The sequence below is a fragment of the Salvelinus namaycush genome, chromosome 14 (assembly GCF_016432855.1).
Source record: "Salvelinus namaycush isolate Seneca chromosome 14, SaNama_1.0, whole genome shotgun sequence".
Taxonomy (NCBI): Eukaryota; Metazoa; Chordata; class Actinopteri; order Salmoniformes; family Salmonidae; genus Salvelinus; species Salvelinus namaycush.
The window spans coordinates 6,811,825-6,872,772 of NC_052320.1; the positions used below are offsets into that span (position 1 = coordinate 6,811,825).

At 41.2% G+C, this 60,948-nt stretch overlaps 3 protein-coding genes and 1 long non-coding RNA gene across 11 annotated transcripts; 2 read left to right on the forward strand and 2 right to left on the reverse strand.

Moving 5' to 3' along the window:
- Window positions 1–13,094: 13,094 nt before the first annotated feature.
- Window positions 13,095–21,574, reverse strand: LOC120059075 (tumor necrosis factor receptor superfamily member 14-like). 2 transcript variants are annotated; one of them, XR_005478094.1, is made up of 7 exons: window positions 21,405–21,574; window positions 18,781–18,870; window positions 17,805–17,930; window positions 17,397–17,555; window positions 17,111–17,195; window positions 16,079–16,491; window positions 13,095–14,028 (listed from the first exon to the last, which is right to left on the reverse strand). XR_005478094.1 is itself a non-coding variant. In XM_039007867.1 (6 exons), the coding sequence occupies exons 1-6, from the start codon at window positions 21,439–21,441 to the stop codon at window positions 16,359–16,361; spliced, it is 630 nt and encodes a 209-aa protein (XP_038863795.1). In that variant the 5' UTR covers window positions 21,442–21,574; the 3' UTR covers window positions 15,801–16,358. The 2 variants fall into 2 exon arrangements, 1 of the variants encoding a protein (XP_038863795.1); XM_039007867.1 differs by lacking the exon at window positions 13,095–14,028 and having other exon boundaries at window positions 15,801–16,491.
- Window positions 21,575–31,998: 10,424 nt separating this feature from the next.
- LOC120059069 (tumor necrosis factor receptor superfamily member 14-like) lies at window positions 31,999–37,151 on the forward strand. 4 transcript variants are annotated; one of them, XM_039007852.1, is made up of 9 exons: window positions 32,701–34,318; window positions 34,572–34,671; window positions 34,763–34,888; window positions 35,017–35,172; window positions 35,334–35,421; window positions 35,536–35,735; window positions 35,910–35,929; window positions 36,168–36,216; window positions 36,446–37,151. In XM_039007852.1, exons 1-9 carry the CDS (start codon window positions 34,235–34,237, stop codon window positions 36,484–36,486), a joined length of 864 nt encoding a protein of 287 aa, XP_038863780.1. In that variant the 5' UTR covers window positions 32,701–34,234; the 3' UTR covers window positions 36,487–37,151. The 4 variants fall into 4 exon arrangements, 3 of the variants coding, with proteins under 3 accessions (XP_038863781.1, XP_038863782.1, XP_038863780.1); XM_039007853.1 differs by lacking the exons at window positions 36,168–36,216; window positions 36,446–37,151 and adding an exon at window positions 31,999–32,088 and having other exon boundaries at window positions 34,123–34,241; window positions 35,910–36,081; XR_005478092.1 differs by having other exon boundaries at window positions 32,698–34,318; window positions 35,910–36,216.
- A 606-nt stretch (window positions 37,152–37,757) lies between these two features.
- Window positions 37,758–41,882, reverse strand: LOC120059079. Of its 3 annotated transcripts, XR_005478100.1 has the most exons (4): window positions 41,074–41,603; window positions 40,009–40,124; window positions 38,920–39,884; window positions 37,758–38,195 (listed from the first exon to the last, which is right to left on the reverse strand). It is a non-coding gene; the product is annotated as an uncharacterized LOC120059079 (long non-coding RNA). The 3 variants fall into 3 exon arrangements; XR_005478099.1 differs by lacking the exon at window positions 37,758–38,195 and having other exon boundaries at window positions 38,806–39,884; window positions 41,397–41,882; XR_005478098.1 differs by lacking the exon at window positions 37,758–38,195 and having other exon boundaries at window positions 38,806–39,884; window positions 41,074–41,877.
- LOC120059074 (tumor necrosis factor receptor superfamily member 14-like) lies at window positions 41,576–57,509 on the forward strand. Of its 2 annotated transcripts, XM_039007865.1 has the most exons (10): window positions 41,576–41,887; window positions 45,387–45,527; window positions 45,951–46,074; window positions 54,213–54,309; window positions 54,402–54,686; window positions 54,798–54,885; window positions 55,027–55,205; window positions 55,808–55,842; window positions 55,994–56,042; window positions 56,137–57,509. In XM_039007865.1, exons 3-9 carry the CDS (start codon window positions 46,045–46,047, stop codon window positions 56,015–56,017), a joined length of 738 nt encoding a protein of 245 aa, XP_038863793.1. In that variant the 5' UTR covers window positions 41,576–41,887; window positions 45,387–45,527; window positions 45,951–46,044; the 3' UTR covers window positions 56,018–56,042; window positions 56,137–57,509. The 2 variants fall into 2 exon arrangements, with proteins under 2 accessions (XP_038863793.1, XP_038863794.1); XM_039007866.1 differs by lacking the exon at window positions 55,027–55,205.
- Window positions 57,510–60,948: the final 3,439 nt, after the last annotated feature.

Consider the following 60,948-nt stretch of genomic DNA (forward strand, 5'->3'; position numbering starts at 1 on the left):
GACTCATAAAAACAGATAAATTATATTCTAGCACATGCTGACATGTTGAGATGGACATGGACAAAGTCAACCGATAATATGATTATATTTGTGACAATCCTCTTGTGGTTCTGGAAAATAATATGATCGGAGCTGTAGCAAGCATTCTATGGCATCAGTTAGAATAAAGGATCAGTTGGAAGATTGTTATGACTCTCTTCAGTTGACTCAACCACTTTCAGGATCTCTCATTGAAGACACGTTTATTATGATCCCCTGTAGCTACTGATCCTGGGGAAGCAGGGATTCTGAGCCTCCAAACATCTACAAAGTCTAACAATCAAATCATATTTGATTTTGATGATAATCACATTTGTTGATGATCACTGATTGATTCCCTTCACAATTCAGAGTTAAAGACAGACCTGTGTTGCTGGAGATACATGATCTACACCAGTGGAGGCTGCTGAGGGGAGGACGGCTCATAATGGCTGGAACGGAGCAAATGGAATGGTATCAAACACATGGAGACCATGTGTTTGATGTTTGATACCATTCCACTAATTCCGCTCCAGCCTTTACCATGAACCCATCCTCCCCAATTAAGGTGCCACTAACCTCCTGTGATCTACACCATTCTTTTACAGTACTTGCCAGTCTTTGAGGTTTCTCATTGAAGCATTCCTTGACATAATCAATGTACTTGCCCTAGTCTATTTTCTTAGACATCCATGAGCAAAAGTTACATCACACTATAATGTATTTTGGTGTCATTAAGTGTTTTGCAAGGCTTCTCTCTTAGAACCATAAAAAACCTGACTCAAGCAGAAAGAGGTATAACCATGTTTCAGACTGGAGAGGCAGGGGTTGGAACACTTCTGTGTTTTTTCAAGTTTCACTTTAACTTTCACTTTCAGCTTTGTCTTATTGTAACAGTCACAAACACAACATGTTTCCAACCACACACAGTAGATATGCTGTATTCTATTCTAGTGTACATTACACAGACACACAAGTATTTAGGTTTCCTAACCGTGAGCCAGGATTTCTAACTTTGTCTCTTTAAGAGGAAGTGTAGTGTATAAACAAAGTTATCTGATGAAGTAACAGGAAAGGTGTGTCCCAACCTGCCTCAGGGTGTCATTCTTCTCCTCCAGCATCACCATGAGTTCCTCATTGGTTTTCCCATCACAAAAACAGGTGAACTGAAAGTAAAGGTAGGTCATAGAGAAGCCACATTAAATACTTGAGGTGTCCTTGATTTAGCTTGTGTGGAACCCATAGTGCCACACGTAGCCTAATATGCAAATCTACCCACTCAAAGCATGTTCATACCTTCCTGGACATGGCTTGTAGCTGGACCAAACTGTTCTTCACTACCTTCCTGGACATGGCTTGTAGCTGGACCATCCTGTTCTTCACTACCTTCCTGGACATGGCCTGTAGCTGGACCAACCTGTTCTTCACTACCTTCCTGGACATGACCTGTAGCTGGACCAACCTGTCCTTCATTACCTTCCTGGACATGGCCTGTAGCTGGACCAACCTGTTCTTCACTACCTTCCTGGACAAGACCTGTAGCTGGACCACCCTGTCCTTCATTACCTTCCTGGACATGGCCTGTAGCTGGACCATCCGGTGCTTCACTACCTTCCTGGACATGGCCTGTAGCTGGACCAACCTGTCCTTCACTACCTTCCTGGATATGGCCTGTAGCTGGACCATCCTGTCCTTCACTACCTTCCTGGACAAGACCTGTAGCTGGACCAACCTGTCCTTCATTACCTTCCTGGATATGGCCTGTAGCTGGACCATCCTGTCCTTCACTACCTTCCTGGACATGACCTGTAGCTGGTCCAATCAGCTCTCCTTCCTTTATGGACCGAGTTCTACACAAGGAACTCACTGTACCTTTGGAGTATAAATACAGTATTGATAGGGATAATATCTATCTACCTATCCAAACCTTTCAGATCTCTGCAAGTACATAAGGGACAGGGGGGTTCTAAACCTATGTTTAATAAATGCAAATACAGTATTGATTAGGATATTATAAGTGTCAGCTGTAGTTCACAGGTTTGTTCACACCTATCCAAACCTTTCAGTTCTCAGAGTAAATAAGGGTAAGGGTTAATGACTAGGGATCAATTTGGGATTGAGCGCTCATCCACCCACAGATTAAATTAAGGCTATTTGATACAGTACATGTTTATATACACTACCGTTCAAAAGTTTGGGGTCACTTATAAATGTCCTTGTTTTTGAAAGAGGCCCATTATCAGCAACCATCACTCCTTTGTTCCAATGGCACGTTGTGTTAGCTAATCCAAGTTTATCATTTTAAAAATGCTAATTGATCATTAGAAAACCCTTTTGCAATTATGTTAGCACAGCTGAAAACTGTTGTGCTGATTAAAGTAACAATAAAACTGGCCTTCTTTAGACTAGTTGAGTATCTGAAGCATCAGCCTTTATAGATTTGATTACAGGCTCAAAATGGCCAGAAACAAAGAACTTTCTTCTGTAACTCGTCAGTCTATTCTTGTTCTGAGAAATTATGACTATTCCATGCGAGAAATTGCCAAGAAACTGAAGATCTCGTACAACGCTGTGTACTACTCCCTTCACAGAACAGCGCAAAGTGGCTCTAACCAGAATAGAAAGAGGAGTGGGAGGCCCCGGTGCACAACTGAGCAAGAGGACAAGTACATTAGTGTCTAGTTTGAGAAACAGACGCCTCACAAGTCATTAACAATGTCTACACTGTATTGCCGATCAATTTTATGTTATTTTAAATGGACAAAAAAATATGTGCTTTTCTTTCAAAAACAACAACATTTCTAAGTGACCCCAAACTTTTGAACGGTAGTGTACGTGCAAAGTTCAAACACACCAGAAGAGATCACATGATTCTTCCTGGCCACCTCTATCTCCTGCATCAGTTGTTCATTGGTTCTCTCCACTTCTCTCATCTGTTCAGTAAGTGATACTCTGTTGTCTTCCTCCTCACTGTCCACAGCATTCTCTATCTCTGAAGAGCTGTGATGGTTCCATGTTCCAAGACACAGACAAGGCCCCCATGCACGTGAACGGAAAGGCACTGGAGCAAACGAACCGCCCTTGCTGTCTCTGCCTAGCCTGTTCCCCTCTCTCCACTGGGATTCTCTGCCTCTAACCCTATTACAGGGGCTGAGTCACTGGCTTACTGGTGCTCTTCCGTGCCGTCTCAAGGAGGGGTGCGTCACTTGAGTGGGTTGAGTCACTGACGTGATCTTCCTGTCTGGGTTGGCGCCTCCCCCTTGGGTTGTGCCGTGGCGGAGATCTTTGTTGGCTATACTCTGCCTTGTCTCAGGATGGTAGGTTGGTGGTTGTAGATATCCCTCTAGTGGTGTGAGGGCTGTGCTTTGGCAAAGTGGGTGGGGTTATATCCTGCCTGTTTGGCCCTGTCCGGGGGTATCGTCGGATGGGGGCACAGTGTCTCCTGACCCCTCCTGTCTCAGCCTCTAGTATCTATGCTGCAGTAGTTTATGTATCGGGGGCTCTGGTCAGTCTGTTATATCTGGACTATTTCTCCTGTCTTATCCGGTGTCCTGTGTGAATTTAAGTATGCTCTCTCTAATTCTCTCTCTCTTTCTCGGAGTACCTGAGCCCTAGGACCATGCCTCAGGACTACCTGGTCTGATGACCTTGCTGTCCCCAGTCCACCTGGCCGTGCTGCTGCTCCAGTTTATTATTATTTGATCCTGCTGGTCATCTATGAACATTTGAAAATCTTGGCCATGTTCTGTTATAATCTCCACCCGGCACAGCCAGAAGAGGACTGGCCACCCCTCAGCCTGGTTCCTCTCTAGGTTTCTTCCTAGGTTTTGGCCTTTCTAGGGAGTTTTTCCTAGCCACAATGCTTCTACACCTGCATTGCTTGCTGTTTGGGGTTTTAGGCTGGGTTTCTGTACAGTACTTTGAGATATCAGCTGATGTAAGAAGGGCTTTATAAATAAAATTGATTTGATTTGATGCACAATCAGTTTTATGTCTTATACCAGACTATAACATTTCATGCAGCCTTTATATACAAATTATTAATTCCTAACTCAGACCATGTTAACTAAGGGTTAACCTCATGCTGTATGGTTTGCTGCTCTGTCTCAGAATGAGTTGCTTCTTTTTCCAGCAGGGCTATAAACTCTCCTCGTTCAGGACCCCACCAATGGCTGGCCTCTCTCAGCCTGTGGAGCTTCTCTTCTATCCTGGCTATCTGCTGGCTCTTCTCCTGCACCTCCTTCTCCACCTCCCTCTGATTCCTGACCTTCTCTGACAGACTTACTATCAACTCAACCTTCAATACAAAGAAACACAGGGTGAAACACAGGGAGAAGTTTTTCGTCATGTCTTCTATCATTCGTCCTCTTCCAGACAACTTTTCAAAAAGGAGGAGAGGAGGAGAAGAATGTTAATTGTATATAGAAATAATTTTGTTCACCTCAATTTGTCTAGTTTTGTTAATTTGTTCTTTCTTATTTAATTTGAATTTAATTCATGCCAGTTTTAGTGTACATTTTACAGCAGGCTATCTTTCAATCCATTTTAGACTGAGTGAAAGAGAATTGCATGAGTATATCATTCAAGGCCTTCAAAACAAAGAAACAAACAGAAACGTATGTGAGATGACCAAAGTTAGTACAATTTTGGATTTAATTTATGTTTCATTTTAGTTTTACAGTTTAATTCTAGATGTGTGTTGTGCTCTGTTGGTTCTGGTATTCGTTTTAGTTTGAACAGTCTAATTCTAGATCTCTGTTGGTTCTGGTATCAGTTTTAGTTTGAACAGTCTAATTCTAGATCTCTGTTGGTTCTGGTATCAGTTTTAGTTTGAACAGTCTAATTCTAGATCTCTGTTGGTTTTGGTATCAGTTTTAGTTTGAACAGTCTAATTCTAGATCTCTGTTGGTTCTGGTATCAGTTTTAGTTTGAACAGTCTAATTCTAGATCTCTGTTGGTTCTGGTTTTAGTTTGAACTGTACTGTAGTTAGTGTCAGGGATAGAGGGATAGATGACACTGTTATAGTTAGATCACTTTTATACTGTCGTTAGGATCAGGGATAGAGGGATAGATGACACTGTTGAAGTTATAGCACTTTTATTTATTTGATTTTTAATTTATTTAACTAGGCAAGTCAGTTAAGAACAAATTCTTGTTTACAATGACGGCCTACCCCGGCCAAACCCAAACCCGGACGACGCTGGGCCAATTGTGCGCCGCCCTATGGCACTCCCAATCACAGCCGGTTGTGGTACAGCCTGGAATCAAACCAGGGTCTGTAATGACGCCTCTAGCACTGACATGCAGTGCCTTAGACCACTGCGCAACTCGGGAGCCCAAAATATATACTGTATTTATACTGTGGTTATACAACTTTTATTCTGTAGTTAGTGTCAGGGATAGAGGGACAGATGACACTGTTAAAGTTAGAGCACTGCTGTGGTAATCAGTGTCTACAGCAGGGGTGTCAAACTCATTTCGCATCGTGGGCCACATACGGCCTAGGGAGATGTCAAGTGGGCCGGACCATTAAAATTATACCATACTCTGCTATAAATAACCAAAATATCATGTCTTTCCTTTGTTTTGGTGTAAAGAAGCACAAGAACATTAGGAAAATATTGAAATTTAATGAACTATCCTTTTACAAAACATTTCATGAAACACCTCATATTTCCTTAGACAAATGTGCAATTTACTTTTTTATGTGCAATAAAGCTTGTCGCTTCTCGGGACATACAAGTTCAGCCGCCTTCATCATGCATCGTTTAACAAAGTCACCGTCGGAATACGGCTTCGATGCTAATGCTATTTCGCTAGCAATTAGGTAGCTGGCTTTTACCGCTGCTTCACTGACTTCTCGGCTCTGGATGAAAGTTGACTGCTGTTTCCTCAGACCCGCCAGCAATTCGTTAATCTTATCTCTTCTCAGTTGTCCTTGCAAGCCGTCATATTTTTCGCTGTGATGAGTCTCGTAGTGGCGTCGAATATTATATTCCTTCAATACCGAAACTTGTTGCAAACACACCAAGCACGAAGGTTTTCCGTGCATCTCTGTAAATAAATAGGACGTGGTCCATTTTTCTTTGAAAATTCTACACTCCTTATCTACTTTTCTCCGTTTGGATAACGACATTTTGGCTAATGAGGGTGTAGCGGAGAGGTAGAGACCAAGGTATTAACAACGTCGTAACAAGCAGCAGATGGCGCATTGATACCGTCTGCTGTTTTCAGTCTGTCTCAGTGATGCAGCTTGTCTTCTACTCTGATGGAAAGAGTGCGCCCCTTAGCGGATAATCCATGAATTGCAGCGAATTAAAAATATTAATTCCATGTCTTTTATGCATTTTTTCCACTTTCAAATTATCCTGCGGGCCTGATCGAACCTCCTTGGGGGCCGGTTCCGGCCCGCGGGCCGTATGTTTGACACCCCTGGTCTACAGGGAGGTATTCAGACTGGGCCACACCAATCTGTATAACATGATGTACCTTCTCACGCAGTAGGGTCATGTTCCATGGTACCTTCCCCCCTGTGTCCTCAGCCATGGTGGTACTGGTGAAGTTAGACTTGTTCTGATGTCCCTCTCTAGCTGCTCATGGGTCCAAGCAGGCTAAACCTAACATTTCCTTTTGTGGAGCCGTTCACCTGCAGGCTTCAGTTACATGCAAGAAACATTCAATAACTTTCACTTTATTCATTAAAAGTATAGTTTTATTTTTACACAAGCTGTTTGTTTTACCTATCCAACACTAAACAAATGTTTATTTGGATTCCTAAGTGGATTCCTTTATCTGGATTCCTAAGTGTGATTAACTGTGAAATGAAAAATGTAAATCACCGTTTCTGAACTGGATTCAAAGTGGGGTTCCCACCGGACCAGAAAGGTTGAGTTTGACAGTCAGATGCTGCTACAGCCCGTTACAACATTATAGAAGATGTCTGGTAAGTCTGGGTACCTGGTTTTCCTGGGAGAATGGAGAGGTCCACAAGTCCTTTTCAGGAGCAGATGTATAGTAGAGAGTCTGTTGGTTCATTGAGTATACAGCATATTGCTCTTTCCCTGTAAATCTGTAGCTATAATTAATTATATTGTGTCGTTTCTGTGTTTTCATGTTTGTTTGTACCGTCTTTTTAAGCACATGACCAAATTAATTTCCCCCTAGTGGGAAAATAAAGTTGATCTGAATCTGAATGTTGGGTCTTGGCTGCTCCCATGGCTGTGTTTGGCCTACCTGGTGACTCGCCTGCTGCTCCCATGGCTGTGTTTGGCCTACCTGGTGACTCGCCTGCTGCTCCCATGGCTGTGTTTGGCCTACCTGGTGACTCGCCTGCTGCTCCCATGGCTGTGTTTGGCCTACCTGGTGACTCGCCTCCTGCTCTCATGGCTGTGTTTGGCCTACCTGGTGACTCGCCTGCTGCTCCCATGGCTGTGTTTGGCCTACCTGGTGACTCGCCTGCTGCTCTCATGGCTGTGTTTGGCCTACCTGGTGACTCGCCTGCTGCTCCCATGGCTGTGTTTGGCCTACATGGTGACTCGCCTGCTGCTCTCATGGCTGTGTTTGGCCTACCTGGTGACTCGCCTGCTGCTCTCATGGCTGTGTTTGGCCTACCTGGTGACTCGCCTGCTGCTCCCATGGCTGTGTTTGGCCTACCTGGTGACTCGACTGCTGCTCTCATGGCTGTGTTTGGCCTACCTGGTGACTCGCCTGCTGCTCCCATGGCTGTGTTTGGCCTACATGGTGACTCGCCTGCTGCTCCCATGGCTGTGTTTGGCCTACATGGTGACTCGCCTGCTGCTCCCATGGCTCCGTCACTCACGCCGCCAAACTTACCCTAGTAAAACTGACTATCCTGCCGATCCTCGACTTCGGCGATGTCATCTACAAAATAGCTTCCAACACTCTACTCAGCAAACTGGATGCAGTTTATCACAGTGCCATTCGTTTTGTTACTAAAGCACCTTATACGACCCACCACTGCGACCTGTATGCCCTAGTCGGCTGGCCCTCGCTACATGTTCGTCGTCAGACCCACTGGCTCCAGGTCATCTACAAGGCTATGCTAGGTAAAGTGCCGCCTTATCTCAGTTCACTGGTCACGATGGCTACACCCACCCGCAGCACGCGCTCCAGCAGGTGTATCTCACTGATCATCCCTAAAGCTAAAACCTCATTTGGACGCCTTTCCTTCCAGTTCTCTGCTGCCTGCGACTGGAACGAATTGCAAAAATCTCTGAAGTTGGAGACTTTTATCTCCCTCAACAACTTTAAAAATCTGCTATCCGAGCAGCTAACCGATCGCTGCAGCTGTACATAGTCCATCTGTAAACTACCCACCCAATTTACCTACCTCACCCCCCATACTGCTTTTATTTATTTACTTTTCTGCTCTTTTGCACACCAGTACCAATATCTCTTCTTGCACATGATCATCTGATGATTTATCACTCCAGTGTTAATCTGCTAAATTGTAATTATTCGATTTATTGCCTACCTCATGCCTTTTGCACACATTGTATATAGATTCTCTTTTTTTCTACCATGTTATTGACTTGTTTATTGTTTACTCCATGTGTAACTCTGTGTTGTCTGTTCACACTGCTATGCTTTATCTTGGCCAGGTCGCAGTTGCAAATGAGAACTTGTTCTCAACTAGCCTACCTGGTTAAATAAAGGTGAAATAAAAAAATAAAAATTGACTATGATAGAAAATACTGGATAAAGTGGAGGCTGGTGGGGTCATTCATTGACACAAAGCCCTAAAGAGGCATGTCTCTGGAAAAGTACAAGAATGAACATTGAGACGAAAACTAATTTAGAACTCGATAACATACACTATGACAGGTGGGGATCTCTATGACAGTTCTTGTATTTTCTTCCTCTTGTTTGATCTGGTACTGTACTCCCTGTATATAGCTCCATTCTTGTATTTTATTAATCTTTTCACTTTTTATTATTTTTCAACTCTGCATTGTTGGGAAGGGCTCGTAAGCAAATACAATTATATTTAGTTTAGTGCTGGATGTTTCTCACTTGTTCATATAGCCAATTAAAATCGTAAATGAAACTGCAGAATTCCCCAAAATAATCTCACCAGATGTAGGCTATTTTTAGACATTTTACCAGTTGAAAGAAACTGTTAAGGGTGGAGTCAATTTGACACTTCAGGTTTACATTCAAAGTGACTTACTACGAGAAAAAAAGTTTCACCGCTCAGCTGGATGGAATGTAGCTCATGTTAACAGTTAGGTAGGTAGCTGATAGCATGATGGACATTAGAAAGTGGCTTCGCCAGGGCACAACGGCAGCGTCGGACCAAAGCGGAGCGGAGCGCAGGGGAGAAAAGCCTGCCACAGAGGCCAAGGCCGCTGAGCCGACGCTAATCACGGAGGCCAAGGACGCGCAGCAAATAAGCACCTGCGCATCCGTCTTGCAGCCTGGTGACAGCGGTAACCAACCCGAGGAGGGACCTGCAGCCGCCAAGACGGAACCTATCAGCAGCACCACCAGGATATTACAAGCACCGACGCCCCAGTTAGTGCCTGACGACCTCGGTGATGAGAAGCCAGCACAGGTTTGTCTGGGGAATACCCAACCCGCCTGTAGTACTGTGGAAGGAAACTGGCATTTTGTAGCGCGTGGTTTAAAGGCAGAGCGTGGCTGGAGTATTCCTGCAGCTTGATGAGTTATGGGAAATACAAGCACATGGAAACCCAAATCCAAAGCAAACGGCAACGAGTAGTGAGTAGAAATCTGAAAGAATATGTGGTCGAAACAACAATGGGCCAGTAATAAGAGGTTAATGAGAGGGAGTGCAAAATACAAATATTTTTTTTACCAGTCTGGATTCTGTACTGGGAGAAATGTCAGGAAGATTTAACGAACGAAACAGGGCGTCAACAAATTGGCTGTGTGCCTTGCACCCAGAGAATTAAACCTTTATGGATGTGGAACAAGTGAAACCACGAATGTCGCGCGCCAGTTTCTACAGACTGAAATTGCCGGATCCGGTGAAGAGAAATGGACTACGCAGATCATTTTGGCTAGACTCTCCGGGCCTCACAGCAATGCTGACTGTGATGGCATTGCAACGGGGATTAACACTTGGAGCGTCCAGCGATATCTGCGATAACTCTTCTTTTTTTTTCAACATTGAAAAACATTTTCAGTTAGCACAGACGGAGCATGTTGCACATGAGGAAATCGCAGCTGGTTCAACTAGTATTTGAGAGAGATTTTACAAGCAAATTCCGCGGGGAGTGGAACGAGACTGCTGAGGAGGTTCAACACAGCAAGGCGGCTGCAACTCTTCTGAATCTGGGTAAGAACAGGCAGCCTGGCTGAGCTTGTATTATTTTATTTACCTGCTTTTGGAAATGCGTGGCAAATGTCAGAAATAGACGTAGACGTGATTTTTATTGGCGTTGCTGCCAAATCTACTGCTTGATTTCTGTGATGTGATTTTGGATTGGAAATGTTTGGTTTATAATATAATCGGATTGTTTTTAATGTTGGTTTTATATGGTAGAGGTGCTTTGCATTACATTGAGGGTGGGCAGACCTTGACCAATGGTTGAGTAACGATGTAACTATAGGGTTGACATAAACAACACGTTGCTATGCAATACTAATGTATCTATCATGCGCAGCATAGTACGGCACTCTTGTGAATTTTTCAGTACATATGTGGCATTATTTATTTCAGAAGGAGCCAGCAAAACTAGTGTACTCTGCTCTAGGTCATTGGACACCATTAGACATGCACGTGGTTATTCTTGTAACTGTTATGGCCAACTACGGTTACACCTTTTGGGGGGTTTTCAGAACAGGGGGTGGTTGGTTCCCCTTTCAGTGGAGTCAGCAGGATGTCATGTATTGGTTAATCCTGTAGGGTGCCACGGTCTGTTGCTATGGTCCACATGCAGTAAACTATTTCTGTGACTCTACAGGTCAAATGTCCTAATATGAAGGCAATATGATAATGGTGGCTTAATGCCAGAGGTGATGAGCCATTTAAGGAGTTACTATGAGTGACGTAAGGAGGACAAATGTATAAAACATGTGCCCCAAGGCTGGAAAGAAGTTTTCATGATTCCAGCTCGGCTATTATTATGAAGTAATAAAAAGTATATTTGAACTCGAATGCTCCGGTATTTGTGATATATGATTGTCCAAATATTTCCACGACAGAAGCCAGCTTGGTAGCTGTGTCCAAGCTGCGTTTTACAGAACTCGTGGTAGTGAGTGCATTGTACATTGTTTGCTTTCTGCGATTGGAAATGCATTGTGTTGGCATGGGAAGTGTTATTACGGTAATAGCAACTGTCTTGCATTGCATTGATGGGTATTGTGCATGTAGCTGTGTAGCGTTGTCATAATTTGCATTTTTTCGAGACGGTTATGAATTGTCCACGTTTGTAAAACGGTGCAGTAGCCTGTATTCTTGCGACAAGACGGCCTGCCTGGGTGCAAATACATTGTGTACTATCGATTATTATCCATCCTGTTATCAGCAAGCGAAAATAGTTGTGCCCCCATAGTCATTTCTGATGCTCCCTTGCCGAGTTAATCCTGCTGCCGGGCCTGCACGTCCCCGTGCTTTGACTACTCAGTCCTCGCACACGTTCCGAACCCAGGTCGCTGGCGTTAAAGGCAAACACTCTACGCATCGCGCCAATAGGGTTAAGCCACTTGGTGGGAATTGTAATGTTGCTCATATAGCGAGGATCACTCTAATATGACAATTACTGTAGTCGTTCAATCTTCTCGGTGTATCAGTTGGGGTAATGGTACAATTCCGAGTACAACTAATTTCTCATCCGTGGATTGAGGTAGGTTTTCCGAGCCATATCTCTTACTGGCTCCATGGTGTCTTAATCAACACAGGAATGTCACTAACCTAATGTAGCTGTAAACAAGAGGGTCAGATCTGCTGGCTACCTTTGCTTCAGCCTTTATAAATTGTAGTTCGTTATAATTTTGCCCATCCTCACCTTGCCTCTGAACTACCTAATTTCCTAGGCTATGACTATTTCGCACATTGGATTTATTTAATTCACAATGTTATAACGTCTTTGACAGTGACACTTATGTCACTGTAAAAGGTTTTGAAACGAGTATAGGCTAAACTAGAGAGTGTTGTGCTGGCCATACTGTAGTACTTAAACGGTTGTCAATGGGGAATTTGAACTCTAACCATTCCACAGGTGGGTTACAGTCGTCGATACATCAACACAATACGCAGATTCTCATACTTTTTCATCTAGAAGAACGCCAACCTGCATATTTGTTATGAGCATTATGTTGCAAATGCAATCCGGTTTAAAAACTGATACAAAGTAACCCTTGAGTGACGCCTCAAGGACATAACCGATTTGTTAAATACTACCCGCAGTAGTGCGCTTTAATTGTCACGTACTCCGAGCCCAGGTCCACCAGGGATCCGTATCTAGAAGGCATTGTAATCCAGGATGGGAACTACCAGACAACTAAACAAACCTGTATCAACAGGCCTCACTTGAAGATGCACATTTCCATGGCACGTTTGGGATTCATCACTATGGTTACCGACCGTAGAGAGCGGAGAAGCCGCACCACCAGGGCTGGCTGGTCTGGTCCAGTCCAAATCACCTGTTGACAGTGTTGGGTAAAAGTAACATTACCTTAATAGAAAATGACTCAAGTAAAAGTGAAACTCACCCAGTAAAATACTACTCGATTAAAAGTATCTCGTTTTAAATATACTTAAGTATCAAATTTATACATTTATTTCAAATTCCTTATTAAATCAAAACCAGGCGGCACAATTAAAACAATTATAATAATTTACGGATAGCCAGGGGCACACTCCAACACTCGGACATAATTTACAAATTATGTGTTTAGTGAGTCCTCCAGATCAGAGGCAGTGGGGATGACCAGGGTTGTTCTTTTGATAAGTGCAGGAATTGACCATTTTCCGGTCAAAATGTAGTGAGTACTTTTGGGTGTCAGGGAAAATGTATGGAGTAAAAAGTATATTATTTTCTTTAGGAATGTAGTGAAGTAAAATTTGGCAAAAATATAAATGGTGAAGTACATGTCCTAGGTGCATAAAACACCTTAAGTTAATTTCCCCCTTTTGCCTTGAAGTTTCCTTAACTTTAAGTCAGTTGCACAAAACATTTTAAGGTGAATTTCCCCCTTAAATTAAGTGAAAAAGTAAAGGATGCTCATAAGGTCCCTTAACTGCTTCATTCAGTATGGATATCGATTTAAACAGCATTTGTGGAGGTGAATGTTGCTTTCATCTGCTCTGTTAACAAAAGGAAAACATCAACCAGATAGCTACTTGGCTAAACAATGGAAGGTGCACAATCCATGGCTACAAAGCTAGCTGGCTAGTTAGTTATAGCTACTCTGTAAGATAGTATTTTTACTTAAGTACTTTACACCAATGCCCATTGATTTAGGACATTTACCTAAGTAAAATATGGCATTCATTTACATTTTAAGTGCCATGATAGGCCTTATGAAATTACTGCTACAAATTCAGGAAATTAACTAATTTAATCCATGGTGACATTTTTTTGTAATAAACTTTTCTTTTTGAAGATAATATAAAATGTGGGGTTTTAAATAGATTTGTGTTTGTAATCGTTAATCAGAATGTTACAACCAAACACAGACCGACCTGCACCTCTTCTGATCACTGGGCTATTAGGTTCTGATTAGCCCATTCTATTTCGTCTCCAGGGTTCTGTGACTGAGAACTAGAACAAAGAAGTTCTTGAGCGTTGCTGTAACTGTTACACTTGTACGCCATCTCATGGATTGACAGTGTAAATTCATTTATGAGAATCAATAATTTAATTGTTAGTCAAACAGTCATCAAAACAGTTTGGGTGTTTCAAAGAGTGAATTTAGAAAAGTTTAGTTAAATGCATCTTGCATGCATTCATGGCATTTCATCCTAGTTTAGTCTTACACCAGTTACAACATTACCAGCAACATTCTCTGCTGTTTCCACTCTGGAAAACAAGAAGCAAACAAGTCATTTAGTTAGTAATAGTATAAAGTAGGGCCGGCACGATACCAGTATTTAAATATTCTTTCCATGACCAAAATTAAAACACAAAGCAGACCGAACTCTTTGGTCCTTTTATAAACCTTCTCTATGTAAAATATTGTCTGCTAAAGCTTGGAATATAAATACATGTGACTGCATGACAACATGATGTTTGTTTCCAACATTAGGGCTGTTTTCCTAACAAAGTTAAATCTGCTTCGTGTTTTGTTTCCTTGTCACGATACTAACGAGCATCATAATACTGTTATAGTCCCATCCCTAGTAGAGGTCGACCGATTAATCAGAATGACCGATTAATTAGGGCCGATTTCAAGTTCATAACAATCGGTGATTGGCATTTTTGGACATCGATCATGGCCGATTACATTGCACGCCACGAGGAGACTGCGTGGCAGGCTGACTACCTGTTATGCGAGTGCAGCAAGGAGGTAAGGTGCTAGCTAGCATTAAACTTATCTTATAAAAACAATCAATCTTAACATAATCACTAGTTAACTACACATGGATTATATTACTAGTTTATCTAGCTTGTCCTGCGTTGCATATAATCGATGCGGTGCCTGTTAATTTATCATTGAATCATAGCCTACTTCGCCAAATGGGTGATTTAACAAGCGCATTCGCAAAAAAAGCGCCTTTCTTAAAATCAATATATAAGTATCTATTTTTAAGCCTGCATATTTAGTTAATATTGCCTGCTAACATGAATTTATTTTAACTAGGGAAATTGTGTCACTTCTCTTGCGTTCTGTGCAACAGAGTCGGGATATATGCAGCAGTTTGGGCCACCTGGCTCATTGCGAACTAATTTGCCAGAATTTTACGTAATTATGATATAACATTAAGGGTTGTGCAACTTAACAGGAATATTTAGACTTATGGATGCCACCCGTTAGATAAAATACGGAACGGTTCCGTATTTCACTGAAAGAATAAACGTTTGGTTTTCGAAATGATAGTTTCCGGATTTGAACATATTAATGACCTAAGGCTCGTATTTATGTGTGTTATGTTATAATTAAGTCTATGATTTGATAGAGTAGTCTGACTGAGCGGTGGTAGGCAGCAGCAGGCTCGTAAGCATTCATTCAAACGGCACTTTCGTGCGTTTGCCAGCAGCTCTTCGCAATGCTTCAAACACAGCTCTGTTTATGACTTTCAAGCCTATCAACTCCCGAGATTAGGCTGGTGTAACCATTGTGAAATGGCTAGCTAGTTAACGGGGTGTGCGCTAATAGCGTTTCAAACGTCACTCATTTTGAGACTTGGAGTGGTTGTTCCCCTTGCTTTGCAAGGGCCGCAGCTTTTGTGGAGTGATGGGTAACGATGCTTCGAAGGTGGCTGTTTTCGATGTGTTCCTGGTTCGAGCCCAGGTAGGGGCGAGGAGAGGGACGGAAGCTATACTGTTACACTGGCAATACTATAGTGCCTATAAGAACATCCAATAGTCAAAGGTATATGAAATACAAATGGTTTAGAGAGAAATAGTCCTATAATTCCTATAATAACTACAACCTAAAGCTTCTTACCTGGGAATATTGAAGATTCATGTTAAAGGGAACCACCAGCTTTCATATGTTCTCATGTTCTGAGCAAGGAACTTAAACGTTAGCTTTCTTACATGGCACATATTGCACTTTTACTTTCTTCTCCAACACTTTGTTTTTGCATTATTTAAACCAAATTGAACATCTTTCATTATTTATTTGAGGTTAAATTGATTTGATTGATGTATTATATTAAGTTAAAATAAGTGTTCATTCAGTATTGTTGTAATTGTCATAAATACAAAACCCCCAAAAATTATAATACCATTTGTTTTAAACAAATCGGCCGATTAATCGGTATCGGCTTTTTTTGGTCCTCCAATAATCTGTATCGGCATTGAAAAATCATAATCGGTCGACCTCTAATCCCTAGTATAAAGTCATCTGCATTACTCAGTTATTACTATGATAGTCTGAAGTATTGAATCCAAATGGATGACCTACAGGGAGTTACTAGTGACTTGTACAGGTCCCGTTTCTTGCACAGGAACCTATGATGTATTACAAAAGTTAGGATCGCTACAGCAACTAAAACTGACTAAATGACAAGAACAACATTGGATTATTTAGCCATAAAATTAACAGAATTTTTCACTCACTAGAAATTATTTTTCAATAAAGACTTTTGCTTGCATAACAATGTTGTATGAGGACTTATTAACTTCAAATGACTAGGATTTAGATAAAAAATATATATTTTTTAAATGCAAACAAAACAGTGCAGCTACTCTAGGCCTAATAATAACAATATTATTGAAGCTATTAGAGTGGTATGACTCCTTGATGGCACTTTGTTACAAATAACATCTTGTCTAGAATTTCCATCTTCAGTCTTCATGCGTCCCATTGCTGCACAACTGCAGAGTAATCGAGACACACACGTATTTAATTAGACAGATCAATACTTCTATGCAACTACAGCATATTGTAATGTCAGGTTTTATATGGGTTAATGGTAAATCAATTGAATTCAATCCGTTTTTGGCAGCATCCCATTTGATTTAAACAAGACTTTCCATACATATTTGCCTATGGAAGAAGTGGTTATAAAGTTACTTTTTGGACCTGAATGACAATACATTCAGGAGCAAACGGTGCTCAAATTTGACCCATTATGAAAACCCCACTATACCATGAGACCTCCATGGCTTCATCACTGGAAAAGATAAATGGTTGAGTTTGATATAATTTAAAAAGTAGAAAGAAAAACATGATCATAAAAAACCAAGACATTCATCAGTAATAAGGTCCTCAATCTGCGTTCTGAATTGCCCTAGGCACCAAAACATCAAATTAAGAACATTTTGAAGATTGTTACACAAATAAGGTGCAAGAAAACAAAAATCTGATTTAATTTATAGATTGCTATCAGAGCATTGATCCTGCTTTCTGAAATATAATATCATCAATGTGCCAATTATTTTAAAAGAAACCTAAAGCAATTCAAGAAACACTAGTACACAAACAATGACCTACCCAGTCCAAGCAGTGCAGTTGACACCATGTTGTGAGTAAAAGCCATGTTGACACTCCTCACACATGGTATCTGTTGTCTTTGTTCCTATAAAGTGAGAACAAACAATGTTATCAAGTTCAAAAGTAAACAATTGAGGTGATGGAGAAGTCAAAATCACCTGAGGTATGGCTTCACTTCAAAAAGAAACCAGAGAGAAAAAAACACCATCTATCTAGAGCCCATGTTATATTCAGTTATCAGAATTCTAATGTCCTGTACAATATTTAGCCTCTACTTCATACTTACCAGGTGATTTAGTACTCTGTCCCGGTGAACAGTGTGTATGTTCTACTGCAAAGCTACACTCAGAGTTGGATGAGTAGCTTCTACAGTAGAATCCATCTAGAACGTCGCAGACTGTGTTACTTGTTGGTTTGCACTCTGTCTGAGTGAACAGGCCCTGTCCTGGAAAATATCAGGGTTGATTCATTTCAGAGGACTACTTATGAGAAGGCACCTCATACCCCTTTCACACTATTGTGGTGACCTGAAACGTAAGATACTGGCTCAGATATTTTCTATTTTACATTGTACTTTCCAGTTGGTGGATGCAGAACCAAGCCAGTGCCACACAACTCAGCTCAGCAGTGAAAAGTGTATGATGTGTACTGCTAAAAGGAAAGATGGGAAGGTTTGGAAGAATTGTAAATGTACCTGGGTCACAGGGACTGCAGGGAAAGCACTTGGTTAGACCATTGGCCTCGTTCATGAAGGTCCCTCTGATACAGGGCATGCAAGATGTGCTGGAATCCAATGTACAATCTCTGCGGACCACCAAGCCTAATCATAGAAAATACAATTTATTAAAACGCTACATATTTTCTTTAAAAAGGTCAGTTTTCCACTTTTTAACATTATATTCACGATCTCCACAACCATACCAGTATGTAGTGAAAAAGATAGGGGCCTCCCGAGTGGCGCAGTGGTCTAAGGCACTGCTGTGCAACTAGAGATTCTGGGTTCGAGTCCAGGCTCTGTCGCAGCTGGCCGCGACCGGGAGACCCATTGGTACGGCGCACAATTGGCCCAGCGTCGTCCGGGTTAGGAGAGGGTTTGGCCGGCATGGATATCCTTGTCTCATCGCGCACTAGCGACTCCTGTGGTGGGCCGGGTGCAGTGCATGCTGACACGGTCGCCAGGTGTACGGTGTTTCCTCCGACACATTGGTGCGGCTGGCTTCCGGGTTGGATGGGCATTGTGTCAAGAAGCAGTGCGGCTTGGTTGGATTGTGTTGCGGAGGACGCATGGCTCTCGACCTTCGCCTCTCCCGAGTCCGTATGGGAGTTGCAGCGATGAGACAAGATTGTAACTACTACCAATTGGATACCACGAAATTGTGGAGAAAAAAGGGGTGAAAATACAAAACAAATAAAAAATGGAAGAACGGGTCCTAAGAAAACGACACCCTATGTCACATTATTTCCCCCCCCCCCCCCCCCCCCCCCCCCATGAAACATGCCTCTCATTTACAGCACGAGACTGTATATAGGCCTACTGAAATACTGTATTTCGAGATTGTAGGCTACCTGTGGACATGTGACTCCCTCTTGTTTACTGTTAATGTATTTCTCCTACCCGTTGTGTGCAATTGTAAAAATTTAATTTAAAAGAATGCATTCATTTACATTACCTTTATTACACATTGGGCAGCACTGCCCATCACTAGTTTTGTATTCTGCTGGACCACAATCCTTTCCAAATACAAGCACCAAATGAAAACCTGTAATGACATAGCATATATACACTGCTCAAAAAAATAAAGGGAACACTTAAACAACACAATGTAACTCCAAGTCAATCACACTTCTGTGAAATCAAACTGTCCACTTAGGAAGCAACACTGATTGACAATAAATTGCACATGCTGTTGTGCAAATGGAATAGACAAAAGGTGGAAATTATAGGCAATTAGCAAGACACCCCCAATAAAGGAGTGATTCTGCAGGTGGTGACCACAGACCACTTCTCAGTTCCTATGCTTCCTGGCTGATGTTTTGGTCACTTTTGAATGCTGGAGGTGCTCTCACTCTAGTGGTAGCATGAGACGGAGTCTACAACCCACACAAGTGGCTCAGGTAGTGCAGCTCATCCAGGATGGCACATCAATGCGAGCTGTGGCAAGAAGGTTTGCTGTGTCTGTCAGCGTAGTGTCCAGAGCATGGAGGCGCTACTAGGAGACAGGCCAGTACATCAGGAGACGTGGAGGAGGCCGTAGGAGGGCAACAACCCAGCAGCAGGACCGCTACCTCCGCCTTTGTGCAAGGAGTAGCACTGCCAGAGCCCTGCAAAATGACCTCCAGCAGGCCACAAATGTCCATGGCTGGTTAATAAATCCTTAGTTTTGGGGTTATGCTCAGATAAAACAACTTGGCTAATCTATACTTCCAAGTGCTATTCTTGAAGATCAAGGGGTATAACATTTATTGGAATGACTGGAATTCTGATAGACTTTAGTTTTGAATGTAAAGAGAATTTAATTGTATTATTATATGTAGTGTAAAGCGACTAGGCAAACTAGGCAAGGCAGTTAAGAACAAATTCTTATTTACAATGACGGCCTACCCCCGCCAAACCCTAACATGGACAACGCTGGGCCAATTCTGCGCCGCCCTATGGGACTCCCAATCACGGCCGGTTGTGATACAGCCTGGAATCGAACCAGGGTCTGTAGTGATGCCTTTAGCACTGAGATGCAGTGCCTTTTTATTTATTTATTTTTATTTATCCGTTATTTTACCAGGTAAGTTGACTGAGAACACGTTCTCATTTGCAGCAACGACCTGGGGAATAGTTACAGGGGAGAGGAGGGGGATGAATGAGCCAATTGTAAACTGGGGATTATTAGGTGACCGTGATGGTTGAGGGCCAGATTGGGAATTTAGCCAGGACACCGGGGTTAACACCCCTACTCTTACGATAAGTGCCATGGGATCTTTAATGACCTCAGAGAGTCAGGACACCCGTTTAACGTCCCATCCGAAAGACAGCACCCTACACAGAGCAGTGTCCCCAATCACTGCCCTGGGGCATTGGGATCTTTGTTTAGACCAGATGAAAGAGTGCCTCCTACTGGCCCTCCAACACCACTTCCAGCAGCATCTGGTCTCCCATCCAGGGCCTGACCAGAACCAACCCTGCTTAGCTTCAGAAGCAAGCCAGCAGTGGTATGCAGGGTGGTATGCTGCTGGCCTTAGACCGCTGCACCACTCGGTTAGAAGAAGCCTACATAACCAGCCCTTAAAGTAAAATGTAACATCCATATATTGCCAGCTATGTAAAACTTTAACATTGATTTATCCTGCAATAGATGTGGTTCAATTGGTAACATACATTTTTGTATTCTAACGCTTCTTAAGGGGAAAGTAATCTAAAAGTAACTGAATCATCTGATTACGTTAGTTTTGGGTAATCCAAAAGCTACGTTACTGATTACAAATTTGGACAGGTAACTAACAGATTACATTCAGAAAGTAACCTACCCAACCCTGCTTGTGTAGTAGGAAGCTCTGGTATCTATTTCGGGTCCGAAATAACAACTCCAACATCAGGCGAGTACGCTCGACTACTCTCCAAGAAACTCTGAATACAAGGCCGTCATTAAAATGTTAATATAATCAACATTGGGGATTTTGGTAGTAATCTTTGCATTCAACATATTTGGAAACATGCATGCACATGGTTGGGGTGGTTGTGAAGTTAGTAGCTAATACTGTAGTACAGTAGCTTGCTGATCCCATTTGGGGGGTAGCTAGAATCGCCAATTTGATAGTTGGACTAACATTACTTGATTTTCATTAGGACAGTAACGTTAGCTAAAATAGCCGGCTAGCTAGATACAGTTCGCTAATTTACCAAGGAGGAAATACTGTTCAGATTGAAGGCATACCATTTGCACTTGTTGATTTCGCTAATACTGTAGTATCTAGCTAAAGTTTGCTTTTTACGAGGGTAGCTAGAATCACCAATTTGATAGTTGAACTAACGTTATTTGATTTTCATTAGGACAGTAACATTAGCTAAAATAGCCGGCTAGCTAGATACAGTTCGCTAATTTACCAAGGAGGAAATACTGTTCAGATTGAAGGCATACCATTTGCACTTGCTGACTTCGCTAATACTGTAGTATCTAGCTAAAGTTGTCTGTTTACGAGGGTAGCTGGAATCACCATTTTGATAGCTGGACTAACGTTATTTGATTTTCATTAGGACAGTAGCTGAGATAACTAGCTAGATAGATACAGTTCGTTAACTTACCAAGGAGGAAATACTGTTCAGACGGAAGGCATACCATTTTCACTTGCTGAAGAAAAATGTCTACGCTCTCTACGTTGACGATAGATTAAACGTTACAGATAAACAAATACGTGTTTAAATACTGTTATACAACATACGCTTTTAAACACATAAAATAAAAAATGTCTAAATACTACTGACACTAGAGGGCAGTACAACCTCTCCCGTGACCGGATGTAGCCCTATGTTGCTGGAGATACATTATCTAAACCTTTCTTTTACATTACTTGCCAATCTTTGAGGTTTCTCATTGAAGCATTGTTTGACATAATCAATGTACTTGCCCTAGTCTATTTTCTTAGACATCCACGAGCAAAAGTTACATAACAAAATTATGGATTTTGTTATCATTAAGAGCTTTGTCCCAAAAGTGCAAACTCTACCTGCCAGTTAAGCAAAATAATTTGACATACATATTTGACCCAGGTCTGATTCACATATAGCCTAATCTGCACACTCCAAAGCATGTTCAAACCTTTCTAGACATGGCAGATTTGAACCGGTCCTTTACTATCTTCCCGGACATGGCCTGTAGCTGAGTAAACCGGTCCTCCAGCTGCTGTCTCAACTCATCCTGCTGGCCTTCAGCAGTGATCAGCTCTCCTTCCTTTATGGACAGAGTTCTACAGAAGGAACTCACTGTACCTGCAGAGTACAAATGCAGTATTGATTGGGATTACATACAATAAGAGTAATCTGTTCAAAGTGTTTGTTCACAGCTATCCAATCCTCTCAGATCTCCACAAGTGCATAAGGAGGTAGGGGAAAGGGACTAGGGAGATTTAGGATTGGGGGCTCATCCTCCCACAGTTTAGGCTCTAAAGCTGTGTTTGATACTGTATCTCCATGTGAACACACCAGAAGAGATCACATGATTATTCCTGGCCTCCTCTAAATCACTTCTCATCTGTTCAGTAAGTGATACTCTGTCTTCCTCCTCACTGTCCACAGAATTCTCTATATCTGAAGAGCTGTGCTTGTGGCCATGTTCCAAGACACAGACAAGGCCACCATGCAAGATTAGATCCGTTTTAGGTCATATTCCAGAAAATAACATTGCGTGCAGCCTTTATATCAATTTCAAATGCTAACAAATTATTAATTCCTAACTCTATCCAAGTTAACTAAGGGTTAACCTCATGCTGTGTGGCTTGGTGTTCTGTCTGAGTGAGTTGCTTCTCTGTCCAACAGGGCTAGGAACCCTCCATGTTCAGGACCCAACGCAGCCTGGCTATCTGCTGGCTCTTCTCCTGCACCTCCTTCTCCACCTCCCTCCGATTCCTGACCTCCTGACAGACGCACTATCAACCAAGGTTACTTCAGCTCTCCATTTTCACAATTTTTCTATACAATTTTAGCTTTTCATTTGTTTTATTTTAGTTTGACAGGTTTTATATTTTAATTCTAGATGTGTGTTGTGCTCTGTTGGTTCTGGTATCGGTCTTAGTTTGAAGAGTCTTGTAACCTGAAGTTTCAAGTTTTTACTTTCTATTTTCTTTTTCATTTAGTTTTAGTTTCAATGTTAGTCAACCTTCATTGTTCAAAGGCAGATGGATAGTTGGCACTGTTATAGTTATAGTACTTTTATACTGTAGTTAGGGTCCGGGATAGAGGGATAGACGACACTGTTATAGTTAGAACACTGCTGTTGTATTCAGTATATGGCTTTATACCCATCAAACCTTATCAAATGGACAAATGTCACAACTTGTTGTTCAGTACATGAGCTGAAATACTCTCAGAACTCTGAAATATACAGTACCGAGAGGTTCCTACTTCCTACCTGACCTCTGACCACATTCTCATTATGAGAAAGGATCAGTTCTGTCCGCTCCTCCTGAAGCACAGAGATCTCTTGGTTTTCTTCACCTCTTCAAACTGACAGATGAGTGATTTCCTCACCTAACATCAGTATGTTCTGCTCCTTTAAAAAGAGGGGTTATAATATTACAACTACAGTCATTACCGACCTCCAATATGATGCACACCCCACTGAGCCAACCATAGTGCTAACGACCTCAGATTTGGGTTATCAAAAAAGTGTCAACATGGATGTTTTGATTTCAGACTGGGGGCCACACCAATCTGTATAAAATGTACTTATGTAGTAGGGTCATGTGCTATGATACCTTCCCCCCCCTGTGTCCTCAGCCATGGTGGTACTGGTGAAGTTAGACTTGTTCTGATGTTCCTCTCTAGCTGCTCCAGGGTCATCGCCATGTAAAGTCCAAAGAAGCCTGAAGGAAGGAGAGATGACTAGAAACAATCCGGTTGACCGTTTTGGGTGGATTAATTGTTGAAGTAGAGGACCTTGTGCATTTCAGGTAAAATAACAACTCAATGTTTATATCCCAGTACAAATTAGCTAGCAACAGCAAGCTAGCTAAATTGCCGTAAATGTTTAATGCTTTTCGACCTGTCCCCAAATTAATATAATTGGTTGAGTTTGTTTTGATATTTCAACCTGCGTGTTGTGATCTTATTTGGTGTGGGGGGGGACAAAATCAACATGCGGGCGATGGTGCACTCAGAAGCGCGCGTGCGGTCTGGTCTGGTCAGCGTTTTAGTTCGCTTCTAGTAACCTCTTCCCTTCAGGCTTCTTCTTCTTTGAACTTTATATGGCGGTTGGCAACCAACTTTACGGTGCATTACCACAACCGACTGGAGTGTGGGCCTCAGTTAATCTTTTAAATCGCCCAGGTGGGTATATGCTCCTAAAAACCAATGAGGAGATGGGAGAGGCAGGACTTGCAGCGTGTTGAGCATCACAAATAGAACCAAGTTCTATTTTATTTAACTAGGCAAGTCAGTTAAGAACAAATAATTATTATATTATAATTAATAATCCACTAAGCTGGCAGGGTGGCTAACAGCCTGCTGCCTGGCCTGCACCCTCTCATTGTGGAGCTAGAGGAGTTCGAGCCCTGTCTATGTTCATAGATCAGATGAGAGCACCCCTCCAGCTAGGATGGAGTCCGTCACTCCTCAGCAGGCCAGTCTTGGTCCTGTTTGTGGGTGAATCCCAGAAAGAGGGACAATTATCTACAAATTCTATCTTTTGGGAGAGGCAGAAAACAGTTTAACCAGCGATTGAGTTGAGACTGCTGTAGAGCTCATCACTCCCCCTAACAGAGGAGGCCAGAGACAATTACTCGATGCCGACATCTTTCTAGCCGATTTATACACTGAAGCTATGTTGCGCTTGGTGACCTCTGACTGTTTCATCCTAACATCGTTGGTGCTGACGTGGATAACAATATCCCTATACTCGCCAATTTTAGCTTTAGCCAGCACCATCTTCAGATTAGCCTGGACGTCGGTAGCCCTGCCCCCTTGTAAACAATGTATGATCACTGGATGATTCTTTTAGTCTAACACTACGGGTAATGGAGTCACCAATGACTAGGGTATTCAATTTGTCAGAGCTAATGGTGGGAGGCTTTGGCGTCTCAGACCCCGTAACGAGTGGAGGAGAGACCAGAGAAGACTTGGACTCGTTGCTTAATGGGGAAAACCGGTTTAAAGTTTGTCGGCTGAATGAGCGACATCAGATGAGCATTTCCTCCCAGAAGCCATGAGAAAATTGTCTGGCTGCGGGGACTGTGCGAGGGGATTTTTACTACTATCTGTACTTATTGGTGGCACAGACGCTGTTTAATCCTTTCCTACACGTAAATTACTCTTGCCTAAGGATTGCATCTGAAGCTGGGCATGCAGCACGGCTATCCCCGCCATAAGGTGATCGTTATCCTGTATATTAAGAGTACAGCGACTGCAATTAGAAGGCATAATGTTACTACATAGCTTCGGCTGGTGGAGGTCGTGTAGAAACATGTCCGGGGTGAGAAGTCGAGCGAGGGGGAAAATATAAAACGGTCATTAAAAAGTAAAAACCGTGAAGTTGGCAGGCAACAAACCGCACAGCAGCACGTAAAGAAGTCTACAAGTTGTGACCAGAAATGACGCTGATGTAGCTTACTCGTTACAAAGCCTGAGGAATCATTTTATTTTATTCATAACAGATCAACAACTTACATTGCTACATCATACAAAACAGAACGCAGGTATTAACAAGAAAATACAAACATAGAACAAATCAATGACATAATAAAAAAATTCTAGTACAATTGGAATCACTCTGAAAAAATCTCATTATAATGATTCACACAAATGTTATTCTTATTATTCACTAGGGTTTTAATAAAATAGTTAAATTCAATCAAATGTGTAATTTTGGAATTTGTTTGTGTATAAAGTATTTGTCTACAATATATATATATATTTTAAATCAATCATTTCAATGGTCTTGTTATCATTGCAATAGTAACATTATATCCTTCATGTCAAAAACATGGGTAGTGTTCATAATGGTAAATAAGTGTTCTGCAAGGTTTTCCCAAAAGTCTGACAAATTTACATTCAAAGAACAAGTGAGACAGATTCTCACCTTTTTCACAGAAAACGCAGATATCCATCAGTAGCCACATTTGGATAACAGAATTACATGGATATATCTTATGTAAAATTAAAGTGCACTTCCTTAAATTTGTTTGGTATACAATATTTGTAAGGCCTTAACCATGCATTTTTCCAGACAATGTCAGGAATAAACATGTTCCAGAAATGTTCCTCTCGGTGTAACTTGGTTTTGTGAATGGAGAATTTGTCATATATTTACAACAAGATTTCTCAAGTAAGCCCACGCTTTCCAATCTGAGTTCTGGATAAACTGTGATCATTACCAAAGCTAAGATGAGTTTTCATTAGTGTAGTTAGACCACTGGGGTAACGGCTTTGATCACAGAAATAAACTCTGAAAGGTATTGGAAACTCTTTCAATGCTATAAATTGTTCATATGTAAGAATATTACCCCTGTTGTCAAACATCAAGAACAAAGTCAATATTCCTCATGCCAGCTGGTGTAGAACAATGACTTATTCCTTACAGTTATATCTGAATTATTCCACAAAAGAGCTTTGTGGGGAAAAATTTCAGGCCATTAAAGCTTGGTGAAACCTAGCCAATTTAGCGGGTAATCATTCAGGAATATAATTACGTTTCAGTAAAAATGTAAGTCCTCCCAACTTATTAAACACATTATTTGGAATGAAATACCATATTGAATCAGTATTGATCAAACATCTTTTCAACCAGTTAATCTTGAAAGTGTTGTGTCAAAATCCAACACTTCCAGACCGCCTTCAGCTCTTTTATTAGAGAGGACTGACGTTTTTTAGTTTGACTTATTTTTCCAGATGAAGTCAAGCAAGGTCTTTTTGATCTCTTTACAAGTAGAAGGATTTACAAATAAAGACAATGAGGGGTACACAAAACGAGACAGTCCTTCTGCCTTGGACAGAAGTACTCTCCCAAGTATAGAAATATCTCTTTGTAGCCAATTATTAAATATTCTTAATTTTAGGAGAAATTCAAATGTCTGACTACATGGTGTTTGTATTCCTAAATATTTAACACAGTCCTTTACAGGAATATTTTCTATTTCTTTATCAGAGTCAAATAAACATAAGATTTCACATTTTAGAAACATTCAGTTTTAATCCTGATGCAATAGAAAATGCAGTTATAGCATTAAGGGCATGGGCGACCTGGTCTTTGTCTCTTAAAAAAGGAGTCGTATCATCAGCCAGTTGGCAAATTTTGATTTCTTTGTTAAATGGTTAAGCCGTACAGATTTGCATTATTCAGAATATCTAGAGATAGAAGTTCAACAACCAAAATTACTATAAATGGCGAAATTGGGCATCCCTGTCCTACACTTCTGTTGATACTGAATCTTTTGGAAATATTAATTAAGGTTTAACACAGAACTATTTTATATCTTTGTAAAACATGCGAATGACTTTGATAAACTTTTAGGAGTCGGTGAAAATTCTAAGTGACCTAAAGAGAAATTAATCTTAAATTGTGTCAAAGGCTTTACAGAAGTCCAAAAATAAGACAACCGCATCTGAGTCCATTGCATCTTAATAATCTATAAGGTCCAAGACTAAACGAATGTTAGAGCTTATGTGACGGCCCTTTGTCAGGATTTACCTAGGGGTCATGATTGGGGCTATACAAACGTTTGGTGTATTAGAATAATTGATTATGCTTATGTTATATTAATAGAAGGGGAGGGGTTATAAGACCCCTCCCTCCTTACATTTATAGGGTCATAGACTACAGATTAACAATACAAATTCATTGTAGAGGATTAGTATTCCACAATTGTTTTTAGTTCTCTCTATTTCATTATGAAGAGGCTCCTCTGAGTAATGTGTGACTGTGAAGAAGGAGCTCTGCAGGGGAGTGGAGGAGATAAGGCTAGTCAAACATTCCACAAGAAATCAGCTTTGGGGAGTGGACATTTACTGCTAAGTTTAAGATAACACTAAAAGCCATTGTTTATATAGGGTTTTGGTCTCAGGAGTAAAAAGGTAATGACGTAGTCAGTGACATCACTAAGGCGGGACTTCGGTTTAATAAAACAACTTGAGACCTTTTGTTTGATGCAGAACTTACTCGGAAACATGCGTGCTATGTTCCTGTTTGTCAACTTCTGTCTGCAATTGCATTAATAAAGGTTTTTGTATGATTTAATTAAAGATATTGTCATAATGCTAATTTCACCAATGAACCAATGATTGACAAAGGACATAAGGAACGAACCCTAACACCTTCATAAATCCTGTTTGTCTCATTTATAATGGTATCTATTCCTTTAATCTTTTAAAATAAACCAGAACAATCAATTAGTAATCAATATTTAATAAAGTAATTGGTCTCCAATTGTCAGTGAGAGAAGGGTCTTTATCGAGCTTCGGAATCAATGAAATAAGGCCCTGTTTCATAATGGAGACCATTTCACCATTTTTAATGCAATCGTGAAACATGTTAAAAATAGGGTCTTCTAGTAACTCAAACTGTCTATAGAATTCAACTGACAGGCCATCCGGGCCAGGTGATTTCCCTTTTTTCATTGACGCAGGTGAATCGCAAACTGAGTGGAAATCATCCTCAATTACAGGGACATAATTCTGAATGTGGCAGATGTAGCTTTCACAACCATCTTCCTGAAATTGTCAGTTGTGATGGTTTCATTTAAAAAAAATTATAAATGTTATTGTAATGGGATCTTTGCATAAAACATTAATTTTGAGTGCAGCTAGATTTTTTTGTAGTATCTTTTTTCAAGTGCAAAAAAAGTCACATGTGTTTCTTTCCCCCTCTTCAATCCATTTTGCTCTTGACCTTACAAAGGCACCCTTTGCCAGATCTGTGTAAAGCTGTTCTAATTCTAGTTGTAAAGACTTAAATACAGACTCTTCAACTTGAGTTTTCTAAAGGTAATCTGTCAAGCTTGCTCATCAATTTGAAAAATTGCCAAATACTTCCATGACCCAAGACTTTTCTTGCAAAGATATTTTTGGCTAACAATTTGATGTTTCACATGAGAGTAGGCTCTTTAAGTGTGTTTCATCTCCAATATCCTCGAGTACCTTTTTTAGATTTTTTTTAGTAGCTTGCAAATTCTGGGAAATCAAGTGATCAGGAAAGGGAGTCAACTGATGATCTACATCTATAACAAAATGGGGGAAATTAGGAATAAATCTACTCTAGATTTACGTAAACATAGTTTTGTTGGTCCAGGTATAACCATTTGTATCCGGATTGAAATAACGCCAGGCATCATCAGCAGAGAGATCCTTGCATAATGCAGTGATGATATTGCTATTTTGAAGGCTTTGACTCGTTCTAGGAGGAAAACGATCAACAGATGCATCAGGTGTTTAATTAAAATCCCTTGAAATAATTAGAAAAGCCTCTGAGTATTTGTTGCATAAATCCTGTACTTTTCTGGTAAATTGGGTAAAAAGGGTCTTATTTGGAGCATGTCAGTTATGTCCATATACATTACAAATGATGAAAATAGCATTGTCAAGTTTTTATTTTTATTTCACCTTTATTTAACCAGGTAGGCTAGTTGAGAACAAGTTCTCATTTACAACTGCGACCTGGCCAAGATAAAGCATAGCAGTGTGAACAGACAACACAGTTACACATGGAGTAAACATTAAACAAGTCAATAACACAGTAGGAAAAAAACAAAAACAAAATGAGTCTATATACATTGTGTGCAAAAGGCATGAGGTAGGCAATAAATAGGCCATAGGAGCGAATAATTACAATTTAGCAGATTAACACTGGAGTGATAAATCATCAGATGATCATGAGCAAGTAGAGATACTGGTGTGCAAAAGAGCAGAAAAATAAATAAATAAAAACAGTAAGGGGATGAGGTAGGTAAATTGGGTGGGTTGTTTACAGATGGACTATGTACAGCTGCAGCGATCGGTTAGCTGCTCAGATAGCAGATGTTTAAAGTTGGTGAGGGAAATAAGTCTCCAACTTCAGCGATTTTTGCTGTTTAACAGTTACTATGACCCATCTCCCATCCTGTGAAGATGTGGATTCTAGAATGTCACCTTTAAACTTGTGAATAGTGTCAAAACACCAGCAGAATGATTTGATACATGACTGAAATAGACCATATCTCCCCATTGTGATTTGAAATCACTCACCCGAAATGAGTTTCCTGCGTTTACAATATAAAAATAAGGCTTTCCTTTTTGTAAGATCTCTCAAACCCCTAGCATTCAGACTAACGATATTGAGTGAGTTGAAAACTAACTCCTGCATTTAAAAGAAAGAACACAAATTAGATAACAGAAGTGGTAATGTGAACAATAAAACAGTGAAGCTTGAGAGGGATTACTCCGACGGAAAATTACGCACAGTTGAGGTAGCGGTGGTTAACAGTAAAAATATGTTCATTTCCTTTTGGCAAGTGTTCATAGGTTAACTTAGTTCAAGCGGTACATTTACTCATGGCAGTACTCACAGTTCCAGTTCGGTTAATGTCAGTTACCGAGTAATAATTTATTCGATAAACGCGTGTGGGCCCTTGAACCCAGCCTTCTTTTCCTCTCGTCGTGCCTTGCCTTCTGTATAAACGGTATCAGAGCCTCTTTGATGCGGAGCTTCTTCTCGTCCAGAAACTTGTTCCCCTTGGTCATTTTCCAGATTATGTCCCTGGAATGGCGCATAGTTAAGCGCAAAATGATATTGCGAGGGGGTCCATCATATCTTCGTTTCCCAAGTCGATCACGTATGTTAGCTTGTCTTTGATGCACGGAGTCACCTTTCCCAGAATGTTAATGACTGCTTCCCTAATATTCCTCTACCTCTTTTACACCTTGGATTTTCAGATTCCACCTGCGAGAGTACCTTTGAAGTTCAGCTACATTCTCACAGCTCATTATTTGGGGGTTGCCGTTGTAATAAATATCATTTATTATAACAAGCATATTTGCTAATACATTGTTATAACTAACTTCTTTCCAAACAGGGTTTCTCACAAACTCATAGCAGATACGGAGACCCACACACACCCAGAGACAGATGGCTGACACAGGCCTTTTCATAAAGACTGATAAGAAAAGGGGTGCCTGGCACTGAATATCACGAGAAACTGAGACACACACATACCCAAGGACAGAGGGCTGACGTAAACCTTTCATAAACACAGATAAGACAGGAACATCTACGCACACACAAAAACTCCTCTTCAGTCTGAACATTTTACAGAGACACACAGAAATGTCAAAATAGGAACATCTACGCACACACCTAATCTCCTGTTTTAGCTGAACATTTCTGAAGACAAAGAACTCTACTCAGAGCCAATGGGACTGTGATACTGGCCTGAAGGAGACCTCGCCCAACTCATCAGAACCAACCAGAGGACCAGAACTTCCAGACTCAACCTACTTTCTGTACTGTATAAAATGTATATGCACTCTGTTATCTGGGCTTCTTTCGGAGAGTTCCATTTTGAGCTTGATGAAAGGGTCCGTGCACGCTATTTCAGATATCTTTACCTCTGAATAAATTGCATTTAATTAAACCTCATCCACCCTGTCCAGAGTCTCTACTTCGTCTCAGTTCTCCAGTAAACATGTTTTATCAACACCGTTTCTAAAACTCATTCTCTAGGAACGTTATCTTTTCTTTGTTTTCGCTCACAATTTTGTGAAGCTGACTGACAGTTTCTGACAAATGATCGATCTTCTTTGATGTTTCTTCGGTGGCCCGCTCTATGACACACTGGAGAACGTGGCGTCTTGTTTAGTAGACAGGGACTGGATTGCAGAGAAAAGTTCAGACATGGAAATGTCCTATTACTTTTTTCACCGGTGGATTTTTAATTGGAGTCTAAGGTAAAGAGGTTGCAAGGATTTCATCCTGGTCAGTTTTGTCCTTTCTCTTGCTTGAGCTCGCTGCATCTTGTGTATCCATGCTGCTTTGGTTCTCGTCGTGGCTAACTAGAATGTCTGCCGTCTTCTGTGAGGCTTGGATATTCCGTTTACTATTGTCTTTCTGTCGTGTTCTTCCCATTCAACTTGACAAAAACGAAATCTAAACGTATCCTATGCCGCTAAAACAAGTTGTAGTTAGTTTCTTTCAACAGTGATAGCCAATGTTAACCACCTAACCCTCAATGTTGCTTTGACAAGCGCGAGAACACGCCCTCTCACGGCGACGCCATCTTGGACACCCTGAGGAATCAACTTCCAGACTGCGGTAATATAAATATGACGTATTTACGTAGAAATAACCTACTTTACATGTTCCGCGCTGTAGCATAACTTTAAGAATAATATATTTTCATATTGCTTAATGATTGTGTCATTTTACTACAACGAATAGGCAGGCCTACGCTATGCTGTTTTCTCGCTTTCGTTTTCAATATTCTGTTATCTCCCGTAACTCCCTTCTAATTTTAAAAGTGCGCTGCTACTCACTCGAATTGTCAATGTTCTTGAAATATTAAACGCTATGGCCTTGTCATTATTCATTAATGCTTGTTTGATTAACTGAATAAACGGACAAAATAATATAAGGAAAACAACATCACATGATTGCCAGTCAGCAGCCAAACTTTTCCTGGTTGTAACTTTTAGTTCTTTGCCCCGCTGTGGGGGTAGAATGCTTGCGAAACAGACCTGGGGCCTCATTTATAAACCGTGTGTATGTAAAAACAACTGACCCCAAAACATGCGTACTTTTACTGCGGCACATAGAATAGTTTTTGCTCTAAAAGCCAGTAGGTATTCCATATACAGTGAGTTTATTTGTGGTGAGTAATGGGTGGAGTTAAAGGCCATCAACACTTTTTTTTTTTTTTTTATCAACTTTATTTAAGCAGGGAGTCATGCTGAGACCATGGTCTCTTTTGCAGATGAGCCCTGCATGAACATCAATCAACAACAATTACACTAAACATATCTATATACACATCAATTACACTAAACATATCTATATACACATCAATTACACTAAACATATCTGTATACACATCAATTACACTAAACATATCTACACAATACATACATATAAATAAATACATGAAAGCAAACACAAAAATCTACCTAATGATGATTTCAGCAACCATATTGATTTCAACTGTCAAGTATTGACCCATCAGTGCAGATGAAAGGGATGGAGAGAACAGATCCTCAAGCAATTGAGATACAAGACAACAATCAATGCAAAACACAACATTTTATAAATAATTGCTTAGGAAATAGCTGCCTATATGTAATTATTTTAAAATGCAAGGATGAACTAAATAGATTTCCTCTCTTCTAACTAATGGAAAATGATTGCACTTTGTTATTAACCTGTTTATTGTTATGAATGAACCTGTCCATCATAACCCCCATTTGCACACAATACTAGTCTACTTTCCTGTTTTCAATGCTATACTTCACCAACTAGAAACTTTGCGTAGGCATGGTCTAAAGTTTGTGGGAAGGTGAGCACATTTTCATGTCAAGTTCAGATTTTATAAATTACAATTTTTGTTTTAAAACTGTCACACGCAGGTTTTATGGTCCATTTTGTACATATGCACGGTTTATAAATTAGGCTCCAGACCGGGTTTGAAAAATTCCTCCTTAAGTTGGACATTTTCTCGAAATCGAAAGGCACAACCTAGATTGGAGCCAATGCCTTAAGTAGTTGAACATGTTATTACTCAAACCTCGTGAAAGTGACAAATTCACACGTTTACATTTTCGTCAAAAATAATTTTATATCGAAGGAGGGCCTTTGAGTTGACATGTTGCACATGCGCAGTTCAGCTCTAGACGACCGTTACACCCGATGACGTGTTTCTACGCATGAGTTTGGCAAGCCAAAGTTGCCATGACATCGCCTACAATTGTGATCGAGGATTTCTATTGGTGAAGCAGTTTAGTCTGTCTTCATACTGTGCTGTCTTTGGTAGAACGGACTTTGCTCAATGTACAAGGCTACGTCACCACAAGATGGCAGCATTCTCTAATAATAATTTGCCAAGTTCTGTTTCATACTTCTCAAACTAACTTAAACTTTCTGTGATTTAATTCAGCAAGATCATTTACAAATTTAAAGGTTATTTTTTATTATGATTCAGTTCACTTTTATTCACATTGATGGTGGTGACTAACTCAGGGGTGGCCAGCCAACGTACATTATATTTATTAACTGCGCAGTGTATGCAATATTTAAGCAGAATATAATAGAGCTATTCTTACTATGCAGTACATGTACTAAAATACATTAAGTCAACAGGTCTATTCATCTCAATACTTCAAAACTCCTAAAAACGTCACAAGTCCAGTATGTGGGTCTTCCAGTGAGTTGGAGAGGATTGAGGAACCATGGCACAGTTTGGAACCTTGATATGGACTGTGAGGAAAACATTTCTGATTTGCACATTTTGTGGCTTTGCATCATTTTACTAGCCTTGTACGCCGGGAAACAGAATGTAAGTTCATGAGATCAGGATGGTTTGTACGAGGCTCTTTTCACGCAACAGAAATTCCTGGCACCAAACAGTATGCTCAGTTCACAGTACGACACCACATTTACAAAAGCCAGTTTAAAAATAGTTCTCCATAATTACATTATATTTGAATAGTGAATATTTTAGTTAGAATTTTCCTAACTAGTTCTGTAAGTTAAAAAAATACACGAGTTTCAATTTGAGTGATTAGTGTATTTTTTTTCTCTACTTCTAGATACATATTATGTTGGTGCTTGAAAGCATTGGATCCTGTATTGCATGTGGTAGAGCCGAGTACAGAATAGGGGATGAATGTTGTCCCATGTGTTCACCAGGTAAGGACCCTCTTTACATCATTTGAATCACCAGACATTAATACATCATCACTAACAGAAAAACATGACGTTGTCATTCTCTCTTCCCCAGGAAATCGTGTACATAGGCATTGTACTGAATTCACCAGCACCAGCTGTGTGCCCTGTGTTGATTCTACATTCCTTGATGAGCCCAATGGTCTCATAAAATGCAAAGTGTGTACCAACTGTGATCCAGGTAAGAGTGGTCCTGTGTGTCTGCCCTGAAAGCCAGACACAAACACTGATATGTTAGTCTGTTGTTATGCTATGAGGATATGTCAGTTGTATCTACATCAGATAATACATGCCATGTTTTCTCTATAGGTTTGGGTTTGATGGTAAAGCAGCCATGTACACCTTCATCAGACACTGTTTGTGGGACACTGGAGGGGTTCTACTGTCTAGACCCAACTAAGGATGGTTGTAGAGCAGCCCAGAGACACCGCAGCTGTAAACCTGGTCAATACATCAGCCACACAGGTTGGTCTTCTGTCGCACTCATTATACTAATTGTAATGTTATAATTCAATTGAGTCAAGTTTTTATCTTCATTGTGAACAATCATTACAGTTTATGGAATTAAAAATAAAGGGAGGGAACAAATGCAATTTTCATTAACATTTCAACATGTATTTGTGCAGGAACAACATCTACAGATACTGTGTGTTCTGACTGCCCTGGTAAAACTTATTCAGATGGATCATTAACATCTTGTCAACAACACACAGAGTAAGGGTGAACATGATTAGTTAGTTCAAAAGTTTATTCCCCTGAAGATATAAATACATTAATATACTCAAATAGAAACTTTAAAAAACATACCTCGATTTCTGTCTTTAACAGATGTGAATTCTTGGAAATAAAACCAGGAACTCCTTGGTCGGATTCAGAATGTGGAGTAGCCTCACTTCCCATAGTTGGAATCATAGCTGGTGTTCTCATGTGTTTTTTTCTGATAGCCACCATAGCTGGTGTTTGTTTATTTATAATGATAAAAAGACAAATGGTGAGAAGAGAAATAGTGAGAACAAGACCAAACTCAGGTAAGATGACTGGAATTGTATTTGTTCCATTCATTGTTTTCATTGCCTATGATATTCAGTTTACTCTGTGAATGCTACATGTTCTACTTCTCATAGTGTAGATTACTACTGTTTGTTATCGTCATGGTTACATGGTATGTTTATTACAATATTGGTCATCTGTCTTTTTTATAGACCCTCAAATACCTACACAGGTATGTTTGGAAATCTATGAATATATTTCATCACATTGTACTACTTTGTGCTTTCTTCTGACTGACATTTTAATTTATTGGGCCAGTTTCCCAGACAGAGATTATGCCTAGTATTGGAATAAAAAGCATTTTAAATGGAAAGTCTTCATTGAATGTGCCTCTTAGTCCAGGACTGAGTGTAATCTCTGTCCGGGAAACCGCCCAATGTGTTTAACTAATTTCTGATTCCATTTGATAGGCATCCCCAGATCAGGAAATACCAATGCTGTCTGGGGGAACTGGAAAAGGTAAGGCACACCTTCATGGTTTTCAAAATATGTACGGAATAGTTTTTAAAGAGTTAAAAGAATTTCAAACATATTTATGAGTAAATGTATATGGTATATAACTTTATCAAGTCATCAATGCTAAGACCAATGATATTATACAAGATTATAGGACAAGCTATTGTACTACAAAACATTGTCCAGAATGTAAATGAATTACTGATAAATTACAAATTACTTCTCTCCCCAGATTCAAGCCCCCGTCACAGTCAGGGACTCGACATTCTGTAATCTGTGGTCCACTGGCTGGCTGGTCCAGCCATCTCTAGTGTATCTTAACACTACATGTTAAATGTGATATTGTAGAATCTGGTTGATATAAAAACAGGATTCTACACCACATTCAATTGTAGAGTAAAGAAATGAAAAACACTTTGAAACCCAACCTCCAGTTAGAAGAATATGACTTCTAGATACCTGTTGGGAGAGGACCACAGTGTCTTTGTACCACATGGGGATGTTTAAAACTTACTCCTCAGCCTGAACTGTTCCCACTTGTGTCAGCGAATAACTAGCTTTTTGTGTGGGCGCCACTGGTAAGATGCTTCAGAAGGGCAGAAACATATCAGCTTCTGCCTACAGCCTACAGACTGGTCTAAAATGAAAAGGACCATGTGATGAGTATAAATTAGCTTCACCTTGCTAGGAAACAGATTTAGAAGCTGTTTCCCCTCTTCCCAGGGGAAAGTCAAATGTGTTCATAACTTCAGGACCACAACGTCTGTCAGCCCAGACTATGGAACTTCAAATGGGACTTGATAATATCTTGAGACACAGATTACTGGTGCAGGATGCACTGGTCTAATGTCCATTGCTTGTTTCTTGGCCCAAGCAAGTCTCTTCTTATTGGTGTCCTTTAGTGGTTTCTTTGGAGAAATTCGACCATGAAGGCATGATTCACGTAGTCTCCTCTGAACAGTTGATGTTGAGATGTGTCTGTTACTTGAACTCTGAAACATTTATTTGGGCTGCAGTTTCTGAGACTGGTAACTCTAATGCACTTATCCTCTGCAGCAGAGGTAACTCTGGATCTTCCTTTCCTGTGTCGGTCCTCATGAGAGCCAGCTTCATCATAGCGCTCTCTGGTTTTCGCGACTGCACTTGAAGAAACTTTCAAAATGTTCTGTATTGACTGACCTTCATGTTTTAAAGTAATGATAGACTGTCGTTTCTCTTTGGTTATTTGAGCTGTTCTTGCCATAATATGGACATGGTATTTTACCAAATAGGGCTATCTTCTGTATACCACCCCTACCTTGTCACAACACAACTGCTTGGCTCAAACGCATGAAGGAAATAAATTCCACAAATTAACAAGGCACACTCTAGGTGACTACTTCATAAAGCTGGTTGAGAGAATGCCAAGAGTGTGCAAAGCGGTCATCAAGGCAAAGGGTGCCTACTTTGAGGAATCTCAAATATAAACTATATTTGGATTTGTTTAACACTTTTTTTGTTTACTATGTGATTCCATAGTTTTGATGTCTTCACTATTATTGTACAATGTAGAAAATAAAGAACCTTATGAATGAGTAGGTGTGTTCAAACTTCGGACTGGTACTGTAGGTGCTGGCCTAATAAAGTCTAGATGAAAAAGGATTGAAAGGTCATTAAATGTGGTAGTAAGGAGCATATACAGTGTCCAGGCCTTTCTGTTCTTTTTATAACTACATCACTGGATACCACATCATTGGTTACTACATCATTGCTTACGGTGACAGCATGATAAGGACTATGAATGAGGAGAGAGGCCAGTCATACCCTGGTCTTTATCTAATCCAGGGCCACTAGGCTGCTGATGCTCTACAGGTTCAGAGAGTCAATGGTCTCCTGGCAGACTTGGGCCTGACTCCTCTGGGCTTCTCCACTTTCAGCGTCTGGCTGAGCTGCTTCGTCTGACCTTTAACCTCAGCTACTTCCTCAGGCAGTTGGACTACAACCTGGAGGATCACAATCAGTGGATCAATGACAATTTATTTGGATTGATATTGGCTTGACATTAGACTTTGTTCATGTCTGTTAATACTGACACAAGAGGGCAGTACAACCTATCCTGTGACCGGATGTAAGCCCTGTGTTGTTGCTGGAGATACATTATCTAAACCCTTTTACATTACCTGCCAATCTTTGAGGTTTCTCATTGAAGCATTCCTTGACATAACCAATGCACTTGCACTAGTCTATTTTCTTAGACATCCATGAGCAAAAGTTACATCACTGTTACGCACGCCTCTATGAAGAGGAAACGCAACACCCTGCTACAACTCAACTCTGCGTGAAGTGAAAGAGGTATGGACTGTTGGTGCGAGTAAGGATGACAAAAGGCAGAGAATTGACCATTTACTAGGAATGTATTCCTTCACACGGTAATATGGGGAAAAGGGGCAGGACAGAACCAAAGCAAAGAACGTAAATATCCAAAGCCCCTCCTATCTAACTTGCCTACCCACTACTTACCTAATTTAGCACCACCTGGTGCGCTAACCGAAATACAGGGGGTGGTCCGCCCAGGTCTTACCTAGTGTGCCTAGACAGTGAATATACTACAGGTATATGTATGCCCGCGGGCCTCTTTCCTAAGCACTCCCTAGGTGCCTTCCCCTTCCCCCCTGGGAACAAATGAAACAGAATATTAAACAATTACACAAACAAACTGAGAAACACCTTCAGTGTAGGGTGACAGTTGAGGATTCCTTCAGCGTAGGGTGACAGTTGAGGATTCCTTCAGCGTAGGGTGACAGTTGAGGATTCCTTCAGCGTAGGGTGACAGTTGAGGATTCCTTCAGCGTAGGGTGACAGTTGAGGATTCCTTCAGCGTAGGGTGACAGTTGAGGATTCCTTCAGCGTAGGGTGACAGTTGAGGATTCCTTCAGCGTAGGGTGACAGTTGAGGATTCCTTCAGTGTAGGGTGACAGTTGAGGATTCCTTCAGCGTAGGGTGACAGTTGAGGATTCCTTCAGCGTAGGGTGACAGTTGAGGATTCCTTCAGTGTAGGGTGACAGTTGAGGATTCCTTCAGCGTAGGGTGACAGTTGAGGATTCCTTCAGCGTAGGGTGACAGTTGAGGATTCCTTCAGCGTAGGGTGACAGTTGAGGATTCCTTCAGCGTAGGGTGACAGTTGAGGATTCCTTCAGCGTAGGGTGACAGTTGAGGATTCCTTCAGCGTAGGGTGACAGTTGAGGATTCCTTCAGCGTAGGGTGACAGTTGAGGATTCCTTCAGTGTAGGGTGACAGTTGAGGATTCCTTCAGTGTAGGGTGACAGTTGAGGATTCCTTCAGTGTAGGGTGACAGTTGAGGATTCCTTCAGCGTAGGGTGACAGTTGAGGATTCCTTCAGCGTAGGGTGACAGTTGAGGATTCCTTCAGCGTAGGGTGACAGTTGAGGATTCCTTCAGTGTAGGGTGACAGTTGAGGATTCCTTCAGTGTAGGGTGACAGTTGAGGATTCCTTCAGTGTAGGGTGACAGTTGAGGATTCCTTCAGTGTAGGGTGACAGTTGAGGATTCCTTCAGTGTAGGGTGACAGTTGAGGATTCCTTCAGCGTAGGGTGACAGTTGAGGATTCCTTCAGTGTAGGGTGACAGTTGAGGATTCCTTCAGTGTAGGGTGACAGGTCAAAGGGATCTTTGATCTGAAAGCACATTTTATTTTTCAAACACAACTAATTGCTGAAAGATTAATGAGAAGAATATGCTTTCAATTTCATCAACACATCGTTTTGATTAATGGGGACAACTCTGCGTCATGTACACTACCCTTTGTTAGGTCCTTCAGGGTCCCGGTCAACAGATAGTGGTAACATCACTCCAGCATAAATCCTGGAGACGGTCCACCTCGTGCAAGGCTCACTGCAAATATTTCACCTGCCACTCTGGATATAAGAGAAGGTGAAATAAGAAAATGTTCCTTCATAGTATTTTTTTTAACATTTAGAAATGTATGTGTTTTACAGAATTGTACATGTGCCTAACACTTTTGTACAGTACTGTATGTATGTACATACAGGTGACTATATATCGACTATGAAACAAATAGTACATGGCCTGCTTATGAGTTGCCATGAAAGAAAGTTAGATTAATTCAACTGAAAATTGCGAGCATAGGCGTTCGTAGCTAAATGCTTTTGGTTAGCTTGAGAATAAAAATTGCATGATTTATCATTCTATGGTATGTATGTAATACAGGTATGTATGTAATATAGTATAATGTTATGAACCGACACTGAATCGTAGGAGCTAACTACCAGGGTTGCAAACTCCCGAGGGACCAAAATGTGAACACTTTTTTTTGTTGCACTGAAACATGCAGGGGGAAATGGAGGTTTTAACTAACTAAACAAAAAATATGATCTATATGATCAGTGTGTGTAAAATAAAAAGTGGTTAATGTGAATCTAACTCACAGTTAAAAAATGTAAAGAAAGCAATCCAATGTTATTTGTTGCCTAGACTTTACTGCAAATGACACTCAAGTCGTGAGAAAAAAACAATATACTAATATTGCACTTGGGAAAAAAACATTTTAAAGTAGAAATATAATTAAACAAACAGGCATTCTATTTTTGCTCTATTATAGTGGCAACTATCGACATCGATCAAGTGCACAAGGCTACATGTGTGCAAAAACAACATTTACTGAGTAAAAAATATATATATTCCCCCATTGCTCGACATTTCTCTGGCTAGCTAACGGAGAATTCGACCTAACTAGCAAGATACTTAACAATGCTAACACTTGTTCCACCACACTTTCTCCATCAACTCAAACTTTCCAAATGCCAGTAGTTTTTCGGTTACAGCTCATGAAGTACGCTTCATCACCTTCTCACCCCCTCTCCGTGACCAAGGTAAAGACAGATAATGACACTTATTAATATCCAACTTGAAACCTCCGGTGTCTCCGTGGTCAGGCTTCTCTCCTAACGTTTCCTCTTCGTTATAGTTCAGGGGACGCGCTGCTGTAACTAGTAAATTGGTTATCTTCTGTTGTCATGTGAACGAATGTCTGACCCTTGGATACAGCAGCTAGTATTGCTCCAAACGCGCATCACTTGTTCGCCTACAGCCAGTAGTGATCCAACCCCCCCATCACTGAACTACTACCTATGTAGAAGTTGGACGGAAGAACGCCCAGTGCTGGTTACCTGAGACGCCATCATCACACAGTCCTTCTTTGTACTGTAAGTGTCTATGACTTCCTTTGTGTCGGAAAGAAAGGCTGAACACTATTGGTTGTAGCCAAACTGACACTCAAAAAATGACTGACCAACGGAGAAGCATCCTCCACACCTCCCACTAAAGCCCGCCCACAAGCTGTGGGGTCAAAAGTGCAAACGAAGAGCCAGTGTTTCAATCAACAACAAAAACAGAGGCGTGGACTCGACTTTAACACCAATGACTCGTCACTTAACTTGGATTTTAGCCTTTTGACTCGACCTGACTTGATACCGTCCCCAAGCCCAGATACTAAAAATGACGCTATTAAAAAAGTGTTAAGAAAGAAAAATATCGGATATAAAGACTACACTGTATCAACAAAAAACGGATTTCAAATTGCAAAACATGCGGGAAGAAAATTAGACGGAGGCGCAACAACTTCCAACTTTGTTCGACATTTGAAGTTGCACAAAGAACGGTAAGTCGTGGCTAATATAGCCAACAGCTATATCATTTAATATCTTTGCTAGTATAGCATGTAGGCTAACGTAACGTTAAATCAATGAGCCTCCACACAGTCAGTCAGTGCGGGTCCGTGATCATTGCACCCAAGATTGAGCTACAACTGGCTAGGCAGTTGGTAGCCTAAATCCTGCCGGATGTTACTGCTGTTCCTAAAACAATTGACATATGTTAGCCTACTGTAACGAGAGAGAGAGTTGGTCGATAGATTGTGCCCCATAGCGACTATTTCCATGGAAATATAAAGTTTATTTGGAAAGTAAAAAATATATTTTTTAAAACCATTCATGATTTGTGTAAATGTAATATTCTAACTATTACTCTTGTTAAAAATATGAAATGGTATTACATTTGGTGAAGAGCACATTATGACTTGTTTAGGATTCAAAACTAAAAGTTTAGGACTTGAGATTTGTCGGTCTTGATTTGAGTGCCAAGACTTGTGACTTATAAAGCAATGACTTGGTCCCACCTCTGGTACTAACCATGGAAAGTCCCTCAAAAACAAAAATGAAAGCTTTGGAGTTGAGGGTAGGGAAGTCAGGATCAGGAGGGAAATGTGCTGTGGTGTTGCCTTTTGTGAAACCTTAAGTCCATACCAGAGTGGATTCAGAAAAGGAAGGACTAATCTATGCAAGAGACTAACGAATAATTTATCTGTATATTCAACAGAAATGTTTGCGTTGATTTTTGGTTTTAAATGGATAGTGGTGCGACCAAGAAGAGTAGTAATATTGTTGGAACTCTACAACAGTTTTGTGTAGTTTAAGATGTGGACTGTCAGAAAGTGAGGATTTATGGTTAGAAGCAATGACGCTGTTGTTGGGTTTACAAAGAAATGGTATTGAAATTAATGATACAGGTGCAGTTGGGTAGAGGGGAAAATAAAACATGAATTCTGAAAAACGGGTTAGATTTTTGGCAGAGACAATAGGATGAACGTAGTAAGGGAAGACATTTTTATTGTACAAGGAAATCTATACGAGAAATAGTGTCATGTAATGGGAATAGTAGGGGGGAAATTATGTTGTGTAAAATGAGATTTGAGGATACAGGATTGGATACATCTTTTAAATTGATAGGGAAACATGGTACTGGAATGTGTAATGGCTGTACGGTTTAGGAAACGGTTGAACACGTATTATTATTTTGTGAGATGTATGATGTAGAAAGGGAGAGGTTGTGTGACAGGGTCGGAGGAGTTGGACAGGAATGGGGAGTGGGTGGGGTGATGGGAGTAGTGAGGTTTGTAGAGAATTATTTTATTTAAAATTCTGGGTAACTTAAGAGAATATTTTCAATCAAACGTAATCAATCAAATGTATTTATAAAGCCCTTTATACATCAGCTGATGTCACAAAGTGCTATACAGAGACCCAGCCTAAACCCCCAAACAGCAAGCAATACAGATGTAGAAGAGCGGTGGCTCTGGAAAAAAAATCCCTAGAAAGGCAGGAACCTAGGAAGAAACCTAGAGAGGAACCAGGCTCTGAGGGGTGGCCAGTCCTCTTCTGGCTGTGCCGGGTGGAGATAGTACATGGCCAGATTGCTTTGCTTACTTTAGTGCATACACTGTCCAGTTGTTTGTGTAGCCAAGACAAATAGCGGTATAGATAGGTCGTGACTGGCCTCACACAGTAGGTGCTGGTGTTATGCACCTGTCAGTTGTTTGCATTCGCCAATTTCAAGAACAAAAAGTCTGAGTTCAACAGGTAAAAGACTGCTCTGTTAATTGTATAGGACGATTCACGTTCTTAAGTGCATTGTACCATCTAAACCGCTGTGAAATATATTTTCCATAACCAATAATATTGTATTTCCAAAATGAAAATAAGACGCTAAACATTTACTTAAACATGGGAAGCATATAAACAGTGAACATACTCTGTATAACAGATCTACCGCTTCTTAGACTTGCTTTAAATGAGAATGACAGATCTATAACTCTAGTTTATATGCACATTTGGATGGTCTCCCAAAAGCTACATACTGCAGCTTTAAGGGTTAGGGATGTCCCAATGATCCCTGATAGCACTAACGCTGGAAAGTATCTCGTTCATATACGAAAGTGTGAACTAGTCCGACTTAATCAAACAGGTAAGACTGCTCTGTTACATGTGTAGGAAAAGTATATTCAATATTGATTAAATATGTGTAATATCGTATTTTGAAATATGATTTTCGTATTCGAAATGAACTGTTAGCTAAAGTGTTATTTTACGTTAGTGCTAGCCCTAAAGGACACGACGCTGTCCAGCCAAGCCAATACAAGTCAAACACCAAGAGACTGGTCAGCGTTGTTTTAGCTACATACAGGTTTAAAGGGTAACATTAAGTAGCATAACCGTAACAATATGTAACATATAGCTTTGCATTAGTATACACATCAGATCTCCCAAAGCAAAGTGACACCTCGCTTTTACAGTTTGAGTTATTACTTAAAACCGATCAGAATTCAGAAGGTGCTATTTCGAAATTGGGTAGGGCGTCTTCAGTTTCTCTTGTCAGGCATTGCATAACAATTTGTAACTTGTCAGAAATGTCCAGATCAACTAGCCATGTCAGCAAACATTTTAGCTAGGTTTTGTAGCCCATAGATTTTGTTGTAATGTTTGAGACACTCAAAGATGACATGGCAAAATGTATAGAATTGCAAGAAAATGACGTTTTAAAACAGCAAAATTTTCTCTGCACCCTGTGACAAAATGTGTAGAATTGCAGGAAATATGTTTTAAACCTGCTAAATTCTCTCCACCAACAAGAGGGGTGTGAACAGTTTTATCATGAACAGTGCTTGTGTCCATAGAAATAGACGTGGGAGCGAGATGTTCCCCAATGTTGGAAGGGGGGCCTGAGTTAAACCGTTTGGGAACCCCTGCTGTAGAGAGTCATTGTACCATCTAAACCACTGTGAAATACTCTACATGAAAAAGTATGTGGACACCTGCTCGTCGAACAACTTATTCCAAAATCATGGGCATTAATATGGAGTTGGTCCCCCCATTGCTGCTATAATAGCCTCCACTCTTCTGGGAAGGCTTTCCACTAGATGTTGGAACATTGCTGTGGGGACTTGCTTCTATTCAGCCACGAGGATTAGTGAGGCTGGGCGATTAGGCTTGGCTCGCAGTCGGTGTTCCAATTCATCCCGGAGGTGTTTGATGGGGTTAAGGTCAGTGCTCTGCAGGCCAGTCAAGATCTTCCACACCGAACTCAACAAAACATTAACTGTACGGACCTCGCTTTGTCCACAGGGGCATTGTCATGCTGAAACAGGAAAGGGCCTTCTCCAAACTGTTGCTACGAAGTTGGAAGCACAGAATCGTCTAGAATTTCATTGTATCCATATTAATGCCCATGATTTTGGAATGAGATGTTCAACGGGCAGGTGTCCACATACTATTGGTAATGTAGTGTATGTAATAACCCCAAAATATAACTGTTTGTACTTACAGGTAACCAGATCGTGACTACAACTAAGTCTTTGACCACACTGTGTCCTTATATTGGACGCCGTGGGGCGGCAAGTAACCTAGTGGGTAGAGCGTTGGACTAGTAACCGAAAGGTTGCAAGATCGAATCCCTGAGCTGACAAGGTAAAAATCTGTTGTTCTGCCCCTGAACAAGGCAGTTAACCCACTGTTCATAGGCCGTCATTGAAAATAAGAATTTGTTCTTAACTGACTTGCCTAGTTAAATAAAGGTTAAATAAAATATCGGTGAGTAAAAAAATCAACCCTTTTTAACACAAGGGCATACATTTATGGTCTAGCATGACACCACCGTTGTACTACACATCACTGTGTGATACAAGGCATTTGGTTGCTGGCAATGGGAGACAGCATTTTTAGGTTTTAATATGTTGTTTCACATAACACAGAAAAATGTAATTGCCAAATACGATAAAATTCCATTGAAGCAAAAATAATCAGTTCTATTTTAAAGTTTGTTAAATACAGAAAATATTTTAATATAGTATGATATTAAACTTTTCCAATTTTATTTGTGTGTGACTCAAGGTCTACATGAGGATTGACGACAACCAGGATGTTCAAATCTAAGAATCCAGGGCGCCGGACCTTCTTCCACTGAGATGTTGAGGATTGGAGAACCATGACGCAGTTTCAAAGCTTGATATGGATAGTAAGTTAAACGTTTGGGTTTTGTAAGCTTAGTAGCTTGGAATCATTTCACACTACAGCAGTAAATGGCACCAGATAGTATGCTCAGAGTGTACACCAATGATGTACAGTGCATTTGGAAAGTTCAGACCCCTTCACCTTTTCCACATTTACATTTTGTTACGTTACAGCCTTATTCTTAAATGGATTAAATCAATATTTTTCTTCATCAATCTACACACAATACCCCATAATGACAAAGCAAAAAAAGATACCGTATTTACATAAGTATTCAGATCCTTTGCTATGAGACTCGAAATTGAGCTCAGGTGCAACCTGTTTCCATTGATCATCCTTGAAATGTCTTTACAACTTGATTGGAGTCCATCTGTGGTAAATTCAATGTATTGTACATGATTTGGAAAGGCACACACACCTGTGTATAAGGTCCCACAGTTGACAGTGCATGTCAGAGCAAAAACCAAGCCATGAGTTAGAAGGAGTTGTCCGTAGAGATCCGAGACAGAATTGTGTCAAGGCACAGATCTGGGGAAGGGTACCAAAAAATGTCTGCAGCATTGAAGGTCCCCAAGAACACAGTGGCCTCCATCATTCTTAAATGGAAGAAGTTTGGAAACGCCAAGACTCTTCCTAGAGCTGGCAGCCTGGCCAAACTGAGCCATCGGGGGAGAAGGGCCTTGGCCAGGGAGGTGACCAAGAATCCGGTGACAGAGCTCCAGAGTTCCTCTGTGGAGATGGGAGAACCTTCTGGAAGGACAAGCAAATCTGCAGAACTCCACCAATCACGCCTTTTATGGTAGAGTGGCCAGATGGAAGCCACTCCTCAGTAAAAGGCACATGACAGCCCGCTTGGTGTTTGCCAAAAGGCACCTGAAGGTCTCTCAGACCAGGAGAAACAAGATTCTCTGGTCTGATGAAACCAAGATTGAACTCTTTGGCCTGAATGCCAACCATCATGCTGTGGGGATATTTTTCAGGGACTGAGAGACTTGTTAGGATCGAGGCAAAGATGAACAGTGCAAAGTATAGAGAGATCCTTGATGAAAACCTGCTCCGGCACGCTCAGGACCTCAGACTGAGGCAAAGGTTCACTTTCCAACAGGACAACAACCCAAAGCACACAGCCCAAGACAATTCAGGAGTGGCTTTGGGACAAGTCTCAATGTCCTTGAGTGGCCAGCCAGAGCCCGGACTTGAACCCGATCTAACATTTATGGAGAGACCTGAAAATAGCTGTGCAGCGACGCTCCCCATCCAACCTTACGGAGCTTCAGAGGATCTGCAGAGAAAAAAGGGAGAACATCCCCAAATACAGGCGTGCCAAGCTAGTAGCGTCATACCCAAGAAGACGCAAGGCTGTAATCACTGCCGAAGGTGCTTCAACAGAGTACCGAGTAAAGGGTCTGAATACTTATGTAAATGTAGTCATTTTTTAATAAATGTGCAATAAAAATCTAACCTGTTTTTGCTTTCTCATTATGGGGTATTGTGTGTAGGTTGAGTGGGGGAGAAAATATTAAATACAATTTGGAATATGGCTGTAAATAGGGATGCACGATATGTCGGTGAACATATCGGAATCGGCCAATATGCTAAAAATGCCAACATTGGTATCGGCCTGATGTCTAGTTTTTAACGCCGATGTTAAAAACCGATGTCAAAGCTGCCGTGCATACCTATATAACGTAGGTACATGACGTAATGACGCCATGTAAAATGTTGCGCTACATGTGCAACACAGCATTCCTAACCTAGCCCACACAATGTCTGCTGTGTGGACCGAGCAGTCATTTTGAAAGAGTAAGACAATTTCAGCGAGACCACTCAAAGGCGAAATCCATTAAAGCCAAGATAATGGAATTCATTGCCCTTGACAGTCAATCGTTCTCTGTCGTGGGTGATGTTGGCTTTCGCCGACTGGTTGAGCACCGGTACACACTACCAAGTGCGCTATTTTCTTGATGTTGCCCTACCAGAGTTACACAGTAATAGCATCACTGCTATTAGCTTTCAAGACATGCATACTATGGAACGCCGTGTGGGTCTTTGCATGTCAAAAAAGATACAGTAGCACTGTCAAAGCTGTCCAAAAAAGTCTGCAAACACCTGCCACGAACTATGTGTTTACAATACTTCGATGGTAATAAAGCATAATTTGTTCGACCGCAACTTCTGGGGTAGCAAACTTTAGCTTGTGTCACGAACCGGCTCAGAGCCCGTAACAAAAGGGAGACCACGTGGAGATAAGGAGTAACAAAATATATTTATTAGATAAAGAAACTAGGTATAATATACAATGGTGTGTGTAATCAGTAATCAGTAGTGTAAGTGAATGTCTTGCATGCATGAATGTGATAATGCAGGGTGTTGAAAGATGCTAAAACAAACAACCAAAAAGCACCATGAAACATAACCGAATCTATCAAGGTGTCTACATGGAGAGAGTCCCCTCCATGAATGGGGAAGTGGTGTATTTATCCTGGGAGAGTGGGCCCAGGTGTTTCCCATGTAGCTGACGACCCTCCCAACTCCGCCCACCGGCATCCTAATAAGGAAACAAGAGCAAAGAGAGAGAAAACGGTAGACAGAGTGGGAGGGTCGTCACATTCCCCCCCATAAAACCGGGGACCAACAAGGACCCCGGAACAACATACCGGCCTCTGCGTCCCAAACTGACACAGCACTTGCGTCCCAAATTGATGAGGGGTTACGTGTTCCCACTTCCAAATTTGCCCCAGCCAACCTCCTCTCCAGACCACAGCAACCTTTGTGCACGGGAAGCAACCTTTAAGAGGAAAGAAGACTCCCCAGACCTCAGCAACCTTAATACATAGGAAGCAACATTTAAGAGGAAAGAAGACTTCCCAGACCTCAGCAACATTAGTGCATAGGAAGCAACTTTTAAGAGGAAAGAAGACTCCCCAGACCAGGACGGAATAGACAGGAAAGACAGAACCTGACCATACAAACATTCAGGAACAGGGCGCACGAGAGAGCGCATCAGCAATCACGTTATCCGTTCCACGAATGTGCTGCACATCGAGATGGAATGATTGTAAAAATAAACACCATCTCATTATCCTCTGATTAGGACACATCATGGACCTCAAAAAGGTGAGAGGGTTATGGTCAGTGTAGACCGTAATAGGTACTACTCCCGACCCGACATAGACCTCAAAGTGTTGCAGCGCCCAGATGAGTGCTAACGCTTCTTTTTCAATGACCGAGTAGTTTAACTGATAATGGTTAAACTTTTTCGAAAAGAAACTGACAGGTCTCTCAACCCCAGACACATCTGCCTGCAGCAAAACTGCCCCTGCCCCCACATGACTAGCATCCACCTGCAAGGTAAATGACAATTCCACGCGAGGAGCAGCCAGCACCGGAGTTGAGGTAAGCAACCTCTTTGCATCTTCGAAAGCGTGTTGACAACGAGAAGACCAAATGTAAACAGCCTTTGCTTTCAGCATATCTGTCAATGGAGCGACCACAGTAGAGAAGTTATTACAAAAACCACGGTAATAACCAATCATGCCCAAGAAACGCATCAGTTCCTTTTTAGTAGTTGGTGGAGGAAACGCATCAATAGCTACCACTTTAGCTCGAACAGGACGCACTTCCCCCTGCCCAACCACCTTTCCAAGGTATGTAACAGTCGCCTGAGCAAACTCACATTTAGCCAGATTGATCGTGAGGTGACCCGCAGCCAGGCATTCGAATAAGGCTTGAATACGGGACAGATGTTCCTCCCATGTATCTGCATATATCACTACATCGTCCAGATAAACAGCACACCCTGTCAGACCGGCGATAACCCTGTTCATAAGTCGCTGAAAAGTGGCAGGTGCATTACGCAGTCCGAAACTCATAACCAAATACGAGTACAGACCAGAGGGTGTAATAAAGGCAGAGATTTCACGTGCCCTACTCGTCAGTGGCACCTGCCAATAGCCCTTTAACAGGTCAAATTTACTCACAAATCTAGCTGCCCCGACTTGATCAACGCAGTCCTCCATCCGAGGAAGAGGAAATGAATCTGGCTTAGTGACACTGTTGACCTTACGGTAGTCTGTACAAAATCTGTTTGTTCCATCTGGTTTTCTGACCAAGATACAGGGAGAAGCCCAACTGGAGAAAGAAGGCTCTGCTATCTTACTCTCCAGCATGTATCTGACCTCAGCATCCAGACAATGCAGTTTCTCTAAAGAAACTCTATAGAACCGCTGACGAATGGGGTCAGCATCTCCAACGTCAATATCATGTTCTATCAAGTTTGTACGTGTAGGTGTATCAGAAAACAAACCTGGAAATCTCCGAATCAGACCAACCATCTCTTCCCGCCTATCAACGGGTAGATGAGTGAGAATGCTGCCCAAATTATCCAGTGTCTCTGAATTTTTCAATCTACCCTGCAGTATGCAATCGTCGGGACCAGGAACATCTTCCTCCTCATTCGTAGACCTATCCTGAGAAGAATCCAAGGGAATAACGGTTTCAGCCAAAAGAACAGGTTTACCGTCCTCTATAGATTCCCACTGTTCAGTCTCTGAGGAACGTGCATAATAAGGTTTTAACAAATTTACATGGCACAGCTGGTGTGCTTTCCTCCGTTCTGGAGTGGCAACTAGATAATTTTGCTCAGTGTACTTGCGCACCACTGTATATGGACCTTGAAACTTGGCTTCAAAAGGAGAACCAACAATTGGCAGCAGAGCAAGAACCTGGTCACCTGGACTAAAGTGACGTGGCTCAGTTCGGCGATCAAATATGCCTTTCATCCTTTCCTGTGAAGATGATAGCTTCTCTTTAGCCATTTCGCCAGCGGCATACAAGCGGCGCCGGAAATCACACACATACGATAACAAAGACTGAGGAGGCTCGGGAGACTTCCAGTCATCCTGAAGAACAGATAGAAGTCCACGCACCCTATGTCCAAACACAAGGTCATTTGGACTAAAACCGGTGCTCTCCTGTGAAACCTCCCTAGCGGCTAACAATAACCAAGGCAACCCCTCCTCCCAATCCTTATCCATCTCAGTACAATAACTTCTCAACAAAGACTTAAGTGTTTGATGGAAACGTTCTAATGCTCCTTGACTTTGCGCGTGATAGGCGCTAGCCAGATTGTGCTTAATATGGAGCTGTTGGAGAACCTGACCAAACAGATTAGAGGTGAAATTAGACCCTTGATCACTCTGAATGACCTTAGGTATTCCAAACAGTGACAGAAACTGAGTCAAAGCTTTTAACACAGACTTAGTCGTGATAGACCGGAGAGGATAGGCTGCTGGAAACCTTGTGGTCTGACACATCACAGTGAACAGGTAACTACTACCCTTTTTAGAACGAGGCAACGGACCCACACAGTCAATAATCAGATACTCAAAAGGTTGGCTGAGTACAGGAATAGGAAACAGTGGTACCGGCTTAATAGCTTGATTAGGTTTCCCAGTTAATTGACAGGTGTGACAAGTTTTGATGAAATCAGAAACATCCCTCTTTAATCTAGGCCAAAAGAAATGTCTTAATATGCGATGGTATGTTTTCCCTACACCCATATGTCCAGCAACATCATTGTGAGAAGTTGTCAACACCAACTCACGAAGATTTACTGGTACCACAACCTGACTAATCGCCTCCCCTAGAAAACAACTACCATGAGACACCCACTTTCTCATCAGGACATCATCCTGGAGAAAATAACCATGGGCGACATCTCCCAACTGTTCCACAGGCACAATTTGGTCACGCAACTCTTCTAATGTGGAGTCAGTCCGTTGCGCATTGATTAGATCTGAGCGGTTAACAGTCAACCCGAGTTGAATTAAACTCTGCCCGTGAACCAAAATATCTCGGTGAGCGAAGCCCAAATCTATCCGAACGCCCCCACTCATTCCGAATACGGGGCTCTGCAAAGACTCTTTTGTGAGTCAACACATACTCATCCGCCAAAACCGCAGCTTCAGCGACATTCTTTACTTTTCGTTCGTTAATATAGGTGGCAATACGATCAGGGATTGTGTCCTTAAATTGCTCTAACATAATCAGATCACACAGCCCTTGGAAAGTCACAACTGCAGAGGCAGAACACCAGCGATTAAACTGTACAGATAATTGTCGCGCAAACTCAACATGAGTCTGTTTATCATCCCTTTTTAAAGTTCTAAATCGTTGGCGGTAAGCCTCAGGGACCAATTCATAAATCTGCAACACAGCCGTTTTAACCTTATCATAACAGGCACTGTCGTGTACAGTAAGAGCTGAATATGCCTCCTGCGCTTTACCAGTCAGCACACACTGCAACATTAAGGTGCGGTCAGAATCAGGCCAACTCCTAGCGTCAGCAACACGCTCAAACAACGAAAAGAATGTCTCAGGGTCCTTTTCATTAAACTGAGGTAATAACCGTAAGTTCCCAACAATATCAAATGTGTCCGGGGCACGACCAAAAGAGGAACGACCCCTAGGTAAATCTGGATCACCTTCCCAGAACAAACTCTCCCCTGAGATCTTTCCTTCCCTAACCAACTCTATCCGTTCTTGTTGCAACTTGATTTTAGCATGCTCCATATCTTGTTTAAATGCTAATTCCTTTTCATACTTTACACGATCATACTCTAGCTTCTCACGATCATGCTGCCGATCATGCTCTAGCTTCTCACGATCATGCTGCAGCTGTAACAGAAGCAGTTCTTTCTGCTGTTCAAAAAGAAGACTACTAGGACTAACCGATGGAATGGCCATTGCAACGTTACGGGGAGATGACCCCTCAGCAGAGACTGGCCCAGTGATAACTTCAAGAATACCACTCTCCATCAGATTGGCCTTCAATATCAACCTAATAGAATTCTTTAGACGTTTATCACTAATTTCAACCTTGTAGTGTTCAGCGATTTTCAACAGCTGTTCTTTAGTACCTAATTCTAACAATTCCTCTGATGGAAAGCGAATGAACTCATCTACATAAGACGCCATAGTCAAAAAAAAATATTCTCACTCTTCCCCTCTGCTGAGCACACCAGACCACAACCAGAGAAATGACAATCACCCTGAGCACCACAGAAGAGAGATGAGATACGGAGCTTCCCCAAAACCTACAATAACTCAACCCTAGTCTTCGTGCGGATTTGCGGTGGGTATTTACGCACTGTAGCCCGCTGGCAAGGAAATAAACCCCCCAGCACGCTGGCAGATTCCACCAAGCCACGGATGTGCCCCCGAGACAACTGCTCAGTCCACAGACACCACACAAAAATAACAAACATTAACCATGCCCAACATATTCCAAAAAGGAAACACGTCGCTAAGCCTATCAGGGGTAAAAGGCTATAGCTCCGGGTAGCAAGTTCCACTACCCTACCCAAATCTCCCACTGAGGTACACAGTCGATTACTCACCTCCTCAGACCAATGTCCCAACAGAAAGTAGAACAAGAGTTTCCAGGCTGGGCAGGGCCTGGAAACTAACCATTATACTCTCTCCAATGCAGCACACAAACCAAACAACAAAGGCAACCAATACTGGGCCTATCAAACTCAAACAACATATGCAAACCAAACACGTACCTCCACGTTCTCCCAAACCAATACGTTCAAAAGATCCCGGATGAGCCCCCACTTGTCACGAACCGGCTCAGAGCCCGTAACAAAAGGGAGACCACGTGGAGATAAGGAGTAACAAAATATATTTATTAGATAAAGAAACTAGGTATAATATACAATGGTGTGTGTAATCAGTAATCAGTAGTGTAAGTGAATGTCTTGCATGCATGAATGTGATAATGCAGGGTGTTGAAAGATGCTAAAACAAACAACCAAAAAGCACCATGAAACATAACCGAATCTATCAAGGTGTCTACATGGAGAGAGTCCCCTCCATGAATGGGGAAGTGGTGTATTTATCCTGGGAGAGTGGGCCCAGGTGTTTCCCATGTAGCTGACGACCCTCCCAACTCCGCCCACCGGCATCCTAATAAGGAAACAAGAGCAAAGAGAGAGAAAACGGTAGACAGAGTGGGAGGGTCGTCACACTTGGTACACCAAACTCTATTCAACCCTTCTTTGTCAATGTGTGACCCCCCCCCCCCCCCCCCCCCCCATTTTTCAACAGTGGTAATGTGTTCATTTTCTCTATTTACAGATGATCATTTTGACACTTCTAAACATTCAGCTCTCTAGTGCATGTGGTAAAGCAGAGTACAGAACAGGTGATAAATGCTGTCCTATGTGTTCTCCAGGTAAGGACCAGCTCTGTATACTATATGGATTATTATGAAGAAAATACATTTCAATACCAATCAATCCATGACACTGACCTTCTATCCCACAGGAAACCGGGTACATAAACACTGTACAGAATTTACAAGTACTTCCTGTGTCCACTGTACCGACTCCACTTTCCTTGATGAACCCAATGGTCTTACGGCATGCATACCGTGCACAAACAACTGTGACCCTGGCTTTGGTTTGATGGTAAAGAAGCCATGTACACCTTCATCAGACACTGTCTGTGAGACATTGGAGGGGTTCTACTGTCTAGACCCAACTAAGGATGGTTGTAGAGCAGCCCAGAGACACAGCAGCTGTAAACCTGGTCAATACATCAGCCACACAGGTTGGTCTTCATGCAAATCTTCCATTGACATCAGTGAATGATTTATGCAGTCATGAGTTAAGCACATCTCAAGTTAGGATCCTTAATGAGTTTCACCCTGTGTTGGTGCAGGAACAACATCTACAGATACTGTGTGTTCTGACTGTACTGGTGATGCCTATTCAAATGGATCATTTACATCCTGCCAGACATATACACAGTAAGTGTGGCTCATGTATAATGATATTTTCCCTCAAAATATAATCTTAATACTGCAATATGCGAACAGTTTTCATAATGTAAAACTGAAAGTTAGATGACTAAATTGTTGATTATCAGTGGTCTATTTCTCTTATTATAGATGTGATACCTTGAAGCTTCAGCAAATTAAAACTGGAACTCATTGGTCTGACTCTGAATGTGGACCACAGACCTCCCTTTCCATGGCAATAATATATGCTGTGGTGGGGGTGGGGGTGGTGGTACTAGCTGTGATAGCAGCAGTAGCTATTAGAAGAAAAAGAAAAGGTCCTATATCTGGTGAGATTATTTTGGGGGAATTGTACAGTTTCATTTATTGTTTAAATTTCCCAGATGAACAAGTGAGAAACATCCAGCACTGAATCAAATCACATTTTATTTGTCACGTGCCGAATACAACGGGTGTAGACTTTACCGTGAAATGTTGCGTACGAGCCCTTCCAAATGATGCAGTTAAAAAATAAATACAAAATAGTAACATGAGCATTCAAATAAAATACACAAGAATGCAGCTATATACAGGGAGGACCAGTACAGTTCCCGTGTTGCTCAGTTGGTAGAGCATGGCGCTTGCAACGCCAAGGTTGTGGGTTCAATTCCCACGGGGGAACAGTATGGAAAATGTATGCACTCACTACTGTAATTTGCTCTGGAAAAGAGCATCTGCTAAATTATTAAAATAAATACTAATGCACACAAGATGAATACAATTAAATACACAAGACTGGAGCTACATACAGGACGTACTAGATCATACAAGATTAATAAAATGAAATACACAATAATGTTCTGAAAATCATGACAACACCCCTGTCAAACAGTGTTTGTTATCAAGTTCTAAATTAGTTTTTGTCTCAATGTTGATTCTTGTACTTTTCCAGAGAGGACTTTTCCAGAGACACAAAGCCCTACAGAGGTATGTTAATGAATAACCCCACAATATCAACTTTATACAGCAGTATTCTCTATCATACTCAATGTGGTAAGGAGATGGCTGACAGGAATTTGTATTACCTCAAGGGTTGTACTTTTTAAAGTTTTATTGAGTTGAGGTTTCATTTTACTAGGTATCAGTCACTGAGGGAACGTGAATGCTGTTTGTGGGAACAAGAACAGGTAAGGTAGCCTATAACATCACAATGTTACAGAGTGCTTGTTCATGAATTTCAGACAGATTTGAACTAAAACGTGTCTTATGAATATTATACAGATTCAAGCCTCCAGGACATTCATCAGAACAATCCAGTCTAATTTGTGGTTCATTGGCTTGAGAACGAGACTAGGCAGTAGGGCCCAATTTCTTTCCACTACATGGTAAATGTGATCTAGACTCCATTTTGAAATAAAAGTTGGAGGCTGGCACATTTGTTTTGTAAAGATTAAAAAGGGCATGACCTTGAAGACAGCCTGTCTTCCAATACTGGGGATGAAGATGGAAACCTTGTAGGAGCCAGGTCTGTTCTGTCCGGGGAAGGTCAGGTGTGTCGATGATTTCAAATGGTCAGTCCAAGTCTGTTGATGGTAATTGGAATTAAACACAAATTAGATTTTGTAAGACACTGCACCTGGTCTTTGGATACTGGTGCCAGGTACATTGAGCAATTGCCCTTGAACTGAGGAAATCTACAGATGATTCCACAACATCCCCATGGACCTTATGGAACTTGTGATGTACTGTAGATTCTGTTGACACAAACTGTGCAAAGGACATACGAATGAGATTTCCTGGACACTGGTATGGGGAAAAAATGGACTCCACTTGTTGAGTGACCAATGGTGATTGGTCACATATGTCCAGTGTGACCCAATTTTTATTTTGTTAAACTAGGCAAGTCAGTTAAGAACAAATTCTTATTTACAATGACGGCCAAACCCGGACGACACTGGGCCAATTGTGCATCGCCTTATGGGACTCCCAATCACGGCCGGATGTGATACAGCCTGGATTAGAACCAGGGGCTGTAGTGACTCCTCTTGCACTGAGATGCATTGCCTTAGACCTGTGCCACTGGGGAGCTCTGATGCAAAGCAATGGGACAAATGTTTTGTATACAGTTCTATTCTTACAATCCTCCTAAAGTATATATTTTATTGTCACACTGGGATACGTGCTGTGAAATGTGTTGTTTTACAGGGTCAGCCATAGTAGTACTCTGCCCCTGGAGCAAATTAGGTTTAAGTGCCTTGCTCAAGAACACATCAACAGATTTTTACCTTGATTGTATAGTTATTTGTACTTTGTAGGTATTGTATTATACTTTGCACATTATTATATTCCATTTTTCATTGTATTGATAATGTATTGATGTTTTTGATTCCATGGGTTTATAGTCTATTCTATTGAATCCATTTGCTTCTCTGTAAGTCATGGGTTATGCTTGTTTCACCACCATCAGTGCTCAGTCTATCTGAAGTCTATTGTTGCTGTAAGTGTATTGCTGGTGACTAATGTCCCCTCTTGGGATTAATAAATAGAGGATCTGCAATACAATTAAGCCAGCTAACTTTCTTATGTTCCAGTGTCCCAATGACGTTAGCTACATTGTAAAAATGCTATTGAATAAAGCAAATTGATTGAAGCAAGATGTGAAAACAGCAAGGGTGTGAGTAGGTCAGTTTTAGTTCATCTGTATAATGAACCTCCTGATATTTCAGACATGTATTATTGACTAAATTCCAAAACAATTCTTAATTTCTTTAGAGACCCCAAACGAGAAGGATTATGTTGACATTCCTTTAAAAAGTGCATCCTTCCTTGAAGACTTACACGGAACCCAACTGTCTGCGTGCGTGCGCCATCGTGCATACATTTATTTTGACCCCCCACACCAAACGCGATCACGACACGCAGGTTAAAATATCAAAACAAACTCTGAACCAATTACATTAATTTGGGGACAGGTCGAAAAGTATTAAGCCTTTATTGCAATTTAGCTAGTTAGCTTGCACTTGCTAACTAATTTGTCCTATTTAGCTAGCTTGCTGTTGCTAGCTAATTTGTCCTGGGATATAAACATTGAGTTGTTATTTTACCTGAAATGCAGAAGGTGCTCTACTCCGACAATTAATCCACACATAAAATGGTCAACCTAATCGTTTCAAGTCATCTCTCCTCCTATACTTTTTCTTCTCGACTTTATATTGCGATTGGCAACTTTCATAAATTAGGTGCATTACTGACCTCGTTCGTCTTTCAGGCACCCAAGTGGGTATAACCAATGAGGAGATGGCACGTGGGTACCTGCTTCTATAAACCAATGAGGAGATGGGAGAGGCAGGACTTGCAGCGCGATCTACGTCAGAAATGTAACTGACTTCTATTTTAGCCCTTGGCAACGCAGACGCTCGTTGGCGCAATAATTGAATAATATAGATTTCTAAATTTATTTTGCAACACTTGCGTACGCGACGCGAGCGGTGTAGTCATCAGCCTGTTACTGATTGGACAAGTGAATTGTCTCCACATGGGTTTCACCTGTCATTTATACCTCGTGGAAGGCAGTGGCGGTCAGTGTCGTTTTAAGATTAGGGAGGAAGGTTTATTTTAATGAGCATGGCCTTATTTATATTACAGCATATTGGATGACTGTCATTCATATTCCATTCACCCAGATCAATGTAACAGGCTAGGTTTAGGCTACTACATAACTCAAATTTTCCCTATACCCGTCATGAGATTTCTACATCCTAGCCTACGAATGAAAGTTTACAAAGTAGGTGCACAAGTCGAGAGATCAAGGTGACAGACAGTGACACATTCAATACCGCCTTACACACTCTTACCTGCATCTAGCTGATCTAGGGTGTAATCAATAGTCCAAACAACTGCAAACAAGAGTTTCTATTGGACAAATTCAAGAATGTTTATCCCCGTTTCGTTCAGTTAGCTGCTGTTTAAGAAACGTTTTCAACCGAATGACCAGGTTTAAGTGCCTTTGAACGGGGTATGATAGTAGGTGTCAGGTGCACCGTTTTGTGTCAAGAACTGCAACGCTGCTGGGTTTTTTACACAATAGTTTCCCGGTGTATCAGAAATGGTCCACCACCCAAAGGACATCCAGCCAACTTGGCACAACTGTGGGAAGTATTGGAGTCAACATGGGCCAGCATCCCTGTGGAACGCTTTCGACAGTCCATGCCCCGACGAATTGAGGCTGTTCTGTACACTCAGTGTATATTTGAGTGCTATGAGCGTGTACAATAATCATGCACTCATACATGTACTGATCAACAAGTTGTGACCTTTGTTCATTTGATACGGTTTAATGGGTATACAGACATATACTGATTAACCCAGCAGTGCTCTAACTTTAAGTGTCATCTATCCCTCTATCCCCGACCTTAACTACAGAATACAAGTACTATAACTATAACCTGTGAAATGAAAGAAAAAAACAATGAAAAGCCAAAATTGTAAAGAAAATAAATATTTAAAATCTGGAGCTGAAGTAACCTTGGTCATCTCAGTTGTCTGTGTTTCTTTGCATTGAAGGCTGAGTTGATAGATTCCTGACTTCCAGACGAACTAAGGGAGGTGGAGAAGGAGGTGCAGGAGAAGAGCCAGCAGATAGCCATGCTAGAAGAGGAGCTCCACAGGCTGAGCGAGGCCAGCCCTGAGTGGGGTCCTGACATTATGTTATCTTCTTGTATGAGACCTAAAACTGATCTAATCTTGCATGGGGGCCTTATCTGTGTTTTGGAACATGGCCACAAACACAGCTCTTCCAGTGTGAATATGCCTCTGCTATCTGCTTCAGTCGTTTTTTTGTCATTTGTGAGAAGTGAAAGTAATGAAAATAAGACACAAAACATTTACTTAAACAAAAGATTAAGACACTCAAAAATGACATGAATACACATTAGACATGGCAAAATGTATAGAATTGCCAGAAAATTACATTTTAAAACAGCAAAATGTTCTCTGCACCCTGTTACAAAATGTGTAGAATTGCAGGAAATATGCTTTAAACCTGCTAAATTCTCTCCACCAACAAGAGGGGTGTGAACAGTTTGTGTCATGAACAGTGCTTGTGTCCATAGAAATAGACATGGGCGCGGGATGTTCCCCAATGTTGGAAGGGGGGCCTGAGTGAAACAGTTTGGGAACCCCTGGTGTAGAGAGTCATTGTACCATCTAAACCACTGTGAAATACTCTACATGAAAAAGTATGTGGAAACCTGCTTGTCGAACATCTTGTTTCAAACTCATGTGCATTAATATGGAGTTGGTCGCCCCTTTGTTGCCTATAACAGCATCCACTCCTCTGGGAAGGCTTTCCACTAGATGTTGGAACATTGCTCCAGGGACATGCTTCCATTCAGCCGCGAGCATTCGTGAAGTCGGGCAATGATGTTGGGTGATTAGGCTTGGCTCGCAGTCAGCGTTCCAATTCATCCCAAAGGTGTTCAATGGGGTTGAGGTCAGGGCTCTGTGCAGGCCAGTCAAGTTCTTCCACACCGATCTCAAAAATGTTCATAGATCCTCAAATACCTACCCAGGTATGTTTAGAAATCAATATATTTAATCACATTGTATTACTAAATAATCTCTTCTAGCTATGAAATTTGAATTTAAATTAAGCCTAGCTTTAGACTTAAAGCACTTAAGATGGAGAATCTCCTTTGAACATGCTTCTTAGTCCAGGACTGGGCTTAATCTCTGTCTGGGAAAGCAGCTCAATGTGTTTTACTAATTACTGATTCTATCTGATAGGCATCCCCAGATCAGGAAATACCAATGCTGTCTGTGAGAACTGGAAAAGGTGAGGCACACCTTCAAGGTGTTCTAAATATGTGTACAGAATAGTTTTTATGACTTAAAAGAATTGCAAACATATTTATAAGTAAATGTATATGGTATATAACTTCACCAAGTCCTCAATGCTAAGACAAATTATCTGTTACAAGGTAATATAGGACCCTGGATACAAGCAGTTGTACTACAAAACATTGGCCAGAATGTAAATGAATTACTGATAAATTACAAATAACTTCAATTCCCAGATTCAAGACCCCGTCACAG

What these genes read in the sequence shown, in the direction of transcription:
- LOC120059075 (XM_039007867.1), bottom strand. Translation starts at nt 21,441, where the DNA reads ATGGTATGCCTTCCGTCTGAACAGTATTTCCTCCTTG. An exon ending in TGAACAGTATTTCCTCCTTG is followed by an intron (nt 18,871 to 21,404) that starts GTAAGTTAACGA and finishes ATGTCATTACAG; the next exon opens with GTTTTCATTTGGTGCTTGTA. An exon ending in AACTGCACTGCTTGGACTGG is followed by an intron (nt 16,492 to 17,110) that starts GTAGGTCATTGT and finishes ATTACTCTGCAG; the next exon opens with TTGTGCAGCAATGGGACGCA.
- LOC120059069 (XM_039007852.1), top strand. Translation starts at nt 34,235, where the DNA reads ATGGACTGTGAGGAAAACATTTCTGATTTGCACATTTTGTGGCTTTGC. An exon ending in GTGTACCAACTGTGATCCAG is followed by an intron (nt 34,889 to 35,016) that starts GTAAGAGTGGTC and finishes TTTTCTCTATAG; the next exon opens with GTTTGGGTTTGATGGTAAAG. An exon ending in TCTTGTCAACAACACACAGA is followed by an intron (nt 35,422 to 35,535) that starts GTAAGGGTGAAC and finishes TGTCTTTAACAG; the next exon opens with ATGTGAATTCTTGGAAATAA.
- LOC120059074 (XM_039007865.1), top strand. Translation starts at nt 46,045, where the DNA reads ATGACGCAGTTTCAAAGCTTGATATGGATA. An exon ending in TTCAAAGCTTGATATGGATA is followed by an intron (nt 46,075 to 54,212) that starts GTAAGTTAAACG and finishes CTCTATTTACAG; the next exon opens with ATGATCATTTTGACACTTCT. An exon ending in AGACACAAAGCCCTACAGAG is followed by an intron (nt 55,843 to 55,993) that starts GTATGTTAATGA and finishes TCATTTTACTAG; the next exon opens with GTATCAGTCACTGAGGGAAC.